Source organism: Nematolebias whitei, chromosome 11 (assembly GCF_014905685.2).
Source record: "Nematolebias whitei isolate Nwh7 chromosome 11, NemWhi1, whole genome shotgun sequence".
NCBI classification, from domain to species: domain Eukaryota; kingdom Metazoa; phylum Chordata; class Actinopteri; order Cyprinodontiformes; family Rivulidae; genus Nematolebias; species Nematolebias whitei.
Window position 1 is genome coordinate 30223429 of NC_056508.1, and position 71452 is coordinate 30294880.

General features: G+C 39.7%; 4 protein-coding genes across 6 annotated transcripts; 2 read left to right on the forward strand and 2 right to left on the reverse strand.

Moving 5' to 3' along the window:
• Positions 1 to 5118: 5118 nt before the first annotated feature.
• Positions 5119 to 11250, reverse strand: copz1 (COPI coat complex subunit zeta 1). Of its 2 annotated transcripts, XM_037684145.1 has the most exons (9): positions 11167 to 11250; positions 10667 to 10735; positions 9507 to 9588; positions 9315 to 9406; positions 8177 to 8232; positions 7984 to 8061; positions 7839 to 7890; positions 7710 to 7748; positions 5119 to 5585 (listed from the first exon to the last, which is right to left on the reverse strand). In XM_037684145.1, exons 1-9 carry the CDS (start codon positions 11182 to 11184, stop codon positions 5538 to 5540), a joined length of 534 nt encoding a protein of 177 aa, XP_037540073.1. In that variant the 5' UTR covers positions 11185 to 11250; the 3' UTR covers positions 5119 to 5537. The 2 variants fall into 2 exon arrangements, with proteins under 2 accessions (XP_037540073.1, XP_037540072.1); XM_037684144.1 differs by lacking the exon at positions 11167 to 11250 and having other exon boundaries at positions 10667 to 10762.
• A 7600-nt stretch (positions 11251 to 18850) lies between these two features.
• nfe2 (nuclear factor, erythroid 2) lies at positions 18851 to 21586 on the forward strand. The gene is made up of 3 exons (XM_037684845.1): positions 18851 to 18898; positions 19008 to 19145; positions 20342 to 21586. Exons 1-3 carry the CDS (start codon positions 18851 to 18853, stop codon positions 21584 to 21586), a joined length of 1431 nt encoding a protein of 476 aa, XP_037540773.1.
• Positions 21587 to 22060: 474 nt separating this feature from the next.
• Positions 22061 to 25335, reverse strand: hnrnpa1b (heterogeneous nuclear ribonucleoprotein A1b). The gene is made up of 10 exons (XM_037684849.1): positions 25213 to 25335; positions 24586 to 24702; positions 24349 to 24495; positions 24029 to 24239; positions 23789 to 23938; positions 23607 to 23696; positions 23380 to 23529; positions 23148 to 23291; positions 23003 to 23064; positions 22061 to 22833 (listed from the first exon to the last, which is right to left on the reverse strand). The coding sequence occupies exons 1-9, from the start codon at positions 25222 to 25224 to the stop codon at positions 23006 to 23008; spliced, it is 1080 nt and encodes a 359-aa protein (XP_037540777.1). The 5' UTR covers positions 25225 to 25335; the 3' UTR covers positions 22061 to 22833; positions 23003 to 23005.
• A 692-nt stretch (positions 25336 to 26027) lies between these two features.
• cbx5 (chromobox homolog 5 (HP1 alpha homolog, Drosophila)) lies at positions 26028 to 32316 on the forward strand. Of its 2 annotated transcripts, none has more exons than XM_037684847.1 (5): positions 26028 to 26131; positions 26635 to 26811; positions 26964 to 27204; positions 27965 to 28065; positions 31625 to 32316. In XM_037684847.1, the coding sequence occupies exons 2-5, from the start codon at positions 26684 to 26686 to the stop codon at positions 31764 to 31766; spliced, it is 612 nt and encodes a 203-aa protein (XP_037540775.1). In that variant the 5' UTR covers positions 26028 to 26131; positions 26635 to 26683; the 3' UTR covers positions 31767 to 32316. The 2 variants fall into 2 exon arrangements, with proteins under 2 accessions (XP_037540775.1, XP_037540776.1); XM_037684848.1 differs by lacking the exon at positions 26028 to 26131 and adding an exon at positions 26322 to 26371.
• Positions 32317 to 71452: the final 39136 nt, after the last annotated feature.

The window sequence follows — 71452 nt, forward strand, 5'->3', positions numbered from 1 at the left end:
ATTTATACCAGTTAATCCCATTCAGCCTCTGGGACTCATTTACAAGAGAGACCTGAATTTAAAAAAAGAATGATGACAACAGTGGACAACAATGGCAATCACAGACAATCATAAAGGATGCATACAAATTTAAATTTGTATAGTTATAGTTGTACAAAGAAATAAAATGTTCAAAACAATTGCATTATGACTTACCTGTTGAACGGAGGAATCTGTTGATTGATCCTGAGTGGACTGACAACAGCTAGTCTAAGTGGGAGCAAGACAAACTGACATATTAATACCTGCTTCATGAAGGACCCCACTCACCCAGCACATACTTGTTGCCCCGCTCCCCTCAGACAGAAGGTTGAGGAGCATTAAGTGTAGAACCACTAGACTGAGGAACAGCTATACCCTGAAGCTGTTAGACTCATGAATCTCTAACCAGGAAAATCATTGTAAGGACAAGGAAAAATCACTGTAATGCCACTTTAATTGGTGATATGTGACTTATCCGTGCTGCTGATTATCCATCCTGCTGATCTCTTGCCACTAAACTGACTCATGTTCGGGCTGCTGTTGAATATACCATATTATTTTACATTATTAGTGAATAATAGTGTATATCTTAGATCCTTGTATACTGTCTCTCTTTTATACTTTATCTTTGTTATTTTGGGGGGTAACTGGAAACTTGAGTACACAATTTCATTCCACCTCAAGTACTACATTTGATGTGAATGACAATAAAGGTAAACAACTTCAGAATCAACTATTTCATAGAAAAAGAATGCTCTTTTTTAAAAATCTTTACACTAACACAAGTTTTACATTAATGTGCATGAAATTGTGTGGTTATTTGCAAACACAAACAGCTGCAGTAGCTGTAGCACTTCCTGTGAGCTAATAATGGCATGTTCGGGATTGGAGTTGTTCTTACAACAGCAATAATCCATTTTAGGCCTTTATCAGAAGCTACTAGCTCATCAATCTCGTTAGATTTATGTAATGTGAGCTTGTTCAAAGAACTAGAACAGGTAAGATGTTATTTATTCATTAGTTTTCCACACAACCCACTCTAAAAGATTTGAACTATCCCTTAAATAATGACCAGCAAAAGGCATTTTTATATTAAGAGGTTTTTAATCACTCTTTGAAAAACTGTTTTCAGAAAAATAGTTTTGTGCAGGAAAATTGTGGGATGAAAAGCACAAGAAAAACCCATCAGGCGGAATTTTTCTTCGACTAATGAGTCCCCTGGTGGCGTGCTTTCATTATCCTATCAAAGTTGAGCATTTTCATGTGATAAATCTTAACGGGTATCAAGAAATAACTGGTTCTGTGAAACCAGAGCAAATCGCACTTGTTTTCCTCCCCTACGTGTAACGACATCCTATAAACCACACACGCGTGGTGACATTTTTATTTCACAACAACACAAAAAATTAAACATTATCATCAGAATTTACAGTCATGTTATGTCATTACTATGAAAACTTTTTTTTCTTTTTGTGCTCAGAGACATAAATACTGGGCTGAGTTATGGCAAAGGCAGGCAAGAGTGCAATGGTGGAGGTGTTGTTTTTGGCTGGCTTTCCTTAGAGTGGCCATGATTCTTTTTTCTATGGGAATCCATAAACAAAGCCAGAGAGGGCAACTGGAGCCATAAACCACATCAGGCTGCCACAGAGAGGAGAAGAGAGCAGGCCTGGGCGAATTTCTCCTCATCTTGGCGTGCACACATTCGCAGCTACGTGCACGCCTCCAGCAGCTTTTCATGACCTACTTCCAAATGTTTACATCTGCAGCCGTCTCCTGGTTATTGTTGGTGTTTCTTGAAGTGTCGTAGTTAACGTGTTGCACATAAACATCTTATTGTGCTTCCAGGAAACGGAATCAAGCCTGAACTTGGGCTGACTACAAGCAGACAAGAACCAGAATACTGTGGCATGTAAACACCAAGTTTTTGAATAGTTACCATTAGTCCATAGTAAGATATTACATTTTAAACACCACATTTAGGCTGTATAAGGATGGGAAGAGAAAAGCCACAGCTCTGCTGGGAAGAAAATCAAAACCCAGTTAATGTGAACGTAAAGCACTGAGACTGTGTCGAAATGATTGCGGTTTGTTTTATTTTGTAAACCAAGCTGCTGCTGCCTCGCAGCGAGGTCGTCGGATCAAATCTCGGCTGGGGACTTTTCTGGGTGGAGTTTGCATGTTCTCTCTGTGCATGCATGAGTTTTCTCCGGGTACTCCGGTTTCCCCCCACAGACCAAAAACATGCATGTTAAGACTGATTGGTAACTCTAAATTGTCTCTAGGTGTGAGTGAGAGAGTGAATGGTTGTTTGTCTTCATGTGTCCCTGATTGGAGACCTGTCCATGGTCCAGAGAAAAATACTAATGTTAGTAAAATCCTGAGTTTAAAGGCATGTACACTATGTCTTGTTCTCATGATTGTGGTATGTGGGTCTTGCGTTTTGTTTATCAGGACCTGCTGCTGTGCCATAAAAACATGCTGTCATTGTGTTGTGTCTGTTTAGCTGGACAAGTTATTGAATGGGCACTGAAGCCCAATGACTATGACATAAAGACTCCGTAAGCGTACAGATGATGAGAATTTATTAGCCCCCACCACCACCACCACCACCACCACCTCAGCCAACACACACATACGCACACAATGGAAAGAGAGCAACTCTTTGGCAGAATGTATTGATCAATTACAGGGCTCTAACGCACACGTCTCTGACAATTTTACTGCATGGTACGTACAGTATGTCAAGCCGTGGCATTTCTAACTATCGCACTCATTTTGTATAATTAATATAAATTACCTGGCTGCTTTTTATGATGGTGCAACAGTAATTACACGATGACAGCAAGTCACTGAGCTGCCGATGCTGCTGCGGGGCTGTCTACATGAAAAGTGAGTGTCCAGACAGACATCTTGGGTGGGATTCAGTTTTAACCCTGTCTTCCCTGCTGTGCACTTAGAGATTTCTTCTAATTACATTTACGGCTTTTCAGCCCTGTCCTTTTTAACCCTCTCCCCTCACACACACATTTTGACTGAAACCACACACCAAAACATAAGCTGCCCTCATTATACCAGAAAACTGGTGCAAGAACAGTAAACAGGTGAACAGAGTCTGTTTGTGGTCGTTAGTTTAACAATTAATTGCTTTTTGTGCAGAGAAACACCAGCAGCAGCATCTGAGCTTTCAGTCATGTGCGGACACAAAGAGGAGTCGAAGACTTAAAGCCAAAACCATGAAAACCCACAGCGCAATCTGACCAAACCTTTCAGATTTAAATGAAAATGTCAACTTATGTGACCAAACAGAAATACATGCATTGTTTTGTAATAACTAACGTAGTATTTTAAGCTGCTTTCCTTTCAACTAAAGGATGAATGCATTCTCCCGTGACTGCAGTTACACACACAACTGAGTATTGGCCACTATATCAGAACTGTGAATCACATTTTCAACACAGGTTTCTTACAAATGTACTTCATTATTTGCCTGTAGATGGGGTTTAATATATTAAATGGAGCAAATGAGCGGTGAAATGCTAGAATATGCTCTCTGCTTTCCAACAATATACTATAATGTGGGTGATTCTCTCCGCAAACTCCCCCAGGCTGCAGACATCTGTACATCAAAATGATTCACTTAATCTTTTTTTGTCATTTTGATGTCTTCAGCCAAATTATCTGGATATAGAGACCTGATGCTGGGGGGAGGGGGAGTGACAAGCCTCAGACGATACAATTTGTGAGGTTACAAACAGCTTAGCTCCTTTTAACTCGGGTCATGTTGCAACATGACAGAATAATTGCTTATTAAGGGATTACAAAAATTGTACTGTAAAATTGTATTGTTTATAATATAGCAGTTTTTGTTTTGTTTTTATATCACTTATATTTAATTTTTATTTTAGATGCTTTTTATATATTTAATTTGCCTCTGGGATTAATAAAGTATTTTTGAATTGAATTGATTGTCTACCTCATTTGTGTTCTTTGTTTAAAATAGGTCTCTCTTGTAAATGAGTTGAGACTAACTTGTATAAAGGTTGAATGAATGAAAAATAATGTACATTTGCAAAAATGCACATGCATGCTTCTTTCAGGTTTCTGATGCATGGATTTCTAAGCAACATGCTCGGTGTGTTTACCTCTCCTTCCATACAGACTTTAAACATGATGCGATTATATAAGTTCAATATCATCTTGTTTCTATCTAATATTGTAAAACATTCACATTTTAACATGTGTATATACTACATAGCTACACACACACATTAATTAAAACATGTTCACTGCAAGGGCAATCAAAGAGTGCATGGTGTGAACTGGAACAGTGCATGATTGAATCTGTCTGTTGCCGTGACAACATAAATCTGATGAGGAAAAAAAAAAAGAATCACAGGGTAGAGATCAGAATGTGAACACGATAGCTGAAGAGCAGATAGGGCATTTATAATGTCACATACATCAAGCATCACAGGAACATGGTGCCCATTCCTTAATTCAATTCTTTGAAGGATATCCCCATTTATATTCTGTGTGTGAAGCAGCTGTGGGACAGTTGGGATACATGACACATCAGATCCATGATGTCCAGAGGTCCTCGTTTGAAATACATGTGTTGTGTTTCTGGTTAAAACCGTTTCATGCCACAACACTCAGTATCATATATGGTTTATCTATTCAAGGCAGATACTCAAGTATAATCTCATCTAAAGAGAAAATGTAACTCAGCCTTGTACTTTATGGATTGAACCAGGAGGTGGAGCCCTTGCACTGGTCAGCCTCAATGAGGTCTTTGGCCACAAAAGGCAAAAAAAATGAGGGCTTTTATCAGTCAGTTACAAGAATTATGTAAAAAAAAAAATCCACAATCACACAAAACTGCAACATTTTTCAAGGTTCATTCATGATTAATATTTCTGAAAAAATTGATCAAAATAATGAATAACGAAATCCGCACATTCCTTATGCTCAATATTAGTGGTCAGATTTTAGCAAATATGATTGATACTTAAAAAATATATCAATTTAAAAAAACTCAATCATTCCTCAATGACCGTAGTACTGATTGCATAATTTTCAATAAAAATATGCGTGAAAATTCAAAGTGGCTTTATTTTACAGTAATCAGGAGAAGATGACAGCATGCTGTTCAAAAGATACTTCGTTACTGGAGATACATGGAATGATGTGAGAGGAGAAGATGCTGTGAAACATCGACATATGCTCAGTTATAATAAAAAAAAAAAATCAGCTTCTTAAGAGAAAAGAAAAATACAATCCATTGGTGGAATGTACACATTTTATCTTCATTTTGATCATACATGAGACTGAGCAGATAAAAATATGGAAAATCAAACTTTTTTTAAGTATAAGTCCTGAACTGTGACTGGATCAATCACAGGTACTTCTCACAGCATCATCTACGGTGGAAGTTGGAGGAGAAAAAGCTTGAGGATTAGTGCCATGTGGTCTGTTCTGAACAGTGACTCACTGATGAGCAGGCACGAGGGTGACTATCGTAGGAGCGACCACTTGATCTGTTCTTTGGCAGACTGAAGCACCTGTGAAAAGAAATGGCTTTGTTTAGGCAGATCACTGGAGAAACGGTGTTATAACACTTAAATGATGGCTACAGTTGAAGTTAAACCCTAAACAGAACATACAGTAACGCGTTATTCTGGAGCCATTCCTCATTTCTAAACTTTCCTTCGAAGGAGTCAAACTGTTACCATTTTTAAAGTGGTCTTGATCAATAATTCAGGTTTTCTGAAGGTCTGTCAAAGTTTTTCTTTGAAGTTAGGCTGCTTTTCACACATTTGCATCCCATTTATAAATTTATTTTTAAACTCAAAGGATGAACCTGTTTTGGGTTGACATACACCAAACAATTTAGCAGATAACCAAAATGAAATTTGATCTTTAGGCACTTTGTTACCAACATGCTGTCAAAGACACAATTTCCACATTTGTAAAAACAAAAACAGAAAAGAAAATACCGCAGATAGTTAGACGAAATATATTATCAACAAAGTGATGCCCTAAAAGCTGAAACCTAAGATGATCAACTGATTCAGTTCAATTCAGTTTATTTATACAGCGCCAGTCAACAGAAGTTGGCTCAGGGCACTGAATAAAGATATTCATATATAAAATAAGTTAACAAACATCCATATTTAAAAATAATAATTTAACATTTTTAACATTTAACTGATGAATTGTTTGATGAATTTTCACCTGTTTCCTAAAGAAATGACATTCAAACACTGTTTGTCTGCTTTAAACATTACTTTTAAACCTGCCACATCTTCTGTTCTCTACTTGTTCACTTTCCTCATCGTTTTGTTTTATCTCCATTACTTTTTATCATTCCATCTTGGAATCCACACCCACAAGCATTACAACACACAAATATTACAATATTCCAACTCAACACCCAAGACACACATAAAAAAGACAAAAGAACAAGTTGTTGACTGCAATAATTCCAAAACATGTCAAAAGGAGTAAAACACAGTTCACATTTCCCTCATAGATTGACTTACCTATTCAATTTAATATTTCATTATTATAAATGTTGTAATGTTCTTTAGAAAACTAACACGGTCAAAAATCAATGTTTATTCAGAAGACAACATCTTCCAGTATGATCTGCACACAGCTGTTTTTCTGAGGGCATTAGTTCTGGGCAGAGGTAGTGTAAAAGTAACAACAGAGGCTAGTCTCTAATTAAAACCATGTCTGTTAAAGGTGGGTAATAGCTGTGAGAAAAGGCCAAAAGGTTGATGTAAAATCCAAATATTATGTAATAAGAAAATAAGGCTATACACTAGTCTGCCATTGACCTTCATCCATGACATGCTTTGATGCATGAAGTTAACATTAATTCTAAAATCACAGACAAGTGCTAATCTTGCAGCATTAAACACATACTGCACAGTATCCAGTCATAATCAGGTGTAAGGACTGAACAGAAAATAAATGGAAAAATATCCAAAGAAAAATGTTGAAAGACCTTCAGAAAGATCAAATATCAACTGAAAAGTTGGCTCCATGAAAGCAAAAAACAAAAAAATATTGGGTCTTGTTTGTTTTTTTTTTGTTTGTTTGCAAAGTACTGTACCTCATACAGAGCTCAATTAAAAAGCAAGTGACATGAGTCTTGGTAGAAATTACAAAAGTTACAATTAGTTGCTCAAATTCGACAAAAAAAAAAATACCGTCATATTAAGGAAGATAAATATTCAAGGCCTAATTAATCATCTTAATTCGCTGAGTGAAAGCCAAATCATAACCATAAAGCATGAAGACTGGACACAGACATTAATCACGACCATGGGAGGAATGGCGTTAGGCACTTTCAGACCTCTTAAATGACAACATTAATCACAAGCAGCTCTCTCACTCACGCACACAGACAGGCTTAGAAACTGTAAGACTGAATACTGTTGGCTACCTACTCCCTCACCACCAAATAATTAGTATCACGCACACCATTGTACAGATAAAAAAAAAAAAGCCCAAAATTTGACAGCTCAAAGGCGAGTGACAAAGTAGACGAGGAAAATGACGCAATGACAGTGCCGTAGTATTTTTAGATTCTCAAGTAATTTTTAACAGTCAATATACTAATGGATGTTTTACACTTTATAGTAGACAGAGGATCAATACAGACATGCTTTACTCACCTGGGTGACTGTCTGTTCTGTCAAAGGTACATCATCACCCTACAAAAAAAATGTATATTGTATTTGCAGCTCATCACCTTTAAACTTTACTGAATATTTGTGAGAGGACAAATGTCAAAAAGAGCTTACTCTGAGGGCCACTCGATGAACAACTTGCTGAGGGTCACTCTCTAAGATCACCCTGTTGGAGGCACAAAATGTCCCATCGACAATTAACAAAAAGAACCAGAAGAATTCAGAACGAGAACGTTCATAATGACAAACTCTGACTTACCCTCCATCCACTATTTCATCCACAGCCAAGAAGAGTCCCTCCATGTTCTCCAACAAGGCTCTCCTCTCAACATTTTTCCTTCAAAAACAAAAATGGAAAAACGTCAGCTATAATCTCAAGCTTACTCTTCTAAATGTCCTATTTTTTTATTTGCTTTATTATTCTTTGCTTGAAAATTGCTGCCAAAGCAAACCTCAACATCTGACTGAGGGAATCAAAAAGGCAGTTCAGAACAGCCATGAGCATAAGCTGTGGAAAGAAAAGAAACGTTAAAATTAGAATCTAGCATCGTGTTTGGTTTAGTAATTTTTTAAATCACTATTAGCTACCATTTTTAAAAAATTTTAAATTAACCCCCCCCCCCCCCCCCAACGTTTTAAATAAAAAAAATAATACCCAAGTTGAAAAAGACAATTGCCAAATAGTGTAAATACATTGAGGACAGAATCACTATATTATCAAATCTTTGGTACGCTTAAGAAAAACTAAAGGAATTTGTAATGCTGATTTGATTTATGAGGTTTGTGTGCACTACACTGTTACAATAATGACATTTAAATATAATGTTTCCTAGTATTTACTTGACTGTTAGCCTAAAACAAACTAAATGAACTGATCATTCTAAACTAAACTAAAAGTCTAACTATTCTGAACTAAAAATATATATAAATAAATAAACTAAAGGGATGGCTGTGGCTGAGAGGTTAGAGCAGTCGTCCTCCATTGTGAGAGTTGGGGGTTTGATTCCACCAGCAGTCACATGCCGCAGTGTCCCTGGGCAAGACACTGAACCCCTAAATGCCTCTGATGTGTGTCCCATCGGTGTATGAATGTGATAAAGCTCTGATTAGTCTTTGTAGAGATCTAGTAGAGTGCTGTATGAACAGGTAAATGAGGGCACAGATTGTGTTGTAAAGAGCTTTGAGTGTCTCAATAAGATAGAAAAGCGTTATATAAGTAAGTCCATTAAATCTGAGGAATTATGATACTATGAAAACATTTGAATGATAATGAATAAAATTAACAATAAATTGCAAAATAGCTAAAGAACAAAAAACATAAAATTAGATTTTTTTTTAAAGAGACTAAATAAACTGAAGTTTTTAGCATTTCAGAATAAGCAGAAGACACATATTCAAAAGTAGAATTTGCTCTTTCACCTCCAACAATTTAAACTGTCACACCTGTTTCTCTAAAAAGGAGCACAGCAGACTAAATAAAAGTGGGATACTGAATTTTCTCTCGAGATTCTGCTCATCTTTAAGCACTTGTGTTTTAATGTTCACTTCACAATGTTTTTTTTTGCAAAATTCTAAAATGACCCTATTTACCTCATTTTCATGTGAACTTCCAATCACATAAAAGAAAAGATCTATATTGCTCTTGTAGACAACAGTCAAGCCTTCCAGTAATGCGATCTCACCTAAACAAAATGTAGAAAAAATAAAAACATAAAAAATTAACTTGTAAGTAAACTGATCCACATTATTAGTCCTTAATATGCTGATCATTACGGTACTTACTGTCAGTCCTGTGCGTTTTGTTGAATATATTCTTTTCGAACGCCTTCTGCTCCTTCACTGTAGGGTAGGTGTCATCATAATACTGTTGGTGCATTAAAATAGTTAATATTTTGAATTATAAATATGCAATTAAAAATATAAGAACTGTTTATTTTAGCCAAGGTTAAAGATAATGAACTGTTTAACTTTCTTGAAAAAAGGAAATAAAGCTAAGTCACTGTCATAATACTTTCTAACTTCCTGGTAGTTCTGCGGCGTAAAGCCGTTGTATTCTGACTGTACAAGCAAGTGTATTTCAAACTAGGTGTCGAAAGAATTTTATCATTTAACTGGATTTTTTTTTTTCAAATAAGCCATTATTAAAAAATATCTAATAATCAAAAGGTTAATTTACAATTAACACTACCATAGTTAGTTATTAAATAAATTTGCAGACTTTAATCACTAACCTTTAAAACTTATTTAACGTTTATGTTCACACAGCACATTTCTGAAATAAAATAAGTAGTGCAGGTAACGGATACAAATGTTTTTCAATTTCTAAACATCTTAATTTGGAAAAACAGTAGCAAAAACTGCTTATGTTTTGTGTGCATTCTGCAAACGTAAATGTTTTGCACAAATTTAGATGTTTTATAGTTATTTTATGCCATATTAGGTTTGCACTTGAATGATGCTAAAGAGAAAATCTTTCTGGATTGTTTTATCCTCAGTTTTGTACATTATAGATTCAATTAAAACACACATCATAAAAACAAAAATAAATGTAGTCAGCATAAAAGACACAAGATGTCATAGTGTAATTCTACTTTAGTTTGAAACACAGTAATTTATAGTGAACTATTCTAATAAATAATACAAAAATAATCTTTTTTTTTTCTTGTGTATTTTGCTGCAATGCAACATTAACTCACTGAATCAAGCCTTTATATTTGATATTAAAGGTATAATTTAAACAGTAAGGTAAATGTGTGCTTTTGGTGTCATCATCTCATCATTTTTGGTTTCACACTTATTTTCACGCTTTTATCAAGATAATATATTACATTTACCAAAAGTAATAATAAACTATAGTTAATATCCATTGAAGAGGCAGAGTTATTTATGCTTCAGGAACAGGAATGCTGATCATATATGATATTTGCTTATAAAACCTTTACCTTGGCATAAAGCCTGTCTCCATCATTGTCCAAAATTAGAATAGCTTTGACAGTGTATAAGGAGGGTTCCTGCGTAGACAGCAATACAATGTGCATTATATTTAATCATCAACTGATAAGAAATAAAATATCACGAACATCAAACAAAGAACTGTGCTGTGTGCTAATAAAATTGACAGGGGGTGTTGTAGGCCCCGAGATGAGTGAATGAAGACGACAATAATGCATCAATATCGGTTACGAAAAGTAACACAAAACTGGAAACTGTATATAACAATGTTCGTCCTGTAGTACGGAAGACATGACACTTCCACATCAGCAGCAAACATTCGGAGACTTCACCCATGCTAACAAGTTAGCTAACAGTTAGCTTCAGTTACTCCGGCAACTAAGAAAAATAACAATGTTTCGCGAATATTCAAGTAAATCTTAATATATATTGTGATAACAAGTTTTGCCTTTCAATAACTGTAACGAATAGATAACTGAGATAATATTACCAGTATAGGAGAATCCATATTCTATGTTGTTCGCAAACCAGCTCTAACTAAGCTAACACTACTGTACAGTCCGTCAATAAGGCTCTTTCCTATTGGCTGATAGCGCCTCATGTTGTACGTAATAAAGTTGCCAAATAGGAAAGAACGAATTATCGCACAGTCACTTTGAATTGGTCTGTATTTTTTATCGAAATCATCGTATGAGTTGAATGTGGATATATATTGTAAATCTGGCAACGCTGGTACATAAAGAGCAAAGGTCCATGTTTAAAAGTCTTACGAAATAGCATGCTAGTGTACTTATTTAGTGTTTACAAGTTTACATGTACAAAGTTTTAAATTTCTAATCGCAATACATTTCCCATCTTCTTTAAAAAGAAAACGGTTTAAGCAATTTACTTATAATGTATTTACTTGTTCATAAAAGTAACAACTGAATATATTTAACTTTCATTTTGACCTAAGCTTAAAAAGAAAGTGTTAATTCTAAAATTATTCATACCTTTCCAATGACAGAAGATCAAACTTCAATTTGGTCATCCAATAAGGGCTTTAAGGGTTATGGGAGGTTTTACAGAATTGGATTAGTAACATTTGATAAAGTTGGCCTTCACATGGGAATTAAAAAAATATATATTAGCATGTTCTGTTCAAATGTATCTTTTCTACATTAAAAAGTTAAATCATGTCATCTGGACAGAATCTTCTTGGATGAAATAAAAATAAAAAAGAAAGAAGAAGAATCTATCCAGATGACATGACAGATGACATCTTAAGTGTGTTTGTGATACCTGGATGATTGAGCATGCTTACTTCTTTTTACCTAACTTAAATGTTATTTTCCTCTGTAATGTATGCATAATATACAGAACATTTAATAAAAAATTTAAGAAAGTTACAAAATAATGCATGATTGCAAAACACATGTGATGTACTATTTATTGAGAATTTAACAATTCAAGTGAGAAAATCATAGTTTTGTCCTCATCTACAAAACGTTCTCTACGTACTCCAATTCTGTAACTCCCCTTTATTGTTGCTTACAGCCTTAGCTTGCATTACATTATTATGTTTGAGAACACGGGCAAACCAAAAACTTTCTGTATGAATGTATTCAACTTGTTAGTAAAGTTCTGTGACACACATTGTTTGGAGGACATCAAACCAGAAATCACTCCATTTACGATCCTTTTTAGTAGTCCTCATCAGCATCTTTTTTTCAGGATCCTCCCACATTTAACCACCTCCAATTATCTTTCTTCCCACTTCTGGGAAACATTTGGGAAAGCAGGCTGGTGGGGGATTTCCCTCTATCTCAGTCCATGTCCATGAATTACTTCACTTACCGTTAGATCCTTTTGGTCTTGAGTTACAAATATTGCTGGAAAGAAAATGCTAAAATGATTTATCTGTAGAGGAAGTTTAATGAAGAGATACAAACCTATTCAACATACATTTATAACCAGATTGTGGTAGGACTTTGAAATGTTGCAATACTACACTAAGTTTACACAATTCAGCCGCTACAATTTCAAAATCGCCCTGTACAAGGGAGGAAACCGTGCGCTGCACTGAACTTGCTCAAGTTAAAAGATCCTCAGATCAAATCAAATATTTCAATCATAAATTTGACTTTACAGGGAAAACAACGACTAATAGGGGACTAAATGGGACAGCTGTGGCTGAGTGGTTAGAGCAGACATCCTCCAGTGCAAGAGCTGGGGGTTCGACTCCACCAGCAGTCACATGCTAAAGTATCCCTGGGCAAGACAGTGAACCCCTCTTTGCCTCCGATGTGTGTTCCATCAGTGTATGAAAAAGCACTGATTATTCTTTGTATAGATCTAGTAGAGTGCCTAATGAATGAGTAAAAGAGGGCACAGATTGTGTTGTAAAGCGCTTTGAGTATCTTAAGATAGAAAGGTGCTACTGCATATAAGTACAGGTCATTTACCATTTAATAGAAAGGATGATAATTGACCAAAAAACATGGATAATGAAGATTTAATTTGCTGGATGCTAAATGGAAATTATAACCATACAGAGAAGCAATGATTTAGAATGGCTTGTTGTAAAGAAGTTCTACTAGTACCTATTTTTTATACAAAATAAGATCCCTAAAGCATGATATGAGAATACTGTTAAATTACTGATGCCAGGTTATTTTTATTTCTTGTGGAGCTTTTGTTCACTTTCATTAAATATAGTAGATACTTTAAATATGAACCTAAACTAAAGTTAAGTGTTAAAATTTGAGCTAGCCCCTCGGTTGCAGCTTATGCAGCAACCACAGCAGTTACCAGTTCCCTTCCTAAGAACCAAGGGTTCTTTTTATCAGTACTAAGCAGAGCTTCCGCCAACCAACATCCTCCTTTCCCTGCCTTCCCTCTCTGTGTCTGCATTACCCACGAGCCTTCGCGTGCCTTGAGCATGTGGGCCACATGTATACACACACCACAAAACATTCACAAAGCGTTAGGCAATTAAAAAAAACGTGTTTTTTTGTGTCATTTTCATAGTAATTTCATTCACCTAATGCATTGTTTATTATTTAATTGTGCATTACAAAAACTGACCGGAATCGACAAATATAAGACGTCAAAAAAAAAAAATAATCCAGCCACGCAATCTACAGTTGCAAAACTTTAGCGTAATCTGCACATCTTAAGATAAGCGCAGGTCCTTGTGAGATATTCATTAGAATGATGAAGCATGTTCAGGTTCCTCATTTTCGTTACCTCCAGATCAATGCAGCGTGTGACCATCATGACAAACGCTGCACGATGTTTGAAGAAACCATACAAATATTATTTGTGAATCCTATCTCTCCTCTTCGTAAATGTCTTTAGTTAATGTAAAACAATAATTTCTGCACATCTTATTGTTTTTATTTCCATACAGTTACAAAACGTTTTTTTTTATTTATTATGGTTGCAAACCTGAATAAAATAAAAGTATTCTTCTTTATATTTTTAGAAGATAAGGCTGCTATTGAAGGAAATAATTAACTATCCTTTTTTTATCTTTTCCCAGAAGCTAACTCCAAATAATTGAATAAATAATCCCTTTATGTCACCACAACCCTCTGAATGAGCTCATTTTGTTTGGTAGTGGGGGTTTTCTACTCAAGCTTGATAAAGTTAGTCTTCTCCTTGCTAAAGCCTAACCTACCACAATCTGTCAATCTTTCAAAAGCTTAATAAATGCATATGGAAATGTACCATCACATATAAATGAGGAAAATATTGTTTTAGCAGTGGTTTGGGGTCAGATTTAACACTAACTTGTATGAGAGTCTGAGCTCATTAGGAGACTTTAGGCCTGCGTGAGTCAACTGTGGGTAGTTACAGACCAACATGTTTGCTCTCAGCCCCGAGGTGCACGAGAACTAAACTACGGCAGACCTGTGAACTTCAGGCAGGCTGGAAAAGTAGAGATGTCAAAGACTAATTGAAGCAAACAAACAAAAAACTGGGAATGTGGGCGTTGACCTGCGAACTGTGTCCAGATTTGGAAACAAAATTTGAAACTGCTGTGGTTGCAGTAATAACAGGCTGCTCTTTGGCATGTTGTGGCATTGGTTGAGTCAGGGGCTGGGTGCTAGGAACTCAAGTTGGGAAGTCCCTGCTTTGATTCCTGGTATAGACATTCACCTTTCTTGACATTGTCCGCCACCTACTTTTTCCATGTGAAAAGAATACCAGTGAAAGCATTGTGGTGTGTGTCTCAGTGCAATAGTTCCTGGATGGATTTAAATCTATCATAATAATTAGAGCCATAAATGTTTGTTTTAGTTCAGTTAACATTTAGCACAAAGCATGTCCTTATTGTCACACATTCTGTGCTTATTAATATTTTTAACTGTTGATGTCAGCGTCCACAAACACCTGACAGGTTCAAATCTTTTAAAGCGGGGTACTGTGGAAAAGTTATGAACAATTAAAGTCTTACCTGTTTAGATAGTTCTTTGAATGACTCCAATAGAAATACATAGTAAATAGTAAATAGAGTATAATTTTGATCAAATTGATAAGCTAATAGCTTGACTGAATAGGGTAAGACCAAATAATATTGTGGTTGTTTTAAAATGATTTAAAAAATTGCAAATACTATTTTAAAAACTTTCACATCACCATCACATTTTTAATTTTCTTGAAAAAAAGATTAATAAAGTTTAATCCATCCATTATCTTTACCCACTTCTTTCTTTTTAGGTCACGGGGGTCACTGGTGCCCATGTCCAGCCATCACTGTGTGAGAGGCAGGGGACACCCTAGACAGGTCTCCAGTCCATCACAGGGCCACATAGAGATGAATGAAACAAACAACCATTCTCTCACTCACACCTAGAGACAATTTAGAGTTATCTATCAGCCTAACATGCATGTTTTTGCTCTGTGGGAGGAAACCGGAGTAACTGAAGTAAACCGACGCATGCAAGGAGAGAACATGCAAACTTCGCCCAGAAAGGTCCCCGGCTGGGATTTGTACGGGCGACCTTCTCACTGAGATGCAACAGCTCTACCAACTGAGCCATCGTGCCGCAAAAGTTAAATCTAAAATAATTTAATCAAACTCACAATACGTTATTATTTTGGCGGATATATTAAGTTTCCACAAGAAGTGTTACAGCTATAGCTAGCATGTTTTTTATACAAGACACCAAATTCCTCGTAAAAAGCATGTGATGCAAAATTGCATAGAAGTGCAAATGTTATTGAAATGGCATTCACATAAACTGCAATGAAATCTTTGAAATTTCAAGTTGTTTTAAAATGAAAGCAATAAACTTTGTTCTTGACATATATATAGCCTTTACCTCATCAATAAAAACATAAAAATATATATTTCTCCAAATTGAGACCATTCAAAGAAGTATCTAGAAGATGTAGAATAAATGTTTGCAACCTTTCTGCAGAACCAAACTCAAAATATGAAAATTGTTGCTTTCTTTAAAAATTATCAATTTTACATTAACTTAACTCATGCAAGTGTTATTATAATTATTAACCTTTATTTAACCAGGCAAATCCCATTGGGATCACAGATTTCTTTTGCAAGGGAGGCCTGGGTCTGAAGCAGCCTGACATGCATATTTTTGGTCATGCAAGTGTTACCATGAGATACAATGATTTTTTTGTTGTTTAATAATCTAGCTCAATTCACACATGACAAAACAAATATTTTGCGGATAATTAAAAGAAAACATTCACTTTTTTTGGTCCATTCATTCTGGATATTCTAACCAACACAGGGTCTGAGTCCTTTGGAGCTATAAGCTAAATAACAAATGCAGCTTTTAAGCCAGTTATTTATTACAATCAACAACTGCTTGAAAAGCCAACTTTCCTGTATTTTACAATAGATGCATTATGGTTTCAAAGGTGCTATATGTTTCATTTGCTCTAAATGTTCACAAATGATCAGTGTTGCCATAAGACCATCTGCCACTAACACCTTTCAAGCTGCAAAGCAAACAAACGAGATATTTTATAAAATAATTAATAAGCAGAGTGTTTTTGAAGCACCTGTGGCACATGGGACAGTTTAACAAATCACACAACCTATGTGAGGTAACTTCTCTGAGAGTTTCAGCTCAGGCCGACATGAAGGATTTTTTTTAGTGGAGGGGTTTTAATGCTCACTTGCTATGTGAGACACGCTCCCCTTCATTCTTCCCCCTGCTCCTCTATCTCACTTTGGTGGTTGCTCTGCCAGATAGAAGAACAATGTAGTCTTTCTTACCTGTCAGAGGGTGTACATTCCATCTCTGCTAAACCAAGTCTCAATCCTGCCTCCACCCGGGCCCTCACTGCAAAGCTGGCGCTGACTCCAGGTGCTCCACATCTCACTCCTCATACCTTGTTGTTTGGAGGATTCGAAAGGACGTTGTTCTTGTTCCATTTGGCTTGGGAAGAGACAACCATGTGGCTCGTTTAGATATTTATTCTATTTTTTTAAGACCTATGTTTCAAAATTAGGAGCCAAAATAACCTTTATTTTGTAAGGATCTGTACACATCGACCTTCCTTGTGAACCGACAGGATGATTGCTGTGGTTTGTGCCAGACTGTTGGTTTGTGGTTTGTCGTGAGGGCAAAAGGGAAATTTGGAGGTTGGGGTGCAAGTGTGCTATTAAGGATACAAAAGTGCAAAGAAGAAACAAGAAAAAAAAAGTTTGTGTGGGTGCTTTACAGGAAGGTTGCAGGGCCATCCCATTTATTCTGGTGGCTGAGGGTTGTGTCTTACAGTACGAGACCTGCAGCTGAATTAGAGACAGACCAGGAGGCCCCATGTGGAACGCCTTACAACATCTTTGAGTTTTTCTTGGTGTATTGTTTTTCTCACCAGGACTGGTGCTTCACTTTTTGTATTGTCCTCATCACATCTTGAAGATGATGATGTTATTCAGGTAGGTTTATTTTTGTCCCTCTTTTTCATGTTTAGTGATACATTTCGTTTTAATTAAAAATGATGCTGAGAGGTTTGCGCTTGAAAACTTTTTTGTTGTATTTTTTCTAAATGAAGAAGTTCAGATAGTCTGAATATAACTTATACCGGTTAACAATGAGGTTGGACTTGAAACAATGATCATCAAAAATATTGAACGAAATGAATAAAATCTTATTGAAATCTGTGTTGCATATAGAAAATATTAAAAGTGACACGTTTGATTTGAAATAACTATTCTAACAGGTTTATTATTGCCCGTAAATTAAGGATTAGCAGACAAACCAAACGTCTTATAATGGCATAAACCAAAATTTTCCTCAAAATAAATAAATAAATAAAATAAAGTTGCACACTTTTCCAATTTGCGCACTTTTCCAATCTATATTATATATAGGTCTTCCAACAAGTTACAGTTCAGAAAACTGAACTGGTCTTTGGCCTTTAAGGGTTAACGTAAACTTTTACTTTAAAAAATTTTAAATATCTCAGCTTGAGAAGTGCCCAACAATCCCAGGTTGTGCTTGTTAATAAATTAACGGAGCACAGATACAGATTGTATCAGTGCAGGTTTTGCTTGATGAATATACATTCAGGTCAGGTTTGATAAATACTGAATTCACACAAGAACAGTCATGCTTTTTTAAAAAAAATTAAAAACAAATTATTTATTAAAAATGATCACTAAATAAACAACAAATATTTTAAATTCAAGTTAGAATTCAGCAGCATGCATGAGTGCTTTTGTTTCTGCACACGTCAGTGGGTGGACATTCACAATATACAACTGATTTATAACAACTGGACTTCTAAATGAAAAAAGTGAACAAGCTAAATAGAATCAAACCTCAGAGCTGTGTGGTTGAGTTAAATAAACTTAGTAAGCTTGAGAGCCTAAATTTCCCAAACAGTCATCTGTCCTCAGTGTGTCTTTTAGAGCATGCTGTTTTCCCGCAGATTGTCTTATCAGGGCTTGGCATAGCTGCACCCTGGAACAGCTGATGGGAGGAGTCAGCTCAACTGAAGTAAACCTTTTCTGAGCTCCAAAAGAACTTTGGCATCACCCATACAATCATCTATTTAGCTCCAGTAACTCAAAAGACGTTCCATTTTCTAGAGATGTGTGTAAAGGTATTTTAATGATTTGTCTAAACATATGAGGATTAAGGTATGTTAGTGACAGGACTTTCTATGTCTCCACCAGGTTGACTTTTTGAAGCAAACATCTCTCCTGAATGTGTTCAACAGCCAACTGTGTTCTCCCTTTGAGGAGAACCTGTGAGGTAGGTCCATAAGGAGGGGGGATAAAAGAGAAGCCTCAGCACAAGTCTATAATATGAATGTCTGTTTTCGATGTTAGTGCTTGAAATGGTTTGTTTTGTCCACTCCAAGGTAGTGTCGACACCTGGCAGGCTGTGTGGAGGGGTGTCGGTCCAAGCTAACTTCCCTGGGATCAGGCCTCATGGGGCTCCACAGGACACAGACATGGATGTGGCGTGGCAGGAGTTGATGGCCATCACTGAGCTGCAGGTAAACTACTTCTACAAAAACGATTTCTACATTTATGTATTGGTTTTAAATTATAAGCTAATATTATGAGAGTTGCAAATGATTCTACTGAAAATGCTATTATAATTTTAATATTATCCATTTCAAACAGGTCACTGAACATTAAACAGAAAAAAATACCTCGGTGACTTGATTTTAATGTCTTTCAGGCACCATAAAATGTTTTAAGAAGACTTTTTTTTTTCTGTTTGTGCAACACAAAATGTTTTTAATTAGTAAAGTTACATGGGCCAAATCGTGTTCATTAAATGGAAGTATTTATTTATTTATTTGGACCCCCATTAGCCATTGTCGTAACAATTTTCCTGGGGTCCATTTTATTTATTGGTAGTTATACCAATGAATAAGTAGTTTTACAGTAACTATTCATTTTAAAATATGGTAACAAAACATATACAGTATATAAAACACTATCACAAAGGTCATATTGCTGTTAGATTTTGAAACTTGAAAGTACAGCATTCAGTTTCCAGCACTCGTTCAGCAAAATAAAATAAACACATTAGCCCAAAACCTTGTTTCCTTCTACTTTCTTATGAAACTATAAGTCTATAAAACTGTCATGTCATTAAAGGAAAACTGCATTTACAGAAGTAGTTTTGCAAAGTTTTGTTTATTAAAGTTCGCAAAAACGGTCCACTGAAAAATATCACCTTCAGCCTCGTCTCATCTTAGTTCTTGAAGCCTGAAAAGGAACGTGATGTGAAGCCAGAGCTGTTTAAATCTGTTGGTGGACGATGTGAGCGTGACTTTTCGGGCTACAGTCACACAAAGTATTAGAGCAGCATTGATGAGCATGTCTGTAATTTAGTTCAGCTGAAAGTGTTTCTGGTTGTTTGGCTGACCGTGTCACTGAAAACAGCAAATGTTGGAAGAAAACACAACAAATGGTATTTTCAAATAAATAACTACACGGCTACAATATTAAACACAACTACTCTATTAAAAATAAAATCAAACAGGGAAATTAACTACCCATTTTCTAATTAATCTGTTGCAAAACGAGACAAATTCTCTACATTTCATGTACTTTGTAAGAATTTTATAGCAGACTGAAGTGCAGCAAAGGTTGAATAAACGTATCCATTTTAGTATTAATCAAACATTAGTGTGATTTTATATTTCTGCTCATCAATCATGTGGTCCTTTTGTTGCAGGAGTTTAGAGTCCCAGGTGATGGCTCCTATGAACCAGCTCAGTACCAGAACATGCAGCTGATGGCCCCTGCTGGGGAGTATGGGATGGTTCAGCCTCATCCTGAACATCTCCCTGCTGCTTGTGAACTGAGCGCGGCCAACACTTATGAAGAATGTTACTCTGAAGAGATGCCCGCCTGCCATCATGTGGGCAACACAGAAGCCACATACGGAAACCCTGAGCCTCATCTGGATCAACGAATGTTTCCCATTTCTTCTCACACGCAGCCGTCTCTCATGAACATGTCAGATTCCAGTCTTGGGCACAGGAGGCCCAGCAGCTGCCTCTCTCAGGGTCTGGGCCGGCACGTGCAGTGGACTGCGCTCGGACAAAGTGCGCCCGTTCACTCCGCTGATGATCTGGAGTCTGACTCTGGCCTCTCACTGGGATCCAGTCCACCTTTGGCTTCCCCTGACAACCCAGTTGGAGGTGCACCAGGTTACATAGACATTGGTTCAACATACAGGGATTGCGAGTCAGGTGGTATGACTGAGCATACCAATAGGGCTTCTATCAATTACCCAATGGACTATCAGACCAAAGCCCACTCATATTCACACTCAGGTGGACATTCATCTTATTTACCTCAGTCAAGCTTATTGCTCTCACAACCTTGTGGTATGACCTCAAGGTCAATAAAACCAGGTATAGCAGTGACTTCCTTTTATGAAGATATGACCAGCAGAGGGAGCTCACTGCACTGCAATATGTTCCCCAAGCCACAAGTGGGCATTTCTACTCGTGCTCCTCTGAGCAGGGATGAAAGGAGGGCCATGGCTTTGAAGATCCCCTTCCCCATGGAAAAGATCATCAATCTACCCGTGGACGACTTCAACGAGCTGCTGACACAGTACACTTTGACGGAAAAACAACTTGCACTGGTTAGAGATATTCGACGGAGAGGAAAGAACAAGGTGGCAGCTCAGAACTGCAGGAAGAGGAAGCTGGAGAGCATAGTTCACCTCGAAAGAGAACTGAACCACCTGCAGGTCCAGCGAGACCACCTATTACAGGAACGGCACGGGTTCCAGCGTAGCTCGGCTTTTATGAAATGCCGCCTGACAGACCTTTACAAGGAAGTATTTTCTCACTTGCGAGACGAGGACGGACAGCCTTACTCGAAAGATGAATATTCTCTACAACAAACGCCTGATGGAAGAATTTATCTGGTACCTCGTTCAATGGAGAAGAGTGATCAGTGCTGAACTTTTAAGTACTCCAGAAACAACTTGATCGTGTCAGTTATCCAGATCTGGTTTTGAACATGCTCTTAAAAATTGATTGAAACCACCCATTTTATTTAAAATACTTTATTAAAAAAATACGTTTAAAAAAATCACTGCACTGCAGCCTCCATTTGTGTAAAAAAAATATGCTTTGGCATATACAAGATGTCCTGTTAACCTGTGGGCGGGAGGGAAATGAACATTAGATTCAATAAAACAAGAGGAAAATGTGAATTTATTTTATACCTGACTGATCCATTGTCACAGAAATGAAGTCAGACTCCAGAGCTCTTCAAGTTACCTGGAAGGCAGAAGCACAACATAACTAAAAATGTACCAAACAATAGTTTCTTAAATTTATTATCAATGCATGCAACACAAGTTCAACCTCTTTGCACAAGCAGAGGCCCATTTTACCACCAACATTAAGTGCAAACTTTTGTCCATTTATATCATTACTGTCTTAATATCTTCACTACCAGCTACAAGACAAAATATTTACTATCAGTAGTTGAGAAGTCTGGTCTTACCTACAGACAGCATTTTAGCCTTTTGGTAGCTGCTGTTAGCTAGCCTCAGGCCTCTGTTCTCACTCTCCCCTGCTTCAATGATCCTGGCGATGGTTTTGCTACTTCTCTCCCTCAGCTCGCTTCCATGGCTAGCCTTAGACTTTGCATGTAAGCTAGCATCCTCCAGGTGATCTTTGTAGGGTCTGAATCAAGTGACGAGTTCTTTGTGATGATAGTTATTTGCACACCACTTTGCTCTCTTCCAAGTACTGTAGTTTCTGGGAAATGAACTTTTTATCCCTTATTTAACCTTGGGGTTTTTTTTTTTTTTTTTTTAAAAAGCATCAGCATCTAGTAATAAACCCTCCCTTACCCAAATCACTAAAGAGTCTAACAAGGTTTTAAAAAAACTGAAAGATGTTTTATTTCAGATTGATTTGAAGCAGTTACAAATAAAAACCAGACTCAAAGATAAACATAAAATCCCTCGTTGGAATGCTTGCGTTCCAGTAACACATTAGATGAAAAAAACAAAACAAAAACAAGACAAAATTTTAAATGAAGGCCCTCCATGATTTATCTACTGTACATCTCTTCTTGTAGCAGCTGTAACCTGTCACAACTGTTTGGCTGAGCAGATTTAGGAGGTAAACCTGCAGCTGCCCTGTCACTTCGCTTGCTCTCCTCTCCTTGCTCTCCTCTCCTAAGTACTCAGTCCTGTTGAACAATATGGAACAACATTGTTAACTGTGCACTGACTTTGTAAGACCTGACATCCAGAGTGAATTTGTTGAAAGTTATCCATACTGCAGTGAATCCCTACAATGACAAAAACTCTGGTTTTACAATGCTAAATATGAGCAGAGGGACACCAATCGATGCTCACCACTTAAAATCGTCCTGGACGGCCATAACCACCGGGATTGTTTGAGCCTCCTCCATAGCCACCTGAAGGAGACATTAAATTAACCTCCACTGATCATAAAAAACAACAGTAAACATAAATGCGTCATCTTTGTCTAAATACTTACCGAAGCTCCTGCCACCACCACCACTGCCGCCGCCACCACCACCACCGAAGTTACTCTTCATTGGACCAAAGTTGGAGGCCTGGGAGTCGTAATGGCCCATGTTGTTGTAGTTATTGCCACCGCCGCCACCACCACCGCAGTTGCCTGAAATTTTTTTTTTTAAATAAATTATACCCGTTTTACCGCATCACCATAAAACATGTTACGCTATGACAAATGCTAGAATCTTTACCGTAACCGTTGCTGTCATAACCATTTCCTCCATAGCCGCCGCCGCCTCCTCCTCCTCCTCCGCCGCCGCCTCCCTGGTTGTAACCCTGGTTATAACCACGGTTGCCACCTTGGTTGTAGCCACCAGGACCTCCCGGACCACCTCCATAACCTAAAAACATAAAAACGGTCTTAGAACAAACTACAAATGAACACACAATGAAGAAAAATGAATTTATTTTTACTTACCACCATCACCTCCATTGTTATTGTAAGGACCATCTCCATATCTTCCTCCTCCTCCTCCTCTGCCGCCGCCACCACCACCGCCTCCTCCTCCTGATGAAAATAAAAGCAAAACTCAAAACACTGGATTTAGCACACTCTAATATTTTATATATGATTAAATAAAGTCTAACCTTGATTGAAGCCTCTGTCATAATCATAAGGCCTTCCCCCACTGCTGCCGCTGCTGCTGCTCCGGCTCCCTCTCATTCCCATGCCTACACTTTGCATTTCCTGTTTGGTGAGGGCCTTTCTCACTTCACAGTTGTGAGAGTTGATTGTGTGGTATTTCTGGACTACAAAATTGGAGGAGGGAGAACGAAGGTCAAGTACTGCATTAACACTCAGTTTAACAAACCTGCAATGGGAAATACATCTATACTTACTGACAATCCTATCAACTGCATCATGGTCATCAAAGGTGACAAAAGCAAATCCCCTCTTCTTTCCAGTGTTACGGTCAGTCATGATGTCAATGACCTCAATTTTACCAAACTGCTGGAAGTAATCCCTCAGATGGGATTCTTCTGTATCTTCTTTGATGCCTCCAACAAAAATCTTCTTTACTGTTATGTGTGCACCTGGGCGGTTTGAGTCCTGAGTAAAGAATCAATGAATGAATGTATTTATATTATAAAATGGAAACAAGTACGTCAAATACGTGTCCTAAACATAAAATGGAATTGTGTAACCAAAAATAATATACCTCTCTGGAAACTGCTCGTTTAGGTTCTACCACTCTTCCATCCACCTTATGAGGACGAGCCAACATGGCAGCATCAACTTCTTGTACAGATGAATAAGTTACAAAGCCAAAACCCCTGGATCTCTTGCTGTTCGGATCCCTCATGACCTGAAGTCAGAAATGCTGATTTTAAACTAAATCCAAAACCGGAATAAAATCGTTCATCTTTACGAATTCATATCAAAGGATCACACTTACCACGCAGTCTGTTAGAGACCCCCATTGTTCAAAATGAGCTCTCAGGCTTTCGTCTGTCGTCTCGAAGCTCAGGCCTCCGATGAACAGCTTACGGAGCTGTTCCGGCTCACGTGGGACCTGCACAATAAACATGTGGGGAATAGTCATTAATAACATTATTGAATTATCCCCAATTCAAGACATCGTTACAGATAACTGCAGTTAACTAATGCTGCAATGCGACATGTAAAAAGACAGAATAAAAAAAAAATTAAAAAAATCAAGTCGGGGTGGAGGCAGACGTCGCCGCCATTAGCGTTTGCGGACAAGATCGATTTTGCTCAAATCACGCAATTTTTCATCGACGTCTACATACAACAACCAAGCGTTCACATTTATTAATATATTTAGTATGCAATAACTAATAGCAAGACCGCGGGGAAGCGCTTAAGCGCCGTAAAATGCTGATCGTATGAACAAAAGGCCACAAGGTTGACGTTCTTAAAATGGCGGCTGCAATTTTGGAAAGCTACCGCTACCGGAACACGCGGTTAGTATAATACGAGTTACATATACTTCAATTTAAACATTTACGTAACCGAAATTTTAAATCTATGCTGTATAACACTTTATGTATACAATACTTACGTCTTTTGACATCTTAACGCCTTACTCTTGAAGAATCCTTTACACCGACCTCAGAGCAAGAATCTGCGTCCGCCAAGCAAGAGCGGTATGCTGCTCAACACTTCAATAAGTAGGAAAGGGTACGCCTTTTTCTTCCAGCAATTGGTCAGTAAATCCCGCCGCACTCTGTCGTCAGCGTTGCTTACATTTTGATTGGTTAAAACTCCCGTCAGTCACTGTGACCAACCAATCACCAGGCGGCATGTTCACTTTCATTCATGTGACTACGTTTAGCCTCAGCATAGTATGATGGTTTAATATGGATGAATCACTGTAAAAATACGCATACGAAATAGTTCATTATAACACTTGTACACTTGTATTACTTTTGTTTTTTAATAGTGTGTCCGCCCTGTCCAATTAAAAACGGACCAGATGTACCACTCCAATCCTGATTATATTTGGTTGTAAAATGATTAATAAAAAGGTCGGACCACAAGAGACAAATTGTTAATGTAGCTAAACAAAATATATAAGTGTAAAATACAAACAGGGAAAAAAAAACGTATTTACACGATTTCTATGTATTTTTCTACATTTTCGCTATAGGGTATATGTTTTTGCTCCCCCCCCATGTTTATTCTATGCTTCACATATATACAGATTATGCCAATATTTTTGCACAAATCTTGCTGCAAACACTTAGATAGTAACACAATCACGGTAATCTTTTCCAAACAAACATGGTGGTTTTATCAGCTGTCGAGGGGCGGTACGTTCATTGTGCGCCTTTTAACGCGCGCTTTTTGCGCACAGCCCCTTTATCTGTTACAGGCTACATGCTAACGCCGCTTCTGCACTGGCCTCGCTGCTGGTCCACAATAGACGAGGCATATCGCAGCGGTTAACGCCTTAAACCCGCCGTTTACACGTCCACGGGGTAAGTAACAGGTTACCTACATCTGTGAGTCATGCTGCTGCTAGTATAGATTTGTACTTTGACATTTAAAGGCGGAACTTCCAGTCACGCATTAGCTTCTAGCGGCTATCTGCGTTAGCAAGTCTGGGTTAGCTGAGGAGAACATCATTTTCCTCATTTCGCTGCTCGCTTTGTGTGCGTTGTGCTAAAGCAACTTAACAGAATACCATTTTATGAACTTTGAGAGCCAAAAGCAAATGAGTATGACACCTTTTTTATTTATGTTTTGCTATGTCGAGCCTGGTGTGTGCTAAATCAGCGACGATGCAGCGGTTGCCTTTGCTGATACGTCTCACCACGTTGTGAAAGTTGCCCTTCAGTCACGCAGAATTGCTTGCGTTTGCTTCAAGCTTAAATATGGTTGAAAGAAATATACGTTTGTGCACAATGGCTTTAATGCATATTCGTGAGAATTCAAGGACCAGTGTTTTTAACATTCGCCTTTGTGTTTTCCTCTCGGACAGGGAAGTCTCTTCGGCCTAACAGCTCTTTGTTTAAGCACCTAACTTTGCAATGGGCAAAAAGTCTCGCGAAGAGGAATCCTCATCTGATGAGGAAGAATACGTCGTGGAGAAGGTGCTGGACAGGAGGGTGGTGAAAGGCAGGGTTGAGTTCTACCTCAAGTGGAAAGGATACTCTGAGTAAGTCCAAAGCAGCACTCAGAAAACATCTGTATACTCTCAGTAGGCCAGGGAGACCGTATTTAACGTAAATCTTACAATTATTCATCTACTTATGATCATTTTGGGGGAGAAGTGGATTGACCTACTAACTGTTCTGTAATCCTCCCCAGGAAGCACAACACATGGGAGCCGGAGAAGAACCTGGACTGCCCTGAGCTTATTTCAGAGTTCATGAAGACTTACAAAAAGGGCAGTGGTGGGAGTGCCACACCTAGCAGCGGGGCCAGTAAATCAAGCACAGGCCCCTCTGGACGCTCCAAAGACTCCAGCAGCTCAAAAAAGAGGGCCTCAGAAGAAGAGGATGATGAGGACGAGGAGGAAGGTGCCAGTAAACCCAAGAAGAAGAAAGAGGTAAAGTAGTTTGCAGCTGTGTTTATATTTCAAACTTAAGTTGATACTGATCACATGGGTGTGCGTGTTTTTGTATGCGTCACTCTGGGGAGTTGTTTGTGTTTTATTGTTTGTCCTTGTGATCTCATCTTTTGGATCAAAGTCGCAGATTAAATAAGGACTGCATAGTGTCAGAGACTGCTATATTTATTATGATGACTGTCAGTTGTGATAAAGCTCATAATAGTTTATCTCATTCTAAATTAGATGTGGGGATCAAGTACATTAAGTGAATTGAAGAAATGTATAAACATCATGCAGAACATAACTGCATGATACAAGTGAAATGGTCTGCTTTATCGCAGCCCTAATTAAATTGTTAAATAGCATTTGGTGTATCATTTTAGGGTGGGGAAAAGTGTATTGCTCCAAAGGTAGACCTAGATACTAGTAGTTTACTTAACCTAGAAATGGGCAAGTTGTGTTTTGAATATTTGTTTTGATGTTTCAGTTCTGGAAACTCAACTTGATTTGATTTCACTAACGAACGCCTTCCTCTTCTGCAAACCTTGGCTGTTGCTGACTTTTGAAGAAGAGGAAAATAAAGCTGATCTTTGTGAATGTTTGGCAATAAACCTTGATTTTTCAGCAGCAACATAAATGAGCAATCTAAATAACTGAGGTGTACATGTGAACTAACAGATATTTACCTACATAAAACACGGTCTACCACATCACATGTGCAACTCTTTTTCAAGTTTGGTATTGTTGTGTGTTTCAGGATGAAATTCTAGTTGCACGTGGTTTTGAGAGGGGCCTTGAGCCAGAGAAGATTATTGGAGCAACCGATTCATGTGGCGATCTAATGTTCCTCATGAAGTGGTAAGTTTTTATTATTTTATTTGTTTTGTTTTTTAAACTATATGAAACGCCACTAGTTTTAATTTATTTTAAATAAATCAACGCTTAAAAAACTTTAGTCTTGTCAAATGAAAACGGTTAATGACACGATTTACTGGTGGGCACTGTCTTTCTGAGCTTTTGAGACGGTATTAAATTTTATTTGCATGAAACTGCTGCAACGTATAAGTAGCAAAATCTGTTTTTCTGACCTTTTGAGATGGAATGGCACGACTCCTTAAAATTGCACTTTACTGTGCCCTGTCTACTGGCAAATTACTTATTAGCAGTACTATAATAATAATAATAATAATAATAGCTGTCCAGTCTTAAAACAGTGAGCTACATCATGAAACTACAATTTCATGTTATCTAAATTTATACATGCAGTACATCATTACTTGTAGCTGAAGTCTCATTGTTGAGGTTGTAGTTGGGGAAAAAAACAAAATTTTGTAAATATTTTATGGTAAAGCATGCTAATTTCTGTAGGAATGCAAAAAAAATGTTAGGTGGCTATACATTTTTAATTTACTTTAACTTTAAAAGGAAAAATGTAAAGCTAATAAAAGGAACACTAACAAGATCCTTTATAATAAGTGGAATCTGTAAATTAATTCATCACTTATCTAACAAAGTTAAATTGTGTCCTCTGGACAGATTCTTCTTGTTGAACCGTTTCGTCTTTTATCCAAAAGACTTGGTCAGTCTGAGGAGCTGCAGCAAACTGTCATAAAAAGCACCTTCTCATAGTGGATCAACCAGTTTGTTGTTGACAACCAGAACTATCTGTTCATGTGATCAAGGAGGACCATCACCCTAACAATTGGTCGTTGGTGTCCTGATGGCTGCTTGCTATTCACAGGGGGCTGAGTGATGTTACCAAAATACTTTATAGTAAAGATTGGTTCATCCCAAAGATCCAGTCCCCCGGCACAAACGGAGTAATGTTGTGTTTGCTGTTCAGTGTCAGGAGGGCTGTGATCAGTCTTACATCAGGGAAACTTAACAGCCACTGGCCAAAAGGATGGTCCAGCACAGAAGATCAACATCATCAGGCCAGGACTTTGCGGTCTACACTCATCTCCAGGCCAGCAGTCACTCTTTCAGGGATGAAGATGTTCACATCCTTGATGGAGAGGAACACTGGTTTGAGAGGAGTGAAGGAAGCCATCATTGCAGAGAGAACCTGTCCATTGTTAACCAGGGGCAGAGGCCTCCGTGTCCAACTGTCCCCCTCTTCCAATGCTGTTATTGCTAGTATCACTCAGCCCTCAGTGTCCTGATGGCCGTATGCTATTCACCAACAACCAATTGTTAAGCTGATGGTCCTTTTGCATGTGAACAGCTAGTTTTGGATGTCAACAACAAACTGGTTGATCCACTATGATAAGGTGCTATTTGTAAGACTGAGTTTACTGCAGCTCCTCAGACTGACTCTTTTGGCTACAAGATGAAAAGCTTCAATAAGAAGAATCCGTCCAGAGCTCCTGACTTTTCTTGGTTAGATTTGTCTTCCTGGATTATTAAGCATGCATAAGCAAATTTATCATTCAGGTCTTTTAACGTTGTGTGTAATGGTAATGATGTGCAATAGTGGTGCGAATCGCTGTATCTGGTGATTCGATTCCGATTTTTGGTGTCACGATGCCATTCAAAATCGATTTTTCTATTGAAATGGTCATACATTTTGTTTCAGTTATGTAACTGACGAGCTGAAAAGATTAAACAACAATGTAAACAAATAGAATATTTATTTAAAATAATTTTAGGTTCTTTACTGTATCAAATCTTTTTGCATCGTTTTATATTTATACCAAAAATAGGACAAACTATGAGTGCAAAAAATTCTGTAACTTAAATTACTAGTATTAGGTTAGCTTAGCTGCCTGGATTTAAATAAATAAATAAATAAATAAAAAATCTAGGAACAAATGATTCATCCATCCATTATCTTTACCCACTTCTTCCTTTTTGGATCAAGAGTGTCACTGGTGCCCATGTCCAGCCATCACTGTGTGAGAGGTGGGGGACACCTGGACAGGTCTCCAGTCCATCACAGACAAATAATTCAAAATATATAAATGCAAAAGTTAACAGACTTCAGCCTACCATAGTACATTAACCTTTAACTCAAAATAAAATAGACTTCACAGTTTTTTTTTGTTTTTGTTTTTTTACCATATTGCTCTAACGTTTGTTATATTTTCAAAACTTAACCTAATATGAAATGTACAGACTTCACAGTCTTAACCATATTGATTCCATCCATCCATTTTCTTTACCCGTTTATTCCATTTTGGGTCACGGGGGTCGCTGGTGCCCATGTCCAGCAATCACTGTGCGAGGGGCGGGGTACACCCTGGACGGGTCGCAAGTCCATCACAGGGCCACATAGAGACAAACGAGACAAACAAACATTCACTCTCTCATTCACACCTAGGGACAATTTAGAGTTACCAATCAGCCTAACATGCATGTTTTTGGACTGTGGGAGGAAACCGGAGTACCCGGAGAAAACCCACGCACGCACAGACAGAACATGCAAACTCCACCCAGAAAGGCCCCTGGACTGGGGTTTGAACCAGGGACCTGCTCGCTGAGAGGCAGCAGCTCTACCAGTTGCGCCACCGTGCTGCCCATATTGATTCATATTTGGTAAATATTTAACAAAAATTCAAAACCTGTGCAAACCTGCACAAAAACTTCTGAACTGTAATTTATAAACCATATACATTTATAATTTAGAACTGGCTCCAGGCGATGTCTCATTTGTCCTCTTCAACCTGTTAAAAAGACAAATTGCTTAAAGTTTGTTGTACAACTTGTCTAAGTTTTAGTATAATATAAGAAACGGTTCCCTTTGAGCTGCAGCTGCATCAGAGCTTCTCCCATTTGTTGTTTCAGGGTGAAGTTGTGGTGCTGCTTTATCGCCAAAAAAAAAAGCTACTTGAAGAAATAACGTACATTGGATCAGGTGTATTAAAAATAAACCCCTCACCTTCCACTGAGCTGTTTGCTCGTAAATCCTTTGTGATCTAGCAGGAGATGCAGAGGGAAATCTTCGCAGCCTGTGGGGAATCGGCTAGAAGTTTGTTGCAGAGTTCGCTGGTCGGCTGCTTTCGCTTTCATCTTTCATGCATTTTGTCGTATTTCCAAAATACTGTCCCGCAATTTTATTTTACACTTCTTGTAAACAACCGTGCTCTTGTTAAACCGTGTCTTCCCCTGGAACACTGTAGGATCTGAAATGATTTTTAAAGACGAAGAAGCGGGTTGAATCGCGCTGTCCTCCATGCTAGCAGGCTCCTTTCAGATAAAGGGAGCTGGCTAACTAGCTTGCTGTACGGTGGCCTACACGGCCAAAATTGTATGGTGGCCGAGCGGGGAGTAAGAACTTAAAACGCATTTTAAAATCGATTTATGGGCCTTTAGAATCGATTCAGAATCGCCAGGACTAAGAATTTTTAGATTCTTTAAAAATCTATTTTTTTCTGCACCCCATTGTGCAACACGACTACATTCAAACTTTGTCTTACAGGAAAGACTCTGATGAGGCAGATCTCGTGCTTGCCAAGGAGGCCAATCATAAGTGCCCGCAGATCGTCATAGCCTTCTATGAGGAGCGTCTCACCTGGCATGAAGACGGTGACAAGAAGGAGAAGGATGCCGTCAGTGCGTGAGTGTATCACCTTCAGAGGAAACCTCCACTGCAGGGACTACCTTAAGTCAGACATTTTTCCACACCGAAACTCCCGTCCCTCACCTTTTTACCATATTCGGCGATGACACAGACAGCAGACGCGGTTATTGTTTTTTTTTTTGTTTTATTTTTTTTCCATCCATGTCCCCCTGGAGCACAATGGCCCCAACTGCTGAGAGGGATCCATCATATGGGAGAAGCTGTAGTGGATGTGGGTGATGGGGTGATATGCTACTGGGGAACGTTTCTACTGTTTTCTCTTTGTATTCATGAGCTTTCTTTAAATATGCTGTTTTAGTGCCGACGGGATACAATTATCTCAGTAAGGAAAGTGTTAAAATAATATTTGTGGTACAAACTGTTATACTTTTTAATGCCTGAATTTTGTCTCAATGTTGTTTTTAATGCCCAACGTCTTTATAAAAACAACAAAGTTAAGGCTGTAGTATTGACGTTCAGGAAGTAACTGTTAAAACACTTTCCTGTCTGTATAATCGCATCCTCTTTTTTTTTTTTTCTTTTTTTTACGTTTTTCTTGTAGATTTTCTTTTTTCCCTATTCCATATTTTTACCAGGATATAATTACTACAATTTAAACCTCTTTGCTTAGTGTTCATTTTTTTTAATATGCGTTTCATTATATAAATGTAGTGATTTTAAATTTCTTTACAGTATCATGAGTTAAATAAAAACACATTTTACTCAACTTTGCATTTTTTGTTGAGCAGAATGTTATTTTGAGTTTATAATTTTCACTGGTTAGACAATCTTCAGTCCACATAAAAACAAACCAATATTTACGGTTATAATGGGTCGGTGCCACCTTGTGGTTAAAAATGAGGTAGAACTTTGACCAACCTTGACAACACCCACCTTGAGACTTGTTTTTTTTTCCCCCATTGGCTTAGTCAGTTTTTAGATATTAAAGTGTGTTTTTCACTTTTAAAAAAGAAAAAGGAGGTGGGTTTCCTGTACTCTGCTATGGTATTTTTCGGCAGACGTCTAGTAAATTCAGACCGACTTCTGACTTTCTGAACAAAATGTCCATTTCCCATTTTATGCATCTCTAGTCCACATGTCGAGTTCTTTGGAATTGTTTAGTAGATATTTTTGTGGTTTTTTTTTTTTTTTATTTTTATTTTCTGTACTGAAAACTTTCTGCTCCCGCAGAATTTTAAAAAAGTTTTTTTCTTATGTCGATGAGATGTTACATGTACTGTAGCACCCTTTTAATAAACATACTCAATGTTAATGTTGATGTCTTGCTTTTTCTTTCAGATACGTGAATAAGGAAAAGTAAATATGTTTATGCACAATAGCAATTTTTTTGTTTGTTTTGAAAAGACAAGTATTTTTTTTTTTTTTAGTAAAGGATATTAAACCCGTTGCGAATTGAGATCACTGCTAAATGGTATTGGTTGCTCTGGGCCAAAAAGTTCAAGACATTTTAAATTAAGATATTTGAACTTCTGTAATTTCTTTTGAAGAGCACTAGCTCCCACTACCCAACAGATGGTGCTGTTGCTTAATATCACCTCAACACCTCTGTTTTTGTAGAAGTCTAGTAGGTTTAAAAGCCTGAAGTTGTTTTCCAGCTGAATTTGAATGTGTGTGAAGCATGCTTTAAAACACCAAAGCTGCATTTTATGTTACTGAAGTCAGCTGGAGCTCCACAAGCTGTGTTTAAATTTGCACATTAAAAATGAGCTGTAACTCGTTTTTATTTGAGCTGTTAAGGCTCAAAATGAAGTAGAAAGATGGTGAGTCTTAAGGCAAAGGTTGAATGTGCAACAGTCGTTTGGTTCATGCACAGTCAGCTTAAAGGCAATGAGGCAATAAACTGCAAAAATACCTGTAAGTGAAATTGCTTGATTTCTTTAAAAAAAAAAAAACTTGTCATTTCATAATTTTTAGAACCTAGACTTTGATATATAAACCCCAAATGGCTTTACTATGTCAACAAATTAAGACGGTTGCATACACATTTGTATTTAAACATCAATTCCATTTATGTCTAATACAAGATCACAGAAACCGTGACAAGTTTTGTTTTTACCACTTTTTTTTTTTTTTCTCTTTTTATGGTATCTTCTGATCTGCACAGTGACTATGTCGAAAGCGATGGAATTTTCCTCGCAAAAAGGCTTTTACGCTCCAAATGGAATGCAAAGGTCACGAGTAAATATCCAGCCCCTGGGACCATTAAGCTGGGCAAAGGCAGAGAGCAGCAGGCTGTTTTATGGAGCCTGGAGTTGTCTGCTGACAAACCCAGGGCCAGTAGGTGTGGTAGGAAAAGCCTCTGTGGTGCTCATTGGATTCCTGCCAGTGACATGCATGGTAAACATGCATGTAGAGATCTCAGCATGCCAATTATAGGAGAAAACATGAGTGAAGGGAATAGAAAAATCTGGTTGAGTTGTGCAGCGAACTGATATTCTTAACACATGACTAAATATTCAGAATGTTTTATTCCTTTTTTTTTTGTCCATCTGTGTCTTGCAGAGTGTGGTATTTCATGTCTCGGTGGCGATTATGTGTTGCTGTAAAAAAATTTATTTATTCGCAACAGGCTCTTTGCACCTCAAACACACTCCCCCACCACTAACTCCTGGTGCAAATGAGTTCCACAGGGTACAACCCATAGCAGAGGTGGGTCGTCTTGCAGCACATTCGAATAAATGAGTGCCGTAGGAACTACTGTAGCTGTGGTGAGGGACAGGGACTATCATAGTGGGTTTAATCAGAGTTGCGGCTTGCTCAGGGATACAAAGGTGCTCGCATACTGATGATCCCAACTCATGACAGTGCGCTGAAAACAAAACTAGAAAATGTGGGATTTCTTTTTTCTGGTATCGTGAGCACAGCTGTCCAACAGCTGTGTCTCCTTACCTTGTTGCATTTAGATAAAAATGTCCGTCAGCTGTCTGATCATCCCTCTGCACTGAGCACTGATCTGTATGAAGGTGATTGCAAAGTGATGCTCTAATTTGCGTGGCTATCACACTTAATGTGCAGTGAAGCACCACAGACAAAACCTATACGTTCTAAATGCCCCCTTCCCTTCTACCAACCTTCTTCTGACTGCGTTTCCCCTTCACCACCCTCTTCCTCCTCCTCCTCCACACCCCTCCCTTCATCTCCTCTCCCCACCAGGGGGTAAGAGTTATAGCTGCCATAAAAGGCAGGTAATGCATTGTTAACTAATTCTGTCTGCTCAGAGCTGATATATCCTCTGCTCTAAATCTCTGTGCTTCCAATAAAATGCAAATGCTAATGCTTGCCCTCCATGCACTGATATCATTTTTAACAGGCCAGAGGTAAATGCTGGAGAGAGGGGTTGGGTGGGCCAGAGATGGTCTGTGACATGGTGGGGCTTGGAGCTTTCATGGAACATTGTGTCATAAAGGAAACCCTGAGACCTACTACTGACCAACAGAGCAAGCGAGTGAACATTGCTGCAGGTATACATATAAAACTAAGCCAGTACATTTCTGCTTAATTAGGGTTGCAAGAAGAAGATATGTGATTGCTTAAAATGATTGCTACTGTATTGAGAAACCAGGGCAAGACGCTTTTCACTCATTCAGTACCAAAAAAACAAAAGCCAATTAGCCTGCGGATGTAATGCATCATATTTCCATGTTAAAAGTAGTGTCACACTTCATGTAACCTTGGGCTTCTAAATATTGATCCACTTCTAGATTTTCAATTATCCTGTGCCGTTTTTCTGCCATCTGGTAAGGACCAGTGATTTGTGTTCCTTCATATCTGCAGGCTTGTCTTGTAATTAGACCATAAATTAATTTGCACTGAAGAGCGAGCAAGAAAAGATTGAGGACATTAAGCAAACTCTGTGGCGGATAGAGACAGAAAATCATAGGAAAACACAGCGCACTGTTTTATTTTCTAGAATAGGATAATTGGATTACAAATTCCAACACCATAACTTTTTCCCTCCCACCATCCTGTGCCACTTGTTTTGCTTTCAACTATTTCAAACCACGCAGCTAATGATTTCTTACGGTTCACTTCATCAATACATGGCTAGAAATCATCCACTGACATAAATATACCTAATTGCTTGCAGTGCAACAACAAAATGATTAAGAAAAAATGGATACATTAGTGTCAAAATGCATGTGAAACTTTGCAGTCGAATGTATCAATGGCTTTAAAATGACCCCCCCAATGAAGTGCTCTTTGAACCAAGCTCTTATTTACAGCACGGCTCAAGTTAAAAAAACAATGCATCTTTATTGATTTTAAATTGGTAAACGCAAGTTCTTCTGCAAGATTAGCTCATTGTCCCCCTGCTGTTAAATTACACAGAGCAACTGGGACTGTCACTGCACGGCATCTAAGTATTAAACCGACTGCTCACTTTGCCATGTGGAAACTCGCATTAGACAAGCCTAAGTTGGCTGTTTAAAGCTATTAAGAGAAACATTTTGTCAGAGAATGGCTGCCTATTGTGTTAGAGAATGCTAAATCTGCAGGGTCTGGGTTTAAACACTGTGTACAAACATAACCAGGAAGCTAGCTTCTAAGGAAAACGGCATGCCTGCTGAATATCTTATTCAGCAAGGCCATTGCAGCCAGCATACTCTGATCAGATTTTGAGGCTGGGTGAGGCAAGGTCAGCCCACCTGCTCCCCCATCACACAGCCCCTCAGCCTGGAGGAAACACAACCGACTGCCATGCTGGTACAGACAGCTTGTGTCCCTGAATTTATGATGGCGACTTATTGGCGGCCCTTCACGTTAAAAGTCATCTTGAGTTTCCCCCAGCATGGCTGTATGTGTGGCAAGCGTTAATCCATTAACATTCAGAGCAGACACGTACAGAGGCTGGCTTCCCGCCAGCCCGGAGCTGCGACGGTCTTTCTGACCCAACGCTGACCACCACAGTCCCCCCCACCTCCTGCTTGTGCCCCCAGCCACAGCCAACCTTGACACAGCGCAGCGCTGTAAACTATCTAATGTTACACTGTATATCAACCTGAAGCATTACATGCTCGAGGTAGTATATGCAAAGCTTATAACCGAGTAAGTAAAATCCAGCTGTGAATAATCACATCTGTGTGCTGAGGAACTCTGCAGTTGCAAGAAGCCAAATGAACGTTACGTTTCAGTCGTTTCTGTTTCGATCAGGGATTAGAGTTCAGAGAGGCCAAGAAATTCCTCTGGTTTTGCGTTGTGGTATTTATTTCAAGAGGAGATGCGGAGGTTCGTATTAACTGATCCGTCCTGGCAGAAGTTAAAATGCTGCAAGGCTTATACCCAGCTCTAAAAAAAAAAAAAAAAAATTTGGAGTCTTATAAAGCTGTGATAAATACTTTATGAAGCCACACTGCATAACAAATCTAACACATATGAGAAGGCATAGATGTTACACCGCACATGATAAGGGGGCTCCTGGCAGGTTCTTGAATAGGTTTAATAATTCAGTCCTTGTAAGAGCCTTGTCATCGCTCAAGGCTCACAGAATATATAAGTTAAACACACATTCAAGCGCTATTAGTCAAGTCCATTACACTGATTAGCAGTAAACACAATCGTAATAAAACTTAGGTGAATGTTCTGCACGCTAATTCATGAGCAAGTCTTGGTGAAATATAATGTGCCTTGGATGTTTCACTTCTGAGGGCGCTTTAACTTAAGGGATGTGTGACACATGTGGTCCAATTTATCCAAACAGCCATGTCTAAACACTAAGTCGTTCATTTCAACCGCTGGCCAGAAGTAAACCCAGACACAGCCGTGTGATGGAGGAGAGGGGGTACAGTAGATGTGTAAGAGTCTGGGAACTTGAACAGACCAAACACGTCTCTGCAAAACAGAGACGCTTCTTACGTTGCCTGTGTTCTCACAGTTCGTCCAATATTTTTGCGTAGTTGTTCTTTTTTCCAAGTTTTTTATGCCGTTCTCTGCCTTTTAATTTCACCACACTTGTGTTGGCTGGTTTGAAATCTGTTCACCATGTGCCAAACTGCACGTTACATAATCATTATGTGAATGTTCATTAGTTCATTTTGACAGAAAGCTTTTATTCTTTTGACCAAGTCGAAACCATTAAAGGGAGACGAGCAGGAAGAACAAGAAAGAGTGGATCGTGTGTTTCCACTTTTGACCTTTGCGCTCTGGCATGTACACACCTGGCTCAGTTTAGAATGCTGTTTGTGTCCAATAGCTGACAGCTGTTAGTTTCATCTGAACTGATTTACTCTGCTAGCTCTTTCTCAAAGATGGCGTGTTTTGTCAGAAAGTCATCATGATGTCAGTAGAAAGATGCAAATATGTTGAAATTAGTGCAAAATCTGCAACCTAACGAGTATATTGGCACATTGAAACTTGTAAAAAACACATTTTGTAGGTTTTAGAGGGAAAATAAAAGCAACTTGTGTTAATCAAGGCTGCATCATTCCCAAAACGACATCTTTAAAAGGATTTTTTTTTAGACCCAACTATGTGAAAATCTATGTCAGATGTGTTGCCTTGATGATGGGAAGGGCAAATCACGGCCACCTCAGACTCTGAGCTGCTCATCTGTTTCCTATTGGAGGAAGTAATGCTGGCAGGAAAGCAGGAGCAGTAGATGAAGGCAGACTGGACTAGAACAACTGTAAAAAGAGAGCTAGGATGTAGGGAAACAGGAAATGACTGCGTGACCCAGTGGGTCCACTTACAACCTTGCCAGAACCCCCTGGCCACAGCCAACCTACAGCGCCAGCAGTTTCCATCACCTGCTGCTTCTGGTTCCTGCACATAAATCCAGGTGCTCCTAAATAAAGCTCTCTTTCTGCAGGAGCCGCATGGAGCCAGGAGGGAAGGCAGCATGCTGGAGGGGGCTGTACTATAACAGAGAAGCTCTGCCTCTATGGAAGAGCTTGCATAAAAACATCCACTGCTGCATATAAAAGTAGAAAGCTGGAGCTCTATCTCAGTCCCCTGCTACTTCCAAGTGCCATTTTATTATTTCTATCCTCTAATTAAAATAAACCTAACCATTTAATATAAAGTTGGGGTATCCTTTTATGGCTGTTTACTTGCTGCTAGTTATTAATATGTGCATTATCCACAAGGAATAAGAGGCTTCTCTCTGACCCCTGACAAACTGAGTGGGTGCTGCATCTTAGAAATCATCCTCGACTCCAGCCGGAGGTCTTTACAGTACCTCCAGCGCTCTCTGGTGATGGATTAATGCACTGTTGTTGTCATTTTATTGCCATTTTATTGCCCTGGTGCAATTTACCAGGCTTTATGTGCCTACTCTGTCCAGCAAAGGAACGCGCAAGCGCATGAGAGCAACATTCCCAAACAAAGCCCAGCTCTCACTTGAGGACTGCGCATGAGCGTCACTTCCTCAACACACGTCCACACAAACACAATCTAAATCAAAAAAGGCAATTCATTTGAACATAAACAGGATGCTAAACAAGTGAGCGAATGAAAGCGTCAGTAGTGAATCTTTCATCCATCTGATGAACTTCACATTCACTGCTGCTGTGTTTCACATTTACCACCTGAGGGCAACATCCTCAACTGGCCTGCAGCTGCAGCCTGATGCAGCAGCTCCCATCCATTAAATGGTATCACGTGTTGGAATGTGTATTATCTTGTTTATAGAAATAATCTGTGATCGGGGGATTGCAACATTTAAATTTTGAGGTTATTGGAGCTTTGCTGCAACAAAAGAGATTTCAGTTGTTTTCATCTGCTTTGTTTTGATGTCTGAATAGTGCAATATAAATGATTGATGTGGATGGTTTTCAAAACTGTGAAATGATATATTAGCATTTAATCTTTCCACATAGCCAACAAACACAGGAAAACACATTTTACGTGTTATTACTACACAGTCTTAGAGCGAAAAGACCCACCCAGAGATGCATCGCACAGCTGCTCATGTGAGATTGCTGTTCCAACAGGTGGAGAAATTTTGCAATATTGCTTGCCAAACTTTTGTCATCCTCGTGGGGAAATAATTCGCATACCTACAGCTAGTTCCTTCTGGTGGAAAAATAAAACAAACAAACTTGATTTGTGTGCGATGTTTTTTTTTTTTTTTTTTTTACATCTGTCCTTAATTTAACTTCCATTTGAAAAACAGAATAAACACAAATTATCCTCTTTTATCTTTATTTTAATTGCAAACGTGGTATCGTAAATGTTCAATGTAGAAATTAAATTTGTTAAAACAGTTGCTACAAGACACTGTGGCTGGGTGTGATTATTGCAGGAAACATCCACCAGAGGGCGCACAGATGCTGTCAAATTGAAGGGAGCTTGGCCAGACTGCAACTAAAATATTAAGTAAAAATTACTTTCCCTTAATTAAAATCAGAACTATAATCTCCTGAAAATCCTACTATAGCTATATTTGGATATTTTTTTTTACATTTGTTGCTGCTTTTACACGTATTTCTGTTGCATTTTCAGTGTAAACTACAATATTTGCAAGGACCTATTTTCTCCGGGTCTCTCACGCTCTTAGAGCTGCTGATCCATCACTCTTAATGGAAGAGGATAAGTTTCAGCCAGAGAAAGAGCAAACAGACAAAAGCTGGAGGATTTATGAGAGATGTCCAAGTAGAACTCCTGGCTGTGGGCCTTGATCTAAGATGGTCTGTGGCCAGTCTGGTTTAGGCTACGCCCTGGGCCGGGGTCATTCATGCACGTACGCACGCACGCAAGCACGCAAACCCCTCCCCACACACACATTAACCCGAGATCCACATCATGTCCCAAAATGCAATCCTTTGCACTGAAGCTTTTGAAGTTCTCTTGCCCCTCCTCTTCTTTCTGGATGTACTTTTGCACTTCTATCTTTTCCAGCTCATAGTGAGATGTGGGTGGTGAAATATGGAGTGGAGACCTGTTACATGTTAGCTTAGCAGATAACCAAAGTGTAAATTACGTGGGAGTCTCTGGCCAGCCTTATTTATGAGAGCCCTGTCAGGTGTTTAGGTGTTGGAGTGAGATGTGTGGCTTAAATCGTTTACTTCGCTGTAAATCAGGTCATACGGGCCACATCTGTTTGGACGGTGTGTGTTTACTCTTGTGTGCCTGTGTCTGGGCTTTTGTTTTGGCTGGAAGACAATGTGAGGCCCGACTGTGATAATGTCAAGACATAAGTGTGAATGCTTTGTTTGTGCATTTGATTTGTCTGGAGGCCGTCATGGCTGCTATGGTACAGATGGGACGAAACACTAGCTTTCGTTATTATGCCATCTAAATAACAACGTTCCCTTTTATAGATCCCCTCAACACCTACACCTGCCATCACCGTTTCACTTTATGAGCAAACATGAAACCAACTCCAAACCTCTTCTGTTTCTTTTGTGGTGTCCCTGTCCAATACACGTATCATGTATAGGCGTATAGCTGTGAATCTAGCTACTACTAAATATCACTCTGCAGGTAGTTAGACCTGTCACTGAATGATGTATACTCAGAGACAGATAAAAGACCTGCAGCACACAGGTTGTGCAGACCAGGTCTTAGTTACCATTGTCCCCCAACAAGACATCAGTGTGAACCTTGCATCTGCTTCTTTTTCCTGTATTATCTGTCCTTTTGTTCTGGCTGTATTTTAAAGCATGACAATGGCATAAGACTCAGCTGGGATGTTTTGTCCCTCCTAAGTGGAAGAGCATCACCTTAGAGCAAGACCAAAGGGAAAAGGGAGGTTTTGAGGCAACAGTGGAGGAGATGTGAGACAAGTTAAGGTTGAAAGGGGTTAAGAGCATGAAAGAGCATGAGACTAGAGAACTCCAGCGAGAGATCAAGAGGATAAAATGAAGGAGTGTAGAGGAGGAGGAGGAGAGTGGGAAAGGGGACAGACGATGATGCGCTGGAGGCAGGTACATCTGCATTCTCTCCAAACACAGCATAGGCCCTGTCTTTAGGTGTCTCTATCCCAGCAGCACTCTTTGGCAGATTTATGGCTCCAGCTTTTGTGCGTGTGTGTGCAAGGGAGCAGTAGGAAAAAGTGGAGAGCAGAAGACACGAGGTACAAGACAGAGTGGGAATGTGAGTAGAGGTGAAGGGCGATGAGCAGAGAGGCAGCCATGTTGCATTCCATTGATATCAGAATACCAGTCTCTGCCATATTTCATCCATCCACTCTTCTTTTATTTTTCTCCTCTCCCTCTCTCTGTCTCATTGTGCTTCTCTTCACTTGCCGCTCTTGGCCCTTACTTGCTTTGCCTGGGTTTCAGGCTTTAAAGCTCTCTCAGGGGCGTAAATCTGTCTCCCCGTCTCAGGAGATTTCCTGGGGCTCTGTAGACTCAACAAAGCCTGGCCAGTGGGAAGGACCAAATGTTACACACAAACACACACAATCACGTTGGGGCTTTAATCTTTGCAAGGTCTCGCTTGACATTCTGTATCTTTATAGCTTACACAACCACAAGCCTAATTCTTAACTGTACCTTAATTCTGACTTATCTAACCATAGAAGTTAACCTAGTTTAAAAAAAAATCTTCTGAATGTGCTTTCATTATAAAAGGCCATGTGCAAATGTTTCACAAGATTTAACATCCTCTGCGGTGCTACATACAAATAATGGTTCATTTCTGAAAAAGCCATCATGTGAACATTTTCATCCAGGTTTTGTTTGGAAGCTCCTGTGAAAGCAGCCAGATTCGACTGCTCCTTGTCAAACCATGAAACCACTGTTTGTGTTTGTGTTTCTACAGGACACCCTACCCCCCAAACCTTTTGTCCAGAGGGGCTGTCCAGACAAGCTTGTCGTCTCTTTATTTTCCCTCTTCTCTGTCTTTTCTCCCCCTCCCTGTAGTTGTCTCTCTCTGCTTTATTGCACTTGATTCTAAGCGCGTCCATTCCTGAGATGGCTCAGATAGCAGCTGAAGCTAAATTGCCCATCATAAAGCATCTGCAATAGCAATGGAGCTCTCAGGGAGGAACTGCTGCAAGGGGGGTACGAGGTGGTTAGAGCTGACTGTGAAAATACAAGGTCCTTTTTCTAATCTTCAAATGTGGAATATGAACTCTGTTTCAACATCCACAAATCACAAGGCCCTTCCTTAAACATTAAACGATTCTGTTGCATGATCGATTTGCTGAGTGCCTCCTAAATCAGTTTTATGCTTATAATATTCAGGAACATTTGGCTATTTCACTGTGTGGGTTTTGGAGAAAAGTGATGGAAAATCAAAAGTAAAATGATCTAATGGTATTTCGGGACGCCAAAATGCTTTTGCATGATAGTACTAATTACTCACACAAGACAGGATAGTTTGAGTGAGATGATGTGATTTATGGGGCAGTCATATATTTGGCTTTGCTATGTTCCTGTCAGATGCTTGACAGATAGACGACTGTCGGGCTGTAATTGGGCTTCTTGTTTGTTTCTCTTCCCATGTAACAACAAGGGCACTTCCTGGCCTTGACTGTAGAGGGTGCACATGTGAAACCCTATGCCTGCATGACCAGATTTTTCTCTCCTGCAGGAAAAGTTGACACAGGAAAGAGAAGAGATGAGGAAGTAGTGTTTTTGTAGTTACATGAAAGGTTATTACAGTTCCTTCTCTCTCTCTCTCCCTGCATGTCTGATCAGTTATGTCGCTGCAGGGCTCTGCATTGACTCATCCCAGAAACAGAGCATCTGTGTATGGCATTTGTAGCAATAAATTTATTGACAATAAGCCAAAATAACCCCCCAAGCTTCCAAATTAATCTTAGCAAAGATTTGGAGCAGTCAGCACTGCACCATGGCCAAAAAGATGGAAAGATATGGACACAGAACTGTAGTGTATTCAAGTGGGAAAATCCCCCTCTGCCCCACAACTGCTGTCAGTATGAAAACTGCAGTATCATTGCTCTTGAGCCGACTGTGAAGTAGAAGAATTCAAAGGGATCACAGGAGCAAGACAGGGCCAGCAGTCTGCTTGGCAGGAGCTCTGGTGTGATCATCATCCACTGGAGGAGTGACGCCCCTCGCTCCCTGCCTCCTCCTGCCTCCCAGCTAGCCTTGGCCTGTGACAGATGGGCCCAATGACAGCAGGACGCAAGAACCTGCAATTGAACATTCTCCTGTGATTTGTCAATGTCTGTGGTGGCGTTTCACTCTCAGGAAAGCACACAGGGACACTTGCACCTTCATGCACACCCTCACATTAACTCATTTCACAAGCATTAGAAGAATCAGAGCCAGGAACGCCTTCTCGTGTTTGGGGAATGCTTTAGATACCTGTTGCAGGTGTCTGTGCGTGCCCTGTTTGTGCTCTGCACCGGGCCTCGTTCTCTTTTAGTTCAAAAGCGTCTGATAACTGCAGGCTAGTTCTCTGGTGGGAACCAGCTGCATGCAGACGTGGGTTGTTTTGTCTTTGCTGCAGTTCTCTGTTTTAACCACGTGGTGTCACCTCAGCCACAAAGAGCACATGACTTCAAGCTCGGTGGTGGCTTTATTTTCCGCTTTGGTGGCAGTGCTGTGGTGTATCACAGCAAAATGAAAAAGAAAAAAATAGGACATAAATGTGTCTGCTGCATGCAGGACTTAATGAAGTCAGTCTTGCCAGTACATTAGGAACAAAGGCAGCAAAGAGAAAGGCACTCAAGGACTCACAAACAGTTCCCAAATACAAAGTGAGATAAAACATGAATGGCGAGTCTCCTCAATGAAAAGCAGCACACCAGATGTCAAAATAGGGATTTATTTCCCAAGGAACAGGCTTTTTATGGTCAAGCTTCTCCATACTGGCGACAGCAGAGTGTAGTAATATGGCATGTAAAGAATGGGATTCTATAAATGCAGCCATTCATTTATCATGTTTAAGTGAATAGAATAATGACCACTGGCTGCTTTGTGTTTGAATCACTCAGGTTGGCTTATTTGTTTGTGCAAAATGGTCGATGAAGATGAAAAGTTGTCAAACATGATTTTGCACAGTCCAGTCTATTATACCATATAACTTACTGCAAGAGCCTTGCTTGTAAATTATCTAAAGACCAAAACAGAGTCTAGTCCTTTGTCAGATATGCATCAGTGGAAATTATAAAACAATACAGCTGTCTTTACTTGCTTGTTGCCAACTAATGATCACTTGGCTTCTCAGCCATAAAAGTATGATGCAAATTAATGGTTTCAATCAATCAATTGGTCAATTTCATAGCCATCAAGCTTTGTCAAGGATTATGTGCATTCTCTACTCTTCATCAGGATAGGCCAGGAGAACACCAGATGATTTATGGTCTCTGCGTGTGCTGCATACATTTATTAATATGTTACACTCACACACGTGCGCGCAGGCAAACATGAACATTTAGGAAGCAAACACACAGATGCATATCCAGTGTACCAAACACACAACCATCCTGCAGCATGCACACTGATGCACATGTAGCACATGCACGCAGACATTCCGAAAGGATGAGTCACAGCAGGGGGTTGATCACGTGAGGACGCACAGAGGATGAGCACAGAGGGAGCTCTTCAGTGTACACTGAGCATGCTGATGACACATGCAGCTACACAGAGCACATGAAACACAACCAGCGATGATTGAGGATTTTTTCTATCTCATTGATACATATGGCTTACACGTGTGAAGAAACACCCTATAAAAATTATTTTAAAAAAGCTACAATGAAAGGTCCACCTGCAAACTTGAGCTACTTTTGTAAAAATAAATTTTCCACTTGTATGTACATATGTGCATGTATGCTAAATCTGACTCATGCATACATGCACATATATACATAAACTGTGAGCCAAGTGCAGGGGCTTGTTGTTAGCGTGTTGTTCCAGTGCTGTGGCTTGTGGACCTGTCTGCAGGGCTGATCGATGGTCTTTTACTGCTTCCCCAGGATTATCGGTCGAGTTCACCAGGAGGGGAAGGCAATTCATCAGGACGCAGTGGAGAGAGAAAGAGAGAGAGAAAACGAGAGGATTGGGGACGGAGAGGAAAAAAACGATGGAGGGAGATATGTAGTGGGTTGGTGGGAGGGGTGACAGTATGAAAATGGAAGCCAAGATAGGAGAGGACAGAGGTAAAGGTGCAAGGAAAAGGAGAGAGAAGGAGACTGAGAAAATACGAAAAGTGAGATGGAGACAGAGGGGGAAAGGAGGAGATAAACAGATGTGCTGTGATACCACATCATCTGTAAATGTGTGGAAGAGATAGAGCTGCAGACATGAGATGGATATCGCGGCTTAGAACGATGGAGTGTTGGGGCAACCTCAGTCTGAACCTTTCTTGTACTGAATATTTAGCATCAAACAAAAGCACTGCAGCACATATCTAAAGTTTTAGAACGCGATCATGCATCAAACATGTAAAAAAGACAAAAGCTGCTCTGTTTTTACTGTATGCATTGTTTTACCAATCAATTTATTTACATGCTGTGAACAAAAATACACTTTTAGAGATAAGGATATTTACACTTGTGTTTCCTTCATGCTTAAGGGTCTATAATTCCTAATAATATGCTACACCCTAAATTCAACCATATTATGAATAAGGTGAAAGAAATGTGATGAACTCTGAGAAGAGTATCATATCAGCTTACCTTTAGGTGCAGGAGCTTACTTTACTTGATTTAGCAGGTCTGCAACAGGGGACATCACTGTAACACCTGCAGATATAAACAAGTGTTTGCTCAGCTCCCAGAGGCCATACTGTCTCTGCCCACAGTGTAAAACATTCTGCAGGAGCCATAACACATGTGCTCCAGCTCATTCAGAGCGCACAGAGGTGATTCAGCATCACCGGCCCAATCTGCATCCGAGACACAGATGCTGAAAGACAAATCCACACAAATGATCTTTGAAACTTTCTTATACTTTTCTTAATAAAATTTGTATTTGTTGCTGACTATACAGCCAAGCTACGTTCAGCACAAAATTACACAACAAATGATAATACAACTTTGTCTCCAAGTAGCACTTCATAGAAAACACTATTTATTCCAATGTGGCTTTGGACATATGAGCTCAGTGCATGTAATATATGAGACAGGTTTTTAATATGCTTCCATTTGTGTCTGTCTTTTCATTTGTTTTATTCTGGGGCTTGTGTGTTTCATGCTTTCAAGCGACGATCCATCCCAATTTTTCTCCTTCTCTTCGTGTCTCTATCTCGCTCCTCGCAGATACACTGCCATTTCTCTCCCTCCCATTCTCTCCACTGATGGATGGACAGATCATGTATATCCAATCTAGCAGTGCTCCTGATGCGGTTAGGGGCTGTGACAAGTCTCCAGGCAGGGAACCGAGCGGAGCGGAGCGGAGGAACGGGGTGACGAAGAGGACACAACATCTGGAGAACACGCAGAAGATAAAGAATGCAGCAGAGAGTCAGACTGCGTCTGCGTAGCCTTCAGCGTTTGTGTGTTTATGTGTGGAAAGCCAACATGCAGCTACTGCTCTGCCCTCTCAGCTACTGTGCTGGTTTCTGGTTGACGGTATCAAAACTCTGGCTCTGCTCCACTTCAGTCCCCAAAATATAAATAATAATGGATAAAAATGATACAGCTGATATTGCTGACACTTTGCATGCATCAAAAAGAATAATGCAGAGTTTAAGAGACTCTCTTCTAAAGATGCTCTTTGGACCTCTGAGTGTTACAGATGGAGATTGATTGTACAGCTCACTGATGACATTCACTCATGATGAGTTTCAGTGTGCAGTAGCTAACATTTACCACTGGGGGGTAATGTTATCCTCAAAGTCTTCAGTGCTGCCTCTACGCTTTTCAATGAAAGTCTGAGATTTTATTGAGGCAACGGTGGTTATTTCCTGCTGTATATTGGTCATAATGTGTTATTATAGGCTGTAGCATTGCAGTTTTGTTGGTATAGTGAATTTGAGTAAGATGTGTGTGTGTGTGTGTGTGGGGGGGGGGGGGTGTCTTCATTTCATCTTCTTTGTATCTCTGATTCCACAAGTACACGCTGCGGCCTTATAGAGCATGATAATATAAATAATACAAACACATACAAATAAAACAAAAGACAGAAATCAATCAAACAAGCACAACAACAAATAAACATAATTTCACTCATCGTACCATAAACAAAACATTTCATGCAGTAACACAAACATATTTTATTAAACCACATAGTTTTAGAACACACTATTTCAGTGAACAGAAAAGCATTTTTATAAACAAATTTTAAGCAAAAACTACATGAGAAATTATGACAGATCATGCTTTAAGCAAAACAACAGAAAACGAACAAGCAGCTTTTATAAACCAAAAATTAAAACACAATTAACAACAATGGCCAAACCCCAAAACAAATAAACAAACTAACAAAGAAAAACAACAACAACATAGAACTAAATATACAATTTTTAAAAAAGTAATTGTACAGTTACTTATGTAAAGACATGTTTTATTATTTACTATAGATGACGTAATAACATTAGCAAAAAAACAACAATAAACTGGAAATAATTTACACAATTTCTCTGAAATCATAAAAAATACCCTGAATTTGTGACATCTGTTGTTAAAAAATAGCAACAAAATGACCATAAGCATTGAAAAATGTTAAACACATCTCACTAGAACATCATCAAACCCAATAAAACAGAAAACAACTTTTTTTTATTTAGAAATTTGAATTTCTCTTATTAAATGTTGTTTTGTAGTTTATGTTTTGAACAACGTTGTGTTTTTGTGATGAAGTGATAGAACATATTCTGAGTGGTGATCAGAGCAGACCTGAATGGGCTTGTTGGTGAAGGAAACAAAGAGGATGAGGAAGTGATGGGTAGGTTTGGGGTCAAGGAAAGAAACCTGGAAGGACACATGGTGGTGGATTTTGCCAAGAGAATGGCTGTAATGAACAATTATTTTCAAAAGAGGGAGGAACATAGAGTGACCTGAGTGGAGGAAGACGTACATAAGTAGACTACATTCTGTGTAGAAGAGGAAATCTGAGGGAGATTGGGGACTGGAAGGTTGTGACAGGGGATGGTTGTGTGTAGGATGGTTGTTATTGTGAAGAAGATAAAATAGTAAATTCAGAGAAGAAGACCAAATGGTGGAAAATGAAGAAAGAAGAATGTTGTGAGAAATTCAGAACAGAGCTGTTAAAGGCTCTGAGTGGTAAGAAAAAGCTTCCAGATGACTATATAGCAACTGTAATTAGAGAGACACGTAGGAATGTACTTGGTGTGTCATCTCATCTGGACAGAGAAGAGACGATAAGGAAACTTGATGGTGGAATAGTGAAGTTCAAGAAGCTATTCAGAGAAGGACGTTAGCCAAGACGTAAAGACAAGAGAAGACAGGAAAATAAGGAGATGTAACATAGAGCAAAAAAAGGTAGCTAAGGCAAAGCAGAAGATGTATGATGAGTTGTACAGGAGGCTGGACACTAAAAAGGGTGAGAAGGGCCTGTACAGATTGGCAAGACAGAGGGATCAGACTGGAAAGGATGTGCAGCAGGTTAGGCTTGTGAAAGATAGGAATGATAACGTTCTAACAAGTGAGGATCCTGTGATGAGAAAATGGAAGGAGTACGTTGAGGAGCTAATGAATGAAGAGAATGAAAGAGAAAGAATAATAGTGGTCATAGAAGCTGTGGACCAGGAAATGGGAAAGATTAATGAGGGTGAAGTCCAGAAAGCTCTCAAAAGAATGAAGGGAAAGGCAGTAGGACCTGATGACATACCAGTGGAGGTTTGGATATATCTAGGAGCTATGGCAGAGAGGTTTAAGACTCAAATATTCAATGGCATATTTGAGGGTGAGAAAATGCCTGAGGAATGGAGGAGAAGTGCACTGGTGTCCATTTTTAAGAACAATGGTGATTTACAAAGTTGTTGCAACTACAGGGGAATTAAGTTGATGAGCCACAAAATGAAGATCTGGGAGAGAGTTGTGGAAGCAAGACTTAGATGAGAGGTGACTATCTGTGAGTAGCAGTATGGTTTCATACAGAGAAAGTGCACCACAGATGCCATCTTTGCTTTGAGGATGGTGAAGGAGAAGTATAGAGAGGTTCAGAACGAACTCCATTGTGTCTTTGTGGATTTAGAAAAAGCATATGACAGAGTGCCGAAGGAGAAAGTGTGGTATTGCATGAGGAATGGAGTGACAGAAAAGTATGTTGGACTGGTACAGGACATGTATGAGGACAGCTGGACAGTGGTGAGATGTGCTGTAGGAGTAACATATAGCTTCAAGGTGGAGGTGGGAATGCATCAAGGATCGTCTCTAAGCCCCTTCTTATTTGATCTGATGATGGACCGACCGACAGATGAGGGCAGGCAGGAATCCCCATGGACTATGATGTTTGCAGATGACATTGTGATCTGTGGTGAGAACAGGGATCAGGTGGAAGAGAACTTGGAGAAGTGGAGGTATGCACTTGAAAGAAGAGGAATGAAATCAGCTGTAGTAAGACAGAGTACGTGTGTGAATGAGAGGGAGGCTGGTGGAATAGTGAAACTACAAGGAGCAGAGGTCACAAAGGTGCAGGACTTCAAGTACTTGGGGTCACCTGTCCAGAAAAACAGGGAGTGTTGTAAAGAAGTGAAGAAGAGAGTCCAGGTAGGATGGAGCTGTTGGAAAAATGTGTTAGGAGGGATTTGTGACAAAAGGGTGGCAGTAAAGTCAAAGGAAAGGTTTAAAATAAAGTGGTGAAACCATGTTATATGGTCTTGAGACAGTGACCTGACAAAAAGACAGGATAAAGAACTGAAAGTGGCAGAAATGAAGATGTTGAGGTTCTCCTTAGGAGTGACAAGGATGGATACGATTAGTAATGAGATCATCAGAGGTACAGCATGTTGAACAACTGGGAGATAAAGTTAGAGAGACCAGACTGAGATGGTGTGGACATGTCCAGAGGAGAGGACAGATGGAGGAGGATGACTCACTGTAGCAAACCCTGAAGAGGGAAAAGATGAAAGAAGAAGACACATCCTGAAGGTGAATGAAAGTAAAGGAAGTTGTAGTCTGAGCAAACTTAAGACCGTCTGACCTCTCGAACAAGGAGGTCAGGGGTCAACTTGACCTCCCCCTAAAAATCTAAACAAACCCTCTGTAACTGCAGCTCAAAAACCCTCACCACACACACACACCTTTACTTTCTCCAGACAGGTTTGACACACCCAGGGAGAGAAATACTTTCTCCTGTGACCCCCCAAACACCCACAAAATCAATAAACAAAAAAAGAACGAGTGAAAGTCATTGTCTTCTTCTCTCTCACTCCCTTGACCCCTGTCCCTTAAAAAGTCTTTCACCTCAGACGCAAATAAGACAACGACAAACAAAACACGTCGCAGAGAAGTCAGAGGAATGCCCCTCCATTTTAAAGACTCTCTGCAAAATCGCAGCCATTTTCTGAAATGCATAATCGCCACCACCCACACACCCCCGCCTCTTGATAGTAATCAAATTTGGTCTCATCTTTTCATTTTCTCATCTCTCCTCCCCATTTGTATGGTGTAACTCCTCTCTTTCTCATTCTCTCCCTCATCATCCCTCACTGTCACTCTGCAGCTCCGAGCCATTGACCTCCGACCCCTGGGCAGGTTCACCAGCAGGTCAGGAGCCAGGCGAAGTGGAGGGGGGGTGAAATGGGAAGAGAGGAAGAGTGGGAGGTCTGTTACTGGGGTATGCCAGCTTCCTCCTATGGCCATGGAAACAGCCTTCACTGCTGCTGCCATAGCAACTGGGCTGCTGGGATGGAGCTCTCTCATCTGATCTGGTCCTAACCTCCACGGGCACATGCTCTCTCTCTCTCTCTCTCTCTCCCCCCCCCCCCCCCCCCCCCACACACACACACACACAGTCACACTCATGTGAACACATAATGACAAACTGGCACACAGGCACAATCTCACACGTGCTCGCAAAATCTAATCAAATTTCTTATTTGGACTGCCAGGTTGTGCTGGAAACCACTTTTTCACAATGCAAGATTGATGGGCATTCCATGTTGGCTGCAATTAATTGCTGCATAATTAGACTTACAAGTTATTTATTGGAGCAATTTGGAGAATACAAGAGCCTGGGGATATATAAAAAGCATTTGATCATGAGCTGCATAAACTTTAAAGATGTCCTCTTACAAGGAGTATTTGGATAGAAATTAGCAATAAAATCTCCCCCCCAAAATGTTTCCCGTGTTAATAAAATGATAAACGCTAATAAATCTGGGCCGAAGTGAAGGATGTTTTTGACGCCTCGCGAGGTCAAACAAAGGTGAGATATGCAGATAATAAAAATGATATTGATAGAAGGGGAGATAGCATTTTGTGCACTTTTTTCCTGTGTGCAGGTGTGTGAAGCTCTGAGCCAGCATGCAGAGCCTCAGGGGCCGGGGCCTGGTCCAGGTGGGGAGTCCAACTACAAACAAGTCTCCATACTGCTGGTGTGTAAAATATTGCAATTTGACATAAATATTTTTAAGTATTCACATTTGTTCTTTATCTGTTTGTTAAAGTGTTGGCCGCTTATCTACCTATTTATTATTTTTATTTTTTTGTTAAACCCTTTAAATTCCAATGTGCTTCACTTTTTTCCAATCCTTTTCTTTTAAGGCTTTTTCAGGTCTCTTGATTTTCTTTTTTTTTCTCCATCCGCTTCCTTTTTCTTACTCAAACAAAACTGATAAATGAGGCTATTGGTGTCACTCTGTAGAATGAGCTGTGATCTGAGAGCCTTTGATGTTTGACAGCTTTAATGACGTCTCCTGATGAATAGACTTACAGTAATTTTCACTTCATGTGACACACTGTTTTGCTATTGAGCTTGTTCTTGTTCAGCGCTTTGAATGAATGCTCCGTTTGAGTGCACGATGTGATTTTCCCATTCTTCAAGGCTTGCATTCCCACGCCTTGTATGGGTTAGTGACAGTGTCGGTGCACTTAAGCCAGCAAGTTTATCTCAAGTGCTTCAAGAGGCTCTTATCAGTTTTCTTTGTAATGACACATGCAACCTCACGAGCGTGCACACACAGGGACACCCGTACACTTCTGCTTGCATGTATATATCATTTTATGTGCCTGCTGTCAGCTGTAGAATGAGAGAAAAAATAAACAAGATTCATAAATGTGTACTTTTTAGTCATTTAAAACAAAAATGGGAAAACATTAAAAATAATTGATAATTTTTCTTGTTTTATTCATAACTCCTTCTTTAATACCAATAAATTATATGGCTCAGATGTTGCAAATGTTTTATTTGGCCTATAGTGTTAAAATCCAAACACAGTCAGAGACGAAGAAGTTTATTTTGGCTCCTTTGCGTTATTCTCTAATTTCATCAGTAGGTGGCGCTACATACATGAAACAGACGATGAAGTTGCCATGGTCAACTGCCCTCAAGCAGCAGGAAGAGCTAATCAAATTCCCAGAATGTCTATGTCAATTACAGGGGGTCAACTTCATAAAAGGAATAGGTCCAAATCATATTAGCACCTGTATTCTTCCAGCACTTTCTGAACCAGAAGCAGAGTAGATGCAGGGAGGCTGGAGGAGCTTCTTTGCGTACAGACAGATGAACTGGTTGATAACAATATGAAAACAGTGGGTTTCATAAGTGCACATGCTTATGAGGTTTAGCTAGTTTTAAGTAATCTACAGATAAAGGCTCCATGTGGCTGCTGTGAGAAATGAGCTTTGCCGTTTGCAGATCTTGGTGATCTCGGTGAGGCTGGTAGTCTTACAGTGGCAAGCCGCTATCTTATCACTTCCTTTTATCGGATTGATAAAGTAAATGAATTTGCTGTAGGTGTGCAACTGTTCAGATTCATTATGAGCCCTCTAAGCCGGACAACTATTGACATGGCTGGGTGTGCATGATAAATGCCCCTCTCTCTGAAAGATCTGTGCAGTCCACACACTTCAATTGGAAAACTGACAGGGGATGAAAGAGGCACAATGAATGAAAAATATCTTTGAGACTCTTAAAATTGAAAGAAAATGCAAAATTTAATTTTGGGTTTAAGTGAGTTGCCAAAGTCCAGTCATCTACATGGCTTTAATCACAAATCTTGTAATCATAAAATAAAGAGCCACAAGTTATAGGTCTACTGTAGTACAATTTCATGCAGAGACCTTGACTCATAGTTCTGTTGAAGGACAAGTAAGAAAGAAGAAAATATTATCCCAAACCTTTTTACTTACAACGCCTAACAGGGATGTTTTGACAACCCTTGACAGTTACAACTATGGTCCTCGTTGGCACAAAATACCAAAATACAGAAGACCCAGCTCTGCAAGACCCTTCAGCTCACTTTTTTCTTTAATAAAAGTAGTTAGATCAGCAAAACTAATGAGTTAATGAACAAGGTTTGCAATCATCCCTTGAGGAGCATCCGTCTTGGTGGTGAGTGGCAGATCTGTCAATGTGTGCTGGAGCAGTAATGCACTGGTTTTCAGAGGGCAGGCAGTGTGTATATGTGTGTGTGTGTTCACTGTCCAGTGTCCCGACATCTAGGTGCCTGAACTGCGGGCTCTTCTTGCGTAAGATGTTGTTAAGTGTTGCAGAATGGGACTGTTTTGCATCCCAATCAGATCTCTGTCTCCTGTGTTATCATTATGTGGAGTCTGATCACATTCCTCTTTCCTGCCCTTCTCCCTTTTGCTCGTCTTCTCTGCAGACAGGGTATCTCTGTCTCTGTCTCCACTCTGCCATAATAATTGTCTACAATCCCTGCTGAGCCCACCTGGCAGTATTACCAAATTTGCACTGATAATGAGGACTAATAGAGCCAATATCCATCCATTTGACCACTAAATCAGAAATGTGGCTGAAGTAGGTAATGACTATAGGGTTCCCCTCCAATTTTCTGATTCATAAATGATGAAACAAGTCTCTATGAGCCAGACATTTCAGTGTGAGCTCAAATTTATGCCTGTGTGGAATCCCTCACAAAATAGTCTGGAAGCTATCAGTTTTCACAGATTTTCTAGGATATTGCTGCCTCCTGTAATCACTGACAAAAGTAATTGAAATAAATATCTAGCCATATCAGAAGTCATAGCAAAAGTTTTCTATTTTCACTGTAAAAGACAAGATAAAACATAAAAACCTTATGACAGAATTACATGATTTTAATCAATTTAATACGGTCAAAAATTAGACAATTATTTATTGCTATTAGAGCACTTACAAAATGTGAGCAAAACGTTGTTTTCCTTTTTAGATTTTTATGTATACCATTTCCAAAAAGTTGGAATGTTGTGCAAAATGTAAATAAAATCACCATGAAATGATTTGCAAATTTCATAAACCCATATTTTAGACACATTTTTACACAGCAAACACATTAAATGTTTAAACTAAAATAAAAAAGTTTTTCAACCTTTTAAATATTGATAACAGCATTGTATCTCAGAAAAGTTGGGATGGGGCAGCAAAGGCTGTGAAAGTATGTGGTACCCATAAGAAACTGCTGGACGAGCATTTCACAGATAATTAGGTTAATTGGTCCCAAGTCAGGAGGAAGACTAAGTATAACATTTTTTTTTTCTTATAAGTAAAGATGGGTAGAGGTTTGTCAGTGTGCAACAAATTGTGTCTAAAAAGTAGAACAATTAAAGAAAAAAAATATCAATGGAAAAGTGTGATGACTATGAATATCCCATCATCTACAAGTCATGAAATTATCACAGAATTGAAAGAATGAGGAGAAATTCTGTGCTGAAGATCAACACTGAACACTTGAGATCTTCAGGCTCTCAGCTGGTACTGCATAACAACAGAACTGATTCTGCTGTGGACTTCACTGCCAAAGCTTAGGAACATTTCCACAAAACATTCATCATCAGTTCACTGTGTCATCCAGGAATATGGGATCAGGTACTATCACGCAAAGAAAAGACCACATGTGAAAATCCTCCCCAAACTCTGCTGTCTTCTCTGGGCCAGAGCTCATTTCAAATGGATTGCGTTACAGTGACTAACTCTTAGACAAATCAAAAAAGTCCATGCTCATTAATCCAGGTATACAATCCAACAATTTTCAGTCAGGTCATCTGGACAGTTTCTTTTTTTTTCTTTTCTTTTCGGAAACGTTTCACCTTCCACCCGGAAGGCTTCATCAGTCAAGGAAACACACAACACACAAAACTGATTCTTCCCCCCAAACAGCTTACTCCAAAGTGGATAAACTAATTATGTTGGTGCTAAGATGGTGTCTTTGGCACGCCCCCTCCTCTGTTGCCGGCCCTATTCCTCGTCGACAGTCATGTCAAACTGGTTCAAAACCAAAAAAGTCCATGCTCAAAACCATGCTTTTGGTTTTGAACCAGTTTGACATGACTGTCGATGAAGAAGAGGGCCGGCAACAGAGGAGGGGGCGTGCCAAAGACACCATCTTAGCACCAACATAATTGGTTTATCCACTTTGGAGTAAGCTGTTTGGGGGAAGAATCAGTTTTGTGTTGTGTGTTTCCTTGGCTGATGAAGCCTTCCGGGTGGAAGGTGAAACATTTCTGAAAAAAAAAAAAAAAAAAAAAAAACCTGTCCAGGTGACCTGACTGAAAATTGTTGGATCTCAGACAAATCAAAATAGAGATGCCATATCCTTCATACTGAAGAGGAGAGACTGTACGGCTTGCTTGTTGTAGGTGCACAGTTCAAAAGCATGTCTCTCAGATGGTATGGGGGTACATTAACACCTTTGTCATGGGCAACTTACACATCTGGAAATACATCATTAACCTCCTAAGACCCAAACTCTTGCATATGTGGATGCCAGGTTGTCCACATATGTGGATGGCCAGGTCCTAGTAGATTAATACAACAAGGCTGAATGTTTTAGAACAACATATGCTCCTATCCAGATTAATTATTATTATTATTTTTTTTTACAGAAAAGGCCTTGAGTATTGCTTGACCATTCTAAACTGCATACTGTATTCATTATGACAGCATGGCTTTGCCATAGAGTCCAGGTGCTGAACTAGCCTGCCTGCAGTTCTGACCTCTCACCAATTGAAAACATTTGGTGAGAGCAAATCCAGTAAAGAAGAGCCCATTGATCATCTTAAATACATCAGATAAAATCAGGACAACTTAACCCTTCAAAACACCAGCAGCTGATCTCATCAGTTCCCAAATGTTTGCACTGTTATGTGAAATAGGGTATGATTCTAAATGGTGAATATTGTCCTTTCCCGACTTTTTCAGATATGTTGCTGACATAAAATTCACAATTACCATATGAGGTAATAGTTCATGGTACAATTTCTTAGTTTAAACATCTGATATGTTTACTATGTTTCATAAGGATTAGGTTTATGAGGTTTGCAAATCATTGTCTTTATTTATAATTTGCACAATGTCCCAATGTTTAAGACTTTTGGTTGTAAAATTTTGTCTAAGTAAACATGGCTGACACAGAAAACAAATTAAAGATTGTACAAATATAGTTGATTTTTGCTTGCACCTCTGATTAGGAACGTTCAACAAAACTATGAAAACTTGATTTTGAACTGATCATTTTAAAGGATAGTTCTGGGTTTTTTTTAAGTGAGAATTTATGGAAAAAGATTGAACAAATGATATCCCACTTGATGCAGAAAACTCCATAAAGAACTTGAGTTTGAAGAAAACTGATGAGCTCAAAACAGTTTGATTTTGACCCATTGCTAAAAGCTAATTTGAAAAAGTTTAGGCCTAAAGTGGAACATACATTTTTTTTAACCTTATAACAACTGCAGTCTCAAACGATCAGTTCATGTGATTTATATTTCATAAACTTTTACACTGTTGTCAGTTTCACATCACATTGTAATAGAAAAAAAAAATACATTACTGTATATTTCTTCAGGATGCACTACAGCAAGCTGATGCTGTTACTATTTGTGCTTGTAAGTACCAATAATATTGTAATTTACTGTACTGTGAAATAGACAACAGTGTAAAGGTTTATAAAATGGCATTCTTGTGAAATGCTGTGACATTTTTGAAACAGTACTTGTTTTAGGATAACAGTAACCCACCTTGATCTTGGACCTGTTCACATTGGCTTTGTCAGTTTAATTAAATTTAAACTCTATTTCTACAAGTTGAGACTGTTCAAAACATTATCTAAGTAGCAGGTAAGATATTTGTTGTTTATAATCTTGAAACAAAATCCCATTTCAAAATATATGAACTGTTACTTTAACTATGCATTGTAATTGCACCACCGCCATGAAAGGAGGGTGACTGTTTGTGTCTGGGTTTATGCTGGTGTGTTTGTTTGTCTGTTTGTTAGCAAAATATTTCTTGTACTAATGAGGGGATTTGAATGAAACTCTCAGAAAATAATCAGTGGATGAGCTGATTATGATTAGGAATAAACCTGCAGATGGACTCATCTAACTGACTTCTACAAACACCAAAATGTCAAAATTGTTCTTTTTAAAAACACTTTGAGCTAAACTTTGGTTTGGTAGAGGCTGAGTCTTCCACATTCCACTGAGCGCTAACAGATCACATGACATCTGTGTTTAAACTTTCACATGCAAGGCATCAAGCGATTTGCATTGACTCAAGAAATGTACTCTAGTTTATGATATAAACACTTGTTATCTTCATAAACATATTTAAGTGTTTTATTAAAAAAAAAAGAAAAATAGGAGAAATTGAATTTATTATCCATCAAAGACCCACACAGCAACAGTTCTTTGACCCCAACAACCAGCGTTTGGATGATTTACTGAAGAAGAAAAAAGTAAGTACTGGAACAATTGTGACTTGTGCAAACCATTAATAAACGTTACCAAAGTATGTATGCAAAAGGCAATTATAATTTTAATTTTAATCAAAAAATATGACAAACAAACAAACAGACAGACAGACAACCATGAAGCCAAAAAACAAAACACAGGCCCATCCCTTGAGCTTAGAAGCATTTTTGTGCCTGGAAGGTGTATAGGTCAGAGTTAGGTTGCCTTAACACACATCAGAATCAGAATCAGCTTTATTGTCATTGCACTGGAGCACAACGAAATTACTTTTCAGTTACAGTCGTCTATAGAACATAACAACAACAGACATGGGGGAGACGGAGGTGACTGAGGCCACCGGCCTCGGGAGGCAGAGCCCTTTTTACAGATAAAAAGAAAAAACACGAGGGGGAAGGAGGTTAAAAAATAAAATCTCGCATTGCTTCCTCCAAGACACATTGTGAGAATTGCAAAAAAAAGACCCCAGCACATGAAAGAGCACATGCAGGAGCAGTAAGGAAAGCTTCTGTCCTCGTCGAGAGCAAGCAGGAAAAAACATAAAACATTCTTCAATTAATAATTAGTAGTTTCATGAAGAACTGGGGCAGCACGGTGGCGCAACTGGTAGAGCTGCTGCCTCTCAGCGAGCAGGTCCCTGGTTCAAACCCCGGTCCAGGGGCCTTTCTGGGTGGAGTTTGCATGTTCTCTCCGTGCATGCGTGGGTTTTCTCCGGGTACTCCGGTTTCCTCCCACAGACCAAAAATATGCATGTTAGGCTGATTGGTAACTCTAAATTGTCCCTAGGTGTGAGTGAGAGAGTGAATGTTTGTTTGTCTCGTTTGTCTCTATGTGGCCCTGTGATGGACTTGCGACCCGTCCAGGGTGTACCCCGCCCCTCGCACAGTGATTGCTGGACATGGGCACCAGCGACCCCCGTGACCCAAAATGGAATAAGCGGGTAAAGATAATGGATGGATGGATGAAGAACTGGTCAGAAAATGAATGAAAAGCAGACAACAACTTTCAGAAAGTTTAACGAACTAGCGATCATGAACATTTTAAAATATTTTAAAAAATCATCTTTTTAAAGCTTAAAGAAATGAGGGAAGACAAAAAACTTTTGCACAAAAACATCACTTTAATAAATGTTTAAAGTCTGCTTTCCTTATCAGAAAAGTGATTTAAGGTTTTGCCTTATCACTGTTAACTATTTTAAAAGTTTCAGATCTAACTGCAAAACAAATTAAAACTAAACACTGAAACCTGCGCTCAAATTTGACTACCGTATTTTCCGCCACAAACGTCGCTCCGCCCTACAAATCACATCTGTCCAAATATGTCTAATAAAGTGGAAAAATCCATAAATATGTTGCTTCGCCGTATACGTTGCATCTATTACGCGTCACCGCTGACAACCCGGAAATGTGGGCCGGTGTTGTACCAAAAATCGACAGGCTGACAAATGGCGGCCGCTGGGGTGTGCATGGAAGGACTTTAACAAGAATTTAACAAGATTAACACTTAAAAACAATTATGTGTTTGCTCAAAATTACAGTAAAGGCATTTCTCAGTCTAATGTTTGCTTAATAAATGCACTTTGATGGTCAAATCAGCTGTATTTTAAAACCCGATTCGCAGAAGCGGGCACGTGCAGTGGGACGAGCTGCTGTTCATTTCTTAGAAATTTAACAAGATATACACCTAAAAACAATTACTGATATTTGTTTGCTCGACTTTATAGTAAAAGTGTGTCTCAGTTGAACCTTTACTTAATAAAAGGACTTTAACGGTCAAATCAGCTGTATTTCGAAAGTATTCACTGCCTCAGTGCTCCCAGGAGCACGCAAACAGGGAGGAAGTCAGGAAAGAGGAATGCTGCACATTTCTTCAAAATTTAACAAGAAAAACACCTAAACAATAATTTGTTTGCTCAGAATTATAGCAAAGGTGTGTCTCTGAACTTTTACTTAATAAATGCACTTTAATATTCAAATTAGCTGCATTTCATCAGGGCGGTGCAGTGAAATGAAGCTGAGGTTGCTCCACTCAGAGCAGAACGAAGGTGGGCCCTATATGGCAAGCCGATTGTATCATTAATAGCTGGTGAAGATTCTCAGTCATCCAGGACATGGTAAATTCTAAAAAGTTCAAAACAAAAACAATAAAGTAAAAGTATGATAAATACAGTCCAGTTGCTTTTGTCTTGAACTTTTTTTGAATTTGTAATTATAACCACTTTTCCCTATTACATGATACAACGGCATGTCTTACTACTATGGTGCCATCTAGCAGCTGAAAAATGGCAGTGTTCAATATTTTCAGTCAGAATGAATGAAATCGGTCATATCTCAGCCAAAAATTGGTTTTTAAATATGGGAATAAATCCATAAATATGTCGCTTTGGCGTATAAGTCGCAGTGCATACAAATTATGCAAAAAAAATGCAACTTATAGGGTGAAAAATATGGTACTTTTACCCTTCCTGTTTCTATTAATTTTATATACTAAAAACATTATTGCATACTTTAACCTGATTTATATTTATGTTTATTTTACTCAACACATATTTACAAACTTTATAGTAACAACTAGTCCTGATTCAGATCAAACGTGGACTTGTTATTCCTTGATAAACGTGAACTTTTGTGCGACTCTGCAGGAAAGACTGTCTTGCTGATTACTGTCTTGGGCAGCACTCAGACAGCAGAAGCTCCATGCTTGCTGCAGGATGTGCCAGCCAGCCAACTGCATTAGGGATGCTCCTCTGCCCCGTGGCTCCACTTTGGGAAAGGGAGGAGACATGGATGTCCGTGGCTTCAGCACGACTGTCTGCTGGCTGCTGCCACATGGTCGCACTGTAGACGCAGATACTTTCCAGTGGATGAGTGAGTAGGAGACATTAGTGTACAGGCAGACACATAAACGGCACCAAGATGAGATCAATTAGACTGAGGGGAAGGTCATTAGGCTCCTGTATGGCCGTGGTCAGAGTACAAAGCTTGTATTTTATGTTGTGTCAGCTGTCCCTGTGTATTTCTGTGTGTGTGTTTTTAGCTGTTTGCACTTGTAAATGTCATGCAGACACCACTGAGGTTTAGCATTTCCTGTTACGGTGTTGAGGACAAACTTGCTACAGTATCTTGTCCCATTTGAGTCCCAGGAGTTGAGATGCAGGGTGGTGAGCAATCATGCTCGGTCTGAGTGTGCGTTGTCATTGATTTTGTCTTGGCTCCTGGCTCCCCCAATTACCTCCTACTCTAGGCTGCCAGTCCCTTTGCTGTCAGGGTAGGGTGGGGGGAAGCTGGAGACTCGGGTCTCAGTGAGCAGTTTGTTTACACTGCTAATTGCTCCTGTTGTTTCCTTTCATTAGCCAAGTCTGAGCTATTGGGCTGTGGCACACTACTAAGTGCTCATAGCTTCCTGGTCCCTTCGTCTGTAGTAAACATTGGCGATGTATACAGTAACTCCAAACACATGGCACCAGACTGAAAATGATACACTCTGCTGGTGCAGTAGAGTGTTTTATGCAAAGCCCCAGCTTTAGTTTTATCTTACTCGAAGTGTAGATTAACTAGTTGGATACTAAATAGAGGAGGAAATCCTGTAAATCTTGTAAGGCTTGTAATAAAATAAATTCCCGTCTTTTTGAATGTTGGGGAATTAGACACAGGACATCATGTGTGTCTATGTTGGGTCATTGAGTTTACAATGGGGCTGTGTGTGCAGTGTAGATTTCTGCGTGTTTGCCGTGCCTTCGTGTTTGCTTAGCCTCTGTGAACTATGAATCAAAAGGTTGCATGCCAGTGTCTGCAGCGCCACTTCCCTATATATACACACATATACACCCCCCCCCCCCCCCCCAAACCCACACAAGCCCACAGCATCTCAGTACACACTACTGTGGCTCCGTAATGACTGCCATCCCTCTCCGTGCCACATTATTAATTAGCTCAATGATCCTTGCCAGTGGGACCTGCACTGCAGATTAGAGCCCTCAGCACCCGCACCCCTAACTGCAGCTGCTGCTGGCGGCCCAGAGAAGGTGAAGAGGGACCAGGGGTAGAAAGATGTGTATACTTTTATTTCATCTTAATACAAGAACATTTGCAGCAAACATGCACATTTCTTTGCATCTGCATGCTCATAGCCTCTTGTCGGTCTGTGTCGTTGTGCATCTGTGTGGAAAAGAAAGAGACAACAAAGTTTGTGTGAGGGTGCAACACTTTATAAAATCACCAAGGAGCAAGAGGAAGTTTGTGTAATTCCTGGATGAACACCATGTGCCGCATCTTAGGGTCTCCTGTGCACCACAGCTCCACCTCACTCAGCAGCTTCATGAGATTCATAGACTGGTCAGCTCTCTGTGAAATGAATCTTGGCTATTTCATAATCTGTCTAAAAACAGTCCACTGCTCAATCATAATTGTAAGGGTGCTTTTCCTCTCTGCGTTCCTAAAACTCAAAATCTTCATCAAGGGCTTAGTCATTGTAGCATGCAAATATGCATTTATATTTTTGTCAGGACAGAAAAAATAGAAAGAGGTGAGAGAGGAGGGAGGAGGAAAAAAAAAAGGAAAACGGCCTCTCCAGATGCTACACAATTGCACGGAGCAAATGAACATAAATGTCACTGTCAAGCTGAAATGAAGAAAAAATGCGTCACGCCAGCATACAGTGCTGGAGTTGGAGGACAGCAGGACATGTTTTGCATATGAAGAGGTGAATGCCCAAGGAGAAAGAGAGAGAGGCTCTGCACCTGTAACAAATGAGTGTCCACTGTCACTTACACTCACACCCCATCCCCCCCAAAAGGAACGAAACATCCATTCCCTGGAAAAGACAGAAGTTGGTGAGAGCAACTACGATGTTCTGTGTGGCAGGCAGTGCTGAAAAATTAACTTTCAGGGCAATATGCAGATTTTTCTGGACTTTTACCATTTACAATCCCAGGTGTTTATGGCAGCTCATTTGGCTTTTAGTGCTGCAACAAATGCTCACCATGCCTTGCTCTGAGCTGCAAAGTAGATGAGAGGCTTGTGCCCAAATAGATATGCCGGGCATGCAGCAGCTCCAAGGTGACGGTGAGGTGTGTTGTGATTATTGACTGTGTGACCTCGCGATGACCCCAGCTGTGAGCGAGTAAAGGGCAGGGAGTTAGTGTGTGCCGCACCGCCTGTCATGCCCGTCAATATACTGATGAATGGAGCTGGCGGTTATTAAAGCAGAATTAGAGCGGGAAGGAGGTGGGGGAGAGGGTGGGTTGGTGCGATAAATGATGGTGCAAATGGTTGTGCAGTGGAGACTGTGGAGCCGGATGGCACAGCATCAGTGTCATCAGTCTTTATTAACCTCCAGGGAACAGAGGGGTAGAGACATGGAGCGGTCAGCGCCATGCATCCCCCCTCCCCCCCCAACCACAGCTGCCATCACCGTTTCTGAGGTTACACCTCTACATCTACCTGACACCTAAATCATACACACATTACAGCTCCATACTTACCTGCATGTTGACACCTTTCTCCAACATGAGCGCCTCTTTTACACGTGTTGGGCAGATATCATGGGGCGCACGTGATTACGTGAGCAGGCACGTTTTACTTTCCCATCACAATCTCTCCAGGCTTTTTGGCTTGCCCATTATCCCCCTCACTCTCCCCTGTTTTCCCTCCTCCATTTTCTGTCTCACCAAGGGAGTGGAGGACCCCCACCACAATCAATCACGGTGAAGGCACTGTACACAGCGCACACTCAAGGCACTGTGCAGATAAGGTGGTTAGAGAGGGGAGAAGAGGGAATGTGGAAATAACTTAGAGCTGCTCTTGGAGGAAGGGAGGGATCTGCTGGGTTCACTGCACAGTCAAAGAGTGGGCATGCTCGTCACCAGGGTGAGTCAGGGATGGGTGGGTAAGCGGGTGGCATCGGTGAAGCCCCCTGTGAGACTCAACCACTTGCCAGAGAGCCTGGCATGCATACAGATGTGAGTGTGCCATTGCTATTCTCCCCCTGTGCTGTTGCAGCTCTGCTTCTTTTTTCCCTCCTAATTAGAGGTTTATTTATTGATATCCCAGTTAATGTCTCCCCTAATTTTGCAACAGGTCTGTCTCCATTACACAGGAGATACATTTGCCACTGTGTTCAGAGCAATGCTTTCTCAAGAATTTGAGCACTTCTTAGTTCACTGAAAAATTTGACCCAGTCACCTCATTATGGGGCCAACCATCTCCTGTAGCAACTACGCCAGCCATAAATCTTACATTACGGGTGGGGATTATAATCTAATTTTGAACAATTCTGAATCAATTTATAAACATTCAAATGCAATTGATGACAATAACTTCATGTAACATCATTAAAAAGGTATAACTTCAAAGTGCAGCATCAAGACCATTTATCCAGACAGCAAAGACTCCACATGTAGCACCTTCTGCATTGAAAGACAGTGGTTGGAAGTACTTAGGCTGGGAAAAATTACTTTGATAAGAGCCACACTATATGCAACTTGTGTGCACGTTTCTAGAATTGCGCCGCTCGGGGTGCTACATGTTAAAGTAGCTCTGTTACTTTCATTCTGGGATATTGCTTTTGAGCACTTTAATTCCTCTTTTTTCTGAATGTAAATCGCTTTTTTTCAGATGATTATTTACTCTGCTATCGGATGCTGTGCAGCTGGAAGGATTTTTACTGAAACCCTTTTGCTTTTGGGCATTGCTATTATGCGTAACCATGGAAACAAGGCGTTTTTTTTTAACAACCAGGACATCTCAAAAGCTCAAATATCTCAACTACAGCCCCAAATCACAAATGAGTTGAAAAGGAGGCGTCGTGGATGAATTCCCGTCAACCTGGCTGCAGTGCTCAAGTACCTGACCACCAAGATCCTGAAGCTGGTGGAAAACTCGGCTCATGACAACAGGAGGACCGGGATCATCCCCTGTTACGTTCAGCTGTCTCTCCATGGTGACGAGGAGCTTGGCAGACTGCTGGGAGGAGTGACCATCGCTCAGGGAGGAATTCTGCCCAGCATTCGGGCAGCTCTGCTACCCAGGAGGACTGAGAGACCTGCTGGATCTGACAGCAAGCTGGATCCAGGTGGACAGATCGGTATCTGTGGCCAGATTCTTCAAATTTGCTGCAGGAGATCCTTCCTGCCCACAGCTCATCATCTATAACAAGTCTTGAATGAAACCAGGATGATGAGCTATGACAACACTTTAATTTCCCTTTGGGATTAATAAAGTATTTTTGAATTGAATTGAATTGTTTCCACCCAGACAAGGATAAAACATTTTCCTTACACCTATGAAGGTAGAATCTCATTACACTATAACTGTTTGAGACTGGTTGGTAATGGCATTTGTGATGGAGTCTCCAGAACGTATCAAAACGTTTGCAGCATGGTATGACATGAAAGACGGAGAGAGGCTGTGCATGGCTACAGTTCTTCAAGCCTTGAACACAAAAAAGACCATTATTTTGTTATTTTTTTGCACTTTTGATTCTCCAACTACTTTCCCACAGACACAGCCCAGTGAGATACTTCCTCATTTTACACTTTTTAGAGCCACTACAGAACATCATCAACATGCTGTACGATCATCATATGTCTTGAAAACCAATGATTGTTTTATAATCACATCACAGGCCACTGAATCATAATCAAATTGAATTGTAGAATTGCTACATTGAATTATCCAAAGATTCCCCATCCTATATTACAAATATAACATTCACAAGTGATTAGATGACAGGTTAATGTGTGTAGTTTAATTTAAGCGAAGCTGTTTGGATTTATATTTTATATTTAGCTTGATTAGCATCAGTAAGCTTTGATATGAGTTTGAAAGTTTGATTTCCTTGTTAAACTTTAAATGAAAGTGGTTCAACGAACACAGACGTTCAGATTTTTAAAGAACTCACAGAAAATAAATACATAACACTTACCGAGAGTGCAAATGTTACACATCAAATTCAATATCTTGTTTTGCTGCTGCGAAGAATCGTAGTGCTAAGCAGTGCAGCAAATATTGATAAATGACGTCCAGTATGAACACTAGACAACAAAGATGCTTTTACAGACACAGAGGCTTTAATGCATTTAAGTACGGCCAACGTTTTTATCAAATAAGTTTAGTGTATTACTTACTCAGTGTCAGGCAAACTCATCTAATAATCCCTTCTCTTTGTATTCTGTTGAAAAATAGCTCTTATGCTGGAAACTCCAAAGCAAATTAAAGGAGGAGCAACAAAAAGTAGCATTTCTACAGTAAGGAACTTGTCCTTTTAGAAACATCAAGCTTCACTGCCCTGTCATTTATTTGAATTACTGTACATGGATTTACATGTCATACATAAATTTTATATATATATATATATATATTTGGGGGTTGTAATTGTGGTAGTTTTGTTATTTTATGTTTTTTTTTTTTTTTTTGTATTTGATTCACCAAATACACATTTTTGATAACAAGTTTTGAAAATGAAACAGTCCATAGAAATCCCTTTGAACTTTTATTTTTCCTGTGGCTTTCACATTACATTTCTTTTTTGCTATTTGAAAAAAAATATTTTAGACATGATAATTGTTGGATAAAATAAATTTCCTTTCATCAAATAAAATGAGCTAACACACAACAACAGGAGAAGAGTTTTCAAACCAGTTTATTTGTATGGGTACGTCATGAGGAAACTTTTGCAGATGTGCCAAGTGGCATGCGTTGAGCCTCGTCTGTGAGAATCTGCGCTGGACAGTGAAGCAAGAAATGCTTAAATACACGTTTAAGAAGCAGAGGAGAGGTCAAGACGACCTTGGCTCCAGCTTACAGACTCGGACAAGGCCTTCATCAGGTGCGCCTCCGTGCGCCTGCAGGCTCCTCTCTGAGGAGACAAAACAACTCTCTAACACACACACACACACACACACACACATTAATTTAACATTAGTTACTGATAAACACCCATAACCTTTACCTAAATTCCCTTGACAATAATCGTAGTTAATTCTAACATAAAAGGAGGTGTCGATTTGCATTTTGACACGCAATTCTAGGCCTTAAATTAAAGAAATGTTTCGACTTCTTGTGAAACTATTATGTTTTCATAACCATAGCAATGTAGGTTGTGTCTCTGAGGTAACAATTTAAGGTAACTGTCATTCCCTCCTGGCACATAATGTGGATTTGATTACCTCTGAAATAGAAATAATCCTGCAATTTATTTACTTTATGCCCAATACACATAGACAATATTACCGTTGATATACCTCTTTCATGACATCTTAGAGTTTAGTTAGGTCTCCCTGTGTCTCAAAGCTACAATTTAACTCGGAGCAAATGTATTGTGGTTTTTACTTCCAAGTTTTGTCATAATTTTATTCATCCATCTATTTCTTTACTCGCTTCTTCTGCTGATCATGGTGCCTATCTCCAGCAGTCAGCCGTAACAGACCGCAAGTCCATCACAGGAGCACAAAGAGACTAACAGCCATTCACGCTCATCAAGAGACAATTTAGAGTTACCAGTTAACCTAACGTGTTTTTGGTCTGGAGAGAAACCAGAAAAAAAAAAAACCTAACACTTGTGCACGGGGAAAATATGAAAGCTCCACACAGAAATTCCCCAAGCCAAGAAGCAATCCTGTGATCTTCCCACTGAGAGGCAACAGCTCTCACCACTATTCCACCACGCCACCTTATAAAGATTTAATATGTTTATTATTTTAATGTTATTTGTCAAAACAAATTCCCATTAAATTGTATCTCTGAATTAAAAAAAGAAGCATATTCTGATTATCAGGACTGTTTTTCCTGCTTTTTGATCATACTTTGGTTTGTAATCTTGTGTCTGACTTTTGCTCAACAGAAATGGTTTTCAGCTCGTAACAAGCAAACTGCCAACATCACCCCGCCGTGCATGTCAATCTGAACTGATGAGATCATCCTTCTTAGTTTGAACCCCTTCAGTGTTGCTGCCTCTCTGTCCCAGCTGTTCTCAAAGCCCAGGTGCTTCTGCACTGACGAACCCATGGATCACAATCAGACCCCTTGTTCAGCCCAGCAACATCTCTGTCAGTCTCTGTCTCTCCAGGCTCAGTCTGATCCCATCACTGTGACTACAGCTGTCCCTCGGTGCCGCGCAGGAATCGAATGGGCTGATGACGGCTGCGAATGGTCGATAACTGTCCCCTGCGAAGACAATGAAACTCACAACCGTGTTTTTAATTTTGTGGTAGCAGCACACGACTGGTTTTGCATACGTAACAAGATACAAAAGCAGATCACTAGCTCTTCATCTTGTGGATCTAATGCCCTTCAAATAGGGAGGATGAGCTTTTGTGCACCAGACATCGACTCCAATGGGTTAACTAATGATGGCATTAGTGTGTGTGTTGGTGTGTGAATGATTATGCTCGTGTGCGTCTGTGTGCTATCATTTGTGTGTATACGAGTGCATGTGTCTTTCACAGGTGATCAGTCAAGGCTATCCACTCAGCCTTTCTCTCGCAGCCCCGTCATTACGGCCCACTATCTCGTCTAAACACCTGCAGCCTTCCAGCCCACCTTCAGCTCCTGGGTCCACACTCTGCTCTTTTTGTCCCAATGTAAAAAGAGCTTGCCCATCACATCAATCTATTCCAATGTTTATATTTATGTACAGGAGAGAGGCTAAAAAAAGGCCCCTCTTACTGTGGGCTTTATTGACTAAGCATTAAGCGGACATTATCAGGCGATAGCCTAGTTATTTATGAGGCGGTGATAAAGGCTGCAGGACTGAGTTATGTGAGAACCAGGAGCAGGATGAAAGCTGCTCATACAGAAGCACTGATATCCGACACTCGCCCCTCTTAGTCTTGGTAGAGAGGCACGACGAATGCGCCAAACAGAGCTAAAACGCTCAAGAATTTATGGGCAGCGAATTTATGCTCTCCATAGGTCAAACGAGGGGCTGTTTATCTGAGTTTCATTGTCACTGTCCTCGTGGCGCTGAGCCACAGGTACTGAAATTTTCATATTTGCTTTAGGCATGTAGCCAAAGAGGGGCGAGAGGGAGGGGGTGGGGGATATCTGGTGCTGACCTTCTGAACTTTGTTTTGAATTTTCCTAGCAACACAGAGCTCCTGCTTTCATGATGTTGACATGAAATGTGCCTGACAGAACATACCGCCTTGTGCATGTCAAACACTTGTGCACTTTAGCATAACACATAACCTTGCACAAGAAGCCTGTGGCTGTATTTGACCTTTTGCTGGAGGGTTGCATGAGACGCTATGTTTCAACCTCACATGACAACCCTTTCCATTGCAGTGTACAGTTGGAAGTTCCTTGTTTTTTTTTGTCACTTAAATGTTCACGCTTGCATTTATTTTTTTGGTAAATTCCTTAAATATTTAGTCCACTCAGCCACCTAAACGCCTGACATGTATAGCTTCACCTCTGTATACTGTACATGGCACTAGCCAACCAAAGCCATCTTCTCCTCAATAAACCAGGTCAACAAACAAAAAGCAATTATGTTGGGCAGCTGCCGCCTGGGAGCGGGTAATTACAGTGTGGTGTGGACAGCTTCATTCTAAACAGGTACTAAAAGCATCATTAATCATCCTCCCTCTGACGTCTCACACTGGTCATGTGATACAGGCTGCTGATGAGCTGGGGAGGGGGGGGGGATCTGCCTTAGGGTGGGTGGAGGAGAGCTCCACCTGATTGGCCACTTCCAGAAGTTCTTTTTTGAGGTCGACCATTCAGCAGAGATGACCCGCCAATGACCTTGTATCACTTGACCCCTGAGGGCCCATGGGTCACCCTCTCATATCAGTTGAAGAGCAGTCAGAGACAGAGCAGAAGACGGATGACACAGGGAGAGGGGAAGAGAAGGAGAAAGGTGGTTGAATGGTAGATGCAAGGCACATCGAGGGTTTGAGCAGGCAGCAATGGGAGGGATGGAGATAAAAATTAAAACAGCGGGCGTGAGGTTTTATTGAGCACCTCGTCTTTGCAAAGAGACTGATTAGAAAAAAGTGTGTTTCAATCTTGATGACTTGTCCAACATGCTTTAAAAAAAAACAACTTTGTTTATTTTCTTCTCACAACTTTGCCCGATCAGTGAGTTTGTCCTCAGTTTGGCTGAAAAGTTGACGAGTGAGTTAGAAAAACTTGATGAAGAAGTACTTGATGCCCTAATCCTGATCAGTCATCAATGTATAAAACAAACAAATAAAACATCAACATATGAATCAATTAAATATTTCATCTAACATACATGTGATTTTTGAGCTGTGAAGCCTGTTCGAAAACAATTATTTTCCTCATAAAATGGAGCAGAGATGGTTGCTCCATGAAGACTCGACTGAGAAAAGTTTACAAACTGTTACCTCACTAATTGTCAGGACTGGATGACTGACTGACAAAACAAAAAGTTGCATTTGAAAAATCCACTGGCGTCCTCACACAGGTACCATTCTCCTCTGCATCCCTCGCCTCGCCTCTTTAGCCCCACCCCTTCAGAGCAGCTCCCCTTCTCCTTTTCCCTCCATATGTCTGTGAATCTGTCACTATGGCAACCTCACCCCAGGGGCAGAGGAGTAGGGGGTTGCCTTCTTTCAGACAAACAAGCATCGCAGGGCTCATTTATGCCAGTTTGTTTAGGGCTCGTAACACACTGATGAGGGGTCAAAATGTGTGTTCTTGCACACATGTAGGAAATAAGACCGTATGTGCATGTTCCAGCCTATTTACATAGCTCTGTGTGAAGCATATTGTCAAGCAAATGTGCAAAAGCTGCACTGTGAACAGAAAAGATGAATGGTTATGTACAGAATGATTGTCATTTTTTCTGTACAGTGTGCAAAATTAACGAGTAACACGGCCATTGCCATTAAGTTGTTGCCCAGTTTTGGTATTTTAGCTGCAACATCAGCAATCTAAGAAAGGGGCTTATTGCATTGTTTCTTTTTTTTTTTTCTCCATCCAAATTATGCTTGTCTGCAACATTTGAAAAGGTCAATTCAAACAAGCGAGAAG

Bases quoted from the DNA above. Each gene is read 5' to 3' on its own strand.
- copz1 (XM_037684144.1), bottom strand. From the start codon at position 10,762: ATGCACATTGTATTGCTGTCTACGCAGGAACCCTCCTTATACACTGTC. The intron at 8,062-8,176 runs GTTTGCTTTGGC...TTGTTTTTGAAG, and splicing joins TCCCTCAGTCAGATGTTGAG to GAAAAATGTTGAGAGGAGAG. The intron at 7,891-7,983 runs GTAAGTCAGAGT...TGCCTCCAACAG, and splicing joins GATGAAATAGTGGATGGAGG to GGTGATCTTAGAGAGTGACC.
- cbx5 (XM_037684847.1), top strand. From the start codon at position 26,684: ATGGGCAAAAAGTCTCGCGAAGAGGAATCCTCATCTGATGAGGAAGAA. The intron at 26,812-26,963 runs GTAAGTCCAAAG...AATCCTCCCCAG, and splicing joins AAGTGGAAAGGATACTCTGA to GAAGCACAACACATGGGAGC. The intron at 27,205-27,964 runs GTAAAGTAGTTT...TGTGTGTTTCAG, and splicing joins AACCCAAGAAGAAGAAAGAG to GATGAAATTCTAGTTGCACG.
- nfe2 (XM_037684845.1), top strand. From the start codon at position 18,851: ATGTGTTCAACAGCCAACTGTGTTCTCCCTTTGAGGAGAACCTGTGAG. The intron at 18,899-19,007 runs GTAGGTCCATAA...GTCCACTCCAAG, and splicing joins CTTTGAGGAGAACCTGTGAG to GTAGTGTCGACACCTGGCAG. The intron at 19,146-20,341 runs GTAAACTACTTC...CTTTTGTTGCAG, and splicing joins TGGCCATCACTGAGCTGCAG to GAGTTTAGAGTCCCAGGTGA.
- hnrnpa1b (XM_037684849.1), bottom strand. The intron at 24,496-24,585 runs GTAAGTGTGATC...TTCTGACTTCAG, and splicing joins GGTCTCTAACAGACTGCGTG to GTCATGAGGGATCCGAACAG. The intron at 23,939-24,028 runs GTAAGTATAGAT...CCAATTTTGTAG, and splicing joins TGCAGTTGATAGGATTGTCA to TCCAGAAATACCACACAATC.